Raw genomic sequence first — 63379 nt, 5'->3', positions numbered from 1 at the left:
TGGCACAGTTTGCCATTTTAACACGTCAGCCAGCGCGTGTAGCTTCGCTTTAAGCTTTCAAAAGAGAAGGGATGCTGTAGTTCTAAGGAGGCCGCTCTGGATGTCAGGGCTCATCAGTTTAGTGTTATTATGGAGCTCATCAAGGTTTTTTTTTTTTTTTTTTTTAATCTCAGGGTCATATTTAGACATAAGGTCAAACAATGCCATAAAGTTCGCTTTGTGCAGACTCTCTGTGCTCTCTCTCTTGGAATGTCTTGTTTTGCAAAGAGAAGCAAAAGGTCAGTGATGACTTTTACTTATGCCTGGTTTCTTTCATTAAAGTCACTTGCGTGCACATGTTTGGCCTTTGTTACCTGGTTTAACATATTGCCTTTTCTGGCTTTTTGAATAGACATCAAACTACTGTGTTTGGCCAACGTGTGCTTTACTGGCTTCAAAACTGGCCAAGATGAATCCAATCTCTCATCCTCAGTCTTGTAAATCTGTCCTCCTGTGTCACCGCTAAAGTGGCAACACAAACGGCAAAATGTAGCATCCAGTTTAATGTTGTCTTCCAACCAAAGGTGCCTGCCAAGCCATTTGGATTAAAAGTGCGCACTCTTTCCAATGCCAAATCTTTACTAGCTTGACTGCAAGAGGTACACTTGTTGATGGTAGAGGAGAGATGCTCTCAGCTTTGGTTCTTAAGGTGTCAGACCTCTTGACTGTTGTCCGCTCGTTCTCCTCCACATTCTTTTCTGTGGTCTTTTAAAATACTTAGAAATAGAGAGTTCTGGCAGCATGATATTTAATCGACAATCTCATCAGATCCATGTGGGATATATGGGACATGGTTACTGACTGACTTTGAACACTGATTTTTCAGCATACTGTACCAGCATTAGATTGATAAACTTGAAGTACCATCATGTGCTGTGATTCTATATCCTGTATTTTTGTGAAATAACACATCTAATTGCATCTATCTTAGGGGACAGACCGTACAAGTCAATGCTTAACTTGAAAATTTTCAGTGTAATCAAATGCTGTTTTCACTATTTTAATTTAATTTCACTTTTTTGTCAACATTTAGAAATATTCATCTGTAGAATAAAAGATTATGGTAATTATTACCAAGTCTCTGTGTATATCTACGTATTGTGTCTGCTGCCTTAAAGGGAATCTCTGACTAAAATAAATGAGCTAAATATTTCAGTTTCATTGAAATCTTTTTTCCTTTTGCCAGAGGAGGTTTGATCAAAGCAAAAACTTTTGTTTTTACATGAAAAAGTTAATGGTTTTACAGTTTTGTCCCCAGTCATCAATCAAATGGGTGCTTTACTTTTGAGTTTGAGAAATTCATTTATGCTGCTGATCCCTTAATCATCCTGTATAACTCGTGTTGGCAGGAGATTTTTCTTCATTGTCGGGAGCTGTGGGTGGCTGTGCCGTGTTCTCATTGACTTATGGAAATAGTCAAAAGCGTGGCTAAAACCATGCTCTTTACACAGCTGACCTTTGGGCAGCAGATGGTGACCTTTTCCCCGCTGGCCATCCATGGGGTGCCCAGGCATTCCTTCACACAAGTGGACATGTGGAGAAAGGCCCAAATGACCATCTGCCTCTAGTGTCCACAACAATGAGCCCCACCCACCTAAAGTGTGCTCAGGGTGGTTGGCCTTTGTGCTGGTCAGTGGGTGAGGGGAGAGTTTCATTACAGGGAGGGTGTGGAGGTTTTATAATGTTTTTGTCCCCCCAGTAATAAGTGTTATTTGGTGTATCAGCAGAGGAAAAGCATAGTAATAGCCATAAAAACTCAAACAGTGTGGATTTAAAAGACAGCACAACTAAACTGCCTTTTACGTGAGTAACAGCTTTGGTGAGATTGCAATTGGAAAAGAAAATAATGTTGCATTTACTGGATAGAATTTATTAAGACTTGCTGTCTCATCACACTTGACGTGTCCCCCTTTAAAAGTTTTTTCTGTATCTATGCGGAAATCAAGGAAACTTAGCTGGTGTTTTGTTTTGGACTAATGTCTGCCTTCCCTGTACCTTTCTCATTTACCTTCTTCTAGTTTGGACAATTTGATCAAAGCCTGATCAAAAGCAGCCTCAAACCTGCAGATTAATGCAATCTCCAGTCCTGACCGGTCATATTTACCCCATAGGTTTTATTTGAATGTGATTTATGTGAACATGAATGTACATATTTAATACATTCAGCAACATTACCTAAATATTGATAACACTAGCACAATCACTGCTGTTAGTGAAAGCTTCATTCACTGATGATGTAGTGGCAGCTTGCATCTTTAAGGGAATTTAATTAAGTTAGTGGGTGGGGAAATCGGGAGCCCATGGGACCCCTGGAACAGTTACATTATTGATTTCTTGACTGGTAATCTATACATGTATCCAGTGGAACATAATGTAGGATAATCTGTTCCTAATGCAGTGATAACACACTTTTGGCATTTAAAACTGTGAATGTGATGTTTGCTCTTTCCTTTATGCTGGAACACAATCCCTGTGCTCCTGCAGCACGCAAGTAAACATGAGCCAAAGTGAGAATAAACATCAGTAGGATTGGTTTGGGCACATGTCAGCGATAATAGCTGCTTTGACTATGAAAGGGGATAGAGTGAAAAGAGAAAAGTTGAGGAAAGACCTGGGGGGTTGAGGAGCTCCAAAGGCTGATTTGCAGGTGAAATAGACGGCACACTCTGCTTTGTGGCCATTGTCCTCCTCTTCGTCCAGATGGCCTCTTGAAATTCTTTAGAGCTGAAAACCCAACACTGTGGGAGTGAGTACACTTCCTGTGGGATTTGGCCTCTCTAATGGGCTAATTTGGCAGTTACGGCTCATATTAATGGTTATAATTTTAAGCCTGACAGCACAGTCCTTATGATTGTGATTATTAAACATCTCATAAAATGGAGAAAATGCAATTACTCCAAAACGCTTTTTCTTCTTGTGATTGCCAAACTTGCAACTTGAATTGATTTTTCTACAGCTTTAAAAGGGCCACTTACTGTATTATTAGTTTACTCATCTGCAGCTGCCACAATGTCAGCCTAACACAAAGATGTACTTTCTCATAAGACTGCAGTCATATTGAAAATCTAATAATTTCAAATTCTGCTCACAAATGGCTACAATTATACTCCAGGGTCAGATTTTGTATGGCAGTGTATTATCACAGCAGCACTTACATAAAACATTAGTCACTCTCACGAGGAGAACAGTTTTACTGTGCATTTAATACCTTTAAACTGCACTAAAACTATTCACATTCGAGGAAAATACGGCCGTAGCGTTTCGACAGAGAAAGAGAAGGCTGACAAGATGATTGACAGAGTGGGATTAGAAAGTTTAAACTCAGTTCAGTGCAAAGATTTCTTCCAAAGAGATTTGCTTCAGGCAAATTGTCACAATGCTAAAGAGACATGTTGTAGCACATAAACGCACATTGTTTTGTATATTACAAGTGAGTGTTTTGGCATTCTGAACTTTCTACCCTATCTGCTGCAGGGCCCAGTTGCTGGAAGAAGGAAGCTTTAGACAAGTAAAGCCTTGACTATGGATTTGTGAGGCATTAGTTGGAGAACTGAGTTTTCTCAGCTATTTTGTCTCATTTTACTCACCAAATTAAGATGGTGATTCTTTCTTATATGATTAAATAAAGTAGTTTGATGTGTTGGAGGCAAATGATTGAATTTGAATCTATCAAGAAAGTAATTTGGACCGTGGAATATTGTGCTTTTGTCTGTATATGAAGCATTTCACATTTAGCTTTAAGCTGAAAGGAAAATTCAACAACATAAAATATAATAATTACTTAGTAAAACATTTATTAACATTGCAATATTTCTGAGCATTTACAAGCTTTTGCATCACAGTTAATGTCAGGCAAACATTACAGAGACAAAATAGTGCTTTTCTATGCAGTTAACAGAAGCAACTCATATGACAGACATTCACCGACAAGTTTGACAAAGAGGTGAAACATACAGTAAACAAAAATACCAATGAAATGAAGACAAAAAAAACAAAAAAACATCTCTAAACAAACATGTAACACCATCGGTTCAAATAATGCAAAGAAATTAAATAAAAAATCATAAATAGAATAAATAATGCAAAGTGGTATAACTTGACCCCAGTTCACAAACTAGAATTGGCAATGAAGTAATAAAAATAACATCAAATACAATAAAGTACATACTATAAAATAACATCAAATAAAATAAAGTACATACTATAAAATAACATCAAATAAAATAAAGTACATACTATAAAATAACATCAAATAAAATAAAGTACATACAATAAAATAACATCAAATGAAATAAAACCCTTTGGTGCAGTGAATAGGCCTTGATCCAGTCCATTGAAATGTATGTTAAAATATAAGTGGTCCATTTTCAGTTGCATGCTCATCTTATTGTTTTGCACTGAGCTGCTTCAGAGGAAGATGAGTGAAGAGGACTCAGGATGCTCTTCGTGTCTGTCAGCCTCTTTCTCTTTGCAAAAAAATCTGCCAAGACAAGCAAGAAGAAAATAAGACGTCAATTCACCTCTTGTCCTGTCATAGTAAGTGAACATCTACAGGAGCATGACGTGGATCATGGATCATAGATCATAGATCATAGATCTGTTCCTCACCTGTGATTCGCGCGCCGTTTCTGGGCTTGGCTGCCGGTTTTGAGTGCGTCCTCTTCCTCCGGACGGGCGTCACTTCAGCGGGACGCTTGCGCGTGTTGGAGATGCTGGAGCAGTTCTCCTGGTCGGTGCCCGAGCTTTCCCCGGGGTCGCTGAGCCTGTCGTCCCCCTCAGTGTTGGAGGGACAGACGGCCTCCTTCAGCTGGTCGGACTCCTGATAGAAAGCGGCCGCGCAGTGAGTGGGTATTTCCTCCCACTGAAACCTGCCGGCCAGCGGCGTTTCACTCTGGAAGTTAAAGTTCCAGCGGCGGCTGTCCTGCTCAGAGATCTCCTTCAGCCTCTGCTTCAAGTCCCGGCGCAGCTGGTCGTGGTCCACCGGGCCAAAGAGACTCCTGCAGACCGACTCTCTGCGCCTGATAGGATCCATCCTTTAAGGGGTTCTGGTGGAGTTTTGATGGGAGAAGTCTTGGTGGACTTTGGTGGTTAGCTGTTGATGCTGTCTCCCTCTGGTCTCCTCTGGTCATCACGTTGCTGCAGGGCGATTTAAAGGCTGCAGGGCGCACGGTGTCCTGTTTGTACACAATGAGCAGAGGCTGCCGATTGGCTGCAGCTCTCTGAATTGGCGGATAAAGGGAGAGGGCGGGATCCATTCACTGTGGGAAGAGGACCACTGAGACCATCAATAAAAGGCTCTGGTTCCCTCTGGGACTCTTTTGTGTAAAAGTCTGTCCTATCAAGTAATGATCCATGATGATTTATTCTGTTTGACAGCACATGTGCATTTTGAAGACACATCTTGTCATCTTGGGTTCATCTTACTTTTCATTTAAATCATTGCAAACTGATAGTAAGAGCAAAACAATCCTAAAAAACTGTAGCTTAGCAGCCACTGAATCTCTGTTAATGTACTTTATGCTTTTTTTTTCTTAATTGCAGAGCGAAAAATTGCAGAAGTGCAGTTTAGCCTCCATCAAACGGTGACTCATGGCTACCACAGGGTGCCTGTGGGCCATAGGGGCCGAAATGAGCTTTTAAATTAAGTATATGGTCTCAAAACGAAAAGTAGTTACAATCAGGAGATGATATTTAGTTGAAATTACAGGTCAAGACTATGGTAATTGAAAAGTATTGCTTTAATTGCTTTTTTTTTTACTGTTGAAAGAACAGTTTCCCACGGAGATTAGAGTTGTGGAACGGTCCTAATTTTTGCACTTTCTTTGGAAAACTTAAATTAATTTTGCTACTATATATTATTATAATTTCCACTTGATCAAACAGATTTTTAAACTTTGACTGAGGCACTTAAGGAAGGCTCTGTTCTCACTCACACAGTTCAACACATTTATAGCTGCCAGTAAAACCACAGCCTGACTTGCTGGCCACTGAGCAGCTCCACTGGAGAGGTAGGGGGTTTATGGGCCTTGCATGAGGGCCCTTCAGTGGTGGTAATGAGGGGGAGGATTTTCCCCACCCTAGATTTTGCTGATGAAGGCTGGGGGAGGCAGTTCTGTGGAACAGACCAAAAGAAAAAAGAGCCAGAATTTGAAAAAACACAGCTCTCTGTCTGCAGCTCTCCCCTCTCCTCCATGGATGTATAATGAGAAGTGGATACAGCGTTGGAAGTGTGGCCCCGTTCATTCCTATGAAAGCTGCTCAGTGGTGTATGAAGCCAAAAGAGTTTGACATCCCGGGGATAGAAGTGCCTGGATCGTCCGTATTGTTGAGCCCATACAAGCATGCATACTAGTGTCTTGGGTCGGCTATCTTCTGGTTGGCCATCCGCTAATTTGAGTGGGGATGAAATTATTTAATGGTGCAGCTCTTCTAGACTCTCTAAATGTTATCAGACTGAACGGATCACATTCTGAAGTTGAAACAAATCATTCCCTCGGGGCTTTGCTCTCCAAAGAAGTTATCCACTGACTTCCAGACATTTCTTTCACAATGTAAGTCCATGGAAAAGATTTTTGGGCCCAATCACGTCAAGTGGCGAACACCATTGTTATTATTACACAGTTTGGCCACTATGTAAAATTGGCCTCAAAGCCTGGTGCAATTCCTGGGGGCTTGCTCTCCCTCCTTTGTCCTAAGCCCCTTCACCACTAAAGCACAGGCATTTGCATGTGTTTTACACTTATAGGAAAATGAAGTCAGCAGCTTCAATCAATTGTTCTTGTGATCCCAGTGGTTGTACCGTGTAATTACCGTTACCTTTGTATTACCGTCCACTTTTCCTTGCAAACATGTGGACCTCTAAGGCCCTTTGACGTTAAATGCTGTGATTGGAGACTCTAATGTTATTTAGCGTTAGCAACATAAACATGAACTAGAATTAGCCACAGCCTTTGGCTTTGAATGACTAAACTATAGGAACATTCAACATAGCCGCTCATCACCTGCTCTCATGGTAAATCTATATACACAATCTGACAAACCACTGTGACACATTTAGGGATTACAGGAAAATAAAACTAGCATGAATTTAAAGATATGAGTTATGTTACGGTCAGCAGGAAGCTAACCTGTTAGCAACATTCAAGATTTCAATGAAGACACTCATCGCTTGCTTTCATGTTAAATCTACAAACACAACGTACTGATGTGCTGTAAGAGATGCTATAATAATGTTGACACAAGCTAACGGACCAGTGCAACACATTTAGATATTACAGGAAAGCAGAGCCAAGAGGTGTAGAAGTCTAGTTTTCTCTTTCTGAATTACAACATATTCAATGGCAGAGGTGTGGACTCGAGTCACATGACTTGGACTCGAGTCAGACTCGAGTCATGAATTTGATGACTTTAGACTCGACTTGACAAAATGTAAAGAGACTTGCAACTCGACTTGGACTTTAACATCAGTAACTCGTGACTTCACTTGGACTTGACCCTTTTGACTTGAAAAGACTTGCTACTTTCCCCGAAGATTACGGACGGAGACGCAACAACTTCCAACTTTGTTCGACATTTGAAACTGCACAAAGAATAGTAAATTAAGCTAACACTAGCTTACAGGCTAACTAATTTAACTGCTAGCTGCAACTCACTGATAGCGTCACTGTGCTAACACGGTTTAAGGACTCGAAAGGACTTGAAACTCAAATGGTAGGACTTGGACTTGACTTGAGACTTGTCGGTCTTGACTTGGGACTTGACTCGGGACTGGAGGGCAAAGACTTGAGACTTACTTGTAACTTGCAAAACAATGACTTGGTCCCACCTCTGTTCAACGGATTTTTTGCCCAATGACACCAAAGATAAAGTGGCTATCCCAGCTTTAGTCTGGCGACCTTCGAGTCCCCTATTCTTAAACCTTTGACTTTGTGTGTTTAGCTGTCCTTGAACATGTTGTCAACAAGTTGTCCACTTGCACTACTTTTTCTAACAGTTAAGTATTTGAAATAAATGTGTCATTAGGCAGGAGTACGTGGTCCTGATGAGAATCAATGTGCAGCAGTTGACCATTATGCAAAGCAAAGATGCACAGCGGGGTGCGGAGTTGGCCAGAGGGAGAGCCCCACCTCTTTACCACTTCCTGATGGCCCAGGTGGTTCACTGGACTGTGAAGGAAAAACCTGCAGCCTTTACAGGTGAGGTTCAGCCAGAGGAGAGGGACATTCATCTCAGACATGCAGGAAAGACAAGACACACCTCTGGTGAGTATTTAGCAGCCTTTTTTTGGTTTGTTTTTCACTGTAAGAACGTCTAAGTCCGGCAAAATCCTATCTGGTTAATGTGCTGTTATATTATGACCAGTGTATTCACATAAAACATCTACTCTGTAAGTCAAGGATGATAAAGCGACATGGAGAATCATCCTATGTTTTATGTGCTGTATAATGGAAAATTGTGTATGATTTCATATCTGGAGGATGTTATTACACAGTTGAAGAGTTTGACTTGCAGATGAAGCAGAAGTTGTGGGTTTTGTGTTTTTCTGAACCTAAAGAGATTTACTTACCTTAGGATCTTTACAGTATTTCTACAAAGGTGTTACAAATGTAGACACATATTTCATACATTTCTCCCCTAACCCTAATTAAGCAATCCTTATATTACCACAATTGCATACTTATATTAATAACCAACACTTTGTATGCGCAATGTCTTACCTGTCCTGTTTTAAGGTTAGGTGAAACATTGTTTTTTCAAGATAAAAAGATCAGGCACACAAGATGCTGAAAGTTTAGGTTTCTATTGGTTTCTATTATGTACACTCTTAGGACAGGAGTATGGATTTTCACTTTAGGGACATTGCTTTTAAGCAAAGTTTCTATGATTTGCAAGTGTTGCAATACGTTAAGATTCAATAACGAATGCAAATTTTGAAACATTTTATTGCTTTTTCTTCTCAGGGATTCATCTTATAAGATTAAAAGAGGTTTCTGCGTGTGTTCAAAGGGTGTTGCTGGGCACTACAGTTTCACACATGCTCACAAACTGTAGCTGCGCGTTTTCTGTCTGTTAATGCACACAAATAGATGAAGAAATCCCAGATCATCATTTCCTCTGCAGAAAAGAGGGGTTCATTATGCCAGACTTCAAGCAAAATGTAAATTGTGTGTACGTGGATGGATGTGTGTGGTAATGAAACACACATTCACACACACACACACACACGCATAGGCGAGCATCCTTTCCTCTACCTTTGCATGCAAATCGTTCTGTTTGCATGCCCAATAATTTTCCCTCCCATACCCAGGCCTGTAGTCAAATAAAGGCTTCCACAACAAGCTGCTCACTTACATTAAAACAGATGGCTAAACACAAATTGACTCTCTGAGTCTGTGTGTTAACCACGGCACCACAATTCTATTAGAACACCCAGTACCCAGGGAGACAACTGCTCTTCTTCAAAGAAATATGACAAGAAAAATAGCACTTGTGCTCAATTTTTGTTATAAGCATCTTTCACGCACAGCTCAAGTGCCCACGCAAATAAGGCCGGCTGATAAAAGTCTGCTCAGGCAAATGGATAATCTTATCAATAATGAATGAGTTTCCTTTCTGAACCCAGTGTCATTTATTTCAATGAAAAGAGTCTTTAAGAGACAAACAGACTGTAGTTGTTTTCATTGTAAAACAATAACTAAGTACAAACCGAGTCATAATGTCAAAAGAATATTTCAGACTGCTCAGTACAACTTATATTCTTGTCATTTGACATAATATCAGAGGGGTTTTATGTTCAGAGGTTCTGGTGGGATTCCACAGTATTGTGGCCCAGTTTTCTTGGTTTCATTTATATGAGTGACAGCATTTTGTGTATTTCTAGTTCAAACATAGTGCAGCAAGCACTTTGCATATGAAGCGAGGATGAAAATTCTGCCAACTTTGCATTGACCACAAGTACTTCTAAGAACCCTCCTCTCTGTGAAAAGAGTGGTGAGTGAGTCATAATGCATTTAGTGGAAAATTGACATAATATCGGTGCATTCATTTGCTTACAGGGGACGCTTCAGCCACGGACACGATGTCTGCGATGTGGGGACGTACTGGAGTGGTCAGAGGAGCACAGGTGTGTGTGTGTATGCATAAGTGAAAGGTCAGCCTATTCCCTCCGCATGAGGTGATGTATATAGCAGAATTGACAGAAACAAATTCCAGGCCTGCTCAGTATTCATGATTTAGAAATCGCCATCAGATCAAATGAAAATACACATTTGCATTTGCCGTCGCACCCATAACAGTCCAGTGACTATCAGGTCATAAGTAGAAGCAAACATTTGTACTGAACTAACGAGCCTTAACCAAGTATAGTTTACTGCTTAGATTATGCACGAGAGCTGATCATAATGCCGTAGCTGTTGAAGAGAATCCTTTCTCCAATGTTAAATACTACAAGCAAAGTTCCACATTCTTTATACAACAGATTATGGACGATGCAGCCAAATCATGAGGCACTCAGAATACCTCCCACAAGGCAAAATCATCTAAATAAGTTATTTTTCCTGATAGAACATGTTCATAGATTTTTAATCCACCCCTGCATCTGGATCTGCTTCAACAAATTATGCATCGTGATGCTGTAGAAAGCTTCGACCCTGTCTGGAAATATTAGAGCTTTGCCCAATTAATGATGAAAGTGTAGGTTATAGTATACTGTAGATTAACGCTGAATTAATGGTGAGTTTGAAAATGGCTTGGAGTTTTGCACTCCTGTCCAGGCGTTCGCTACACCATGGGAGAGCAGGAAGAAAGAAAAGACTTGGTGCATATTTATGAGGAACTTAGCGATAAGGATGTTCCAGGTCAATGGCAGATCAGAGCAGCAGAGGTATTTTTTTTGCCTTTTGTGTGTTGGTAGAAAGTACTATATAATACAACAGATTTATCTTTTTAATGTGTTTCTCTCAGTGTCCTGCTGGGCTGTTCCTGCTGCTCTACAGTGGATGAGACGCTGGAGAATGTAGCCAGAGGTCTGGCCAGCAGAGTGAAGAAGGAGAACAATCACTGGGCAGCTGGAAGAGTGGGCGACATTGACTTCATTGGCTCTACTAAAACAAGAGGGAAGGTGAGTATAGATAACAAATACCGAAGCTTATATAACCGCACACAGAGTTTGTCAAGCAAAATAATGACATCAAGTCGTCTCTTTGTATCCAGTTCTTAAGGGTGCGCAGCAACACAGACCCAGTGCAGATCTACCAGATGCTGACAGAAGAGTGGGGCCTTGCTTCTCCACACCTGGTGGTGGCGCTGGTGGGAGGAGATGAGCTGGCTCAGATGAAGCCCTGGCTCAGGGACACTCTGAGAAAAGGACTTGTGAAGGCTGCACAGAGCACAGGTTATCAATCAATTTGCCAAAACTGGCCTTGGCTCTCGAACTCGAAAGTCACTGATAGAGAATGGCTTCTCTGTTGCCGTCTATTGGAAGGTCGTAGAATAACTAGAAACACCTCAACAAGATGAAAGCCGGCCCTCTATTTAGATGTTCAAAGTCCAAAATGAGAATCATGAATTTGCATTTTTCATGTAGTTTAAATGCATGAATGGTGAAATATTTTCATGAATTTTAATGCACAGAATGCTTTTAACCGTAAGATCATCACCTAATTGGCATAATCAATAGGTCAGCTATTTTTATGGAATGGAAGACATAACTTGTTGGTTTGATACGTAAACATAGTAGAGAGTCGTTCGTAGTGTACAAAAAATTGTCGATTCCACATACACCCACATATGCAAGTGCTTCTCTATTCTCTAGGGGCATGGATTTTGACTAATGGCCTTCGCTTTGGCATCACTAAGCACTTGGGCCAGGCGGTGAGAGATCACTCCCTGGCCAGCACCTCCTCTAAAGTTCGTGTAGTGGCCATTGGCATCGCACCCTGGAACATGATCCACAATCGAGAGGCTCTACTCGCTGCCAAGGTTTCCATACAGACACAGACAATATAGAGCTAATAAAAACAACAGCAGTGTGCAAATATTTACATCTTTCACATCAATGTGTTCACGCTGTCCACTGTCTGTCTGCACACTTGTATTTATGTTTTCAAGGTGGACGAGCCGGCAGCATACAAGCCACAGGACTTGCCTCACGGATCAGTGTATTCCCTGGACAGCCACCACTCTCATTTCGTGCTCGTGGAGGAGGATCCCAATAGACCAGGAGCCACCAGTGAAATGAGGGTGAAGCTTCTGAAGCACATCTCTCTTCAGCGCACTGGTTATGGAGGTAAAACTCATTAGGTCACTGCTGGGAACCATTAATGGAATGAGAATCTTTACTTAAGCAGTAACAATTATACCTAATTTAAAATGACCCCATCAAGTGTTAGAGTCTTGCACTTGTGTAAAATAACACAAATGCAAACACTAGAATATGAGGAGTAGGAGTACTCATTCCGTCAAATGGTTCCTTTCATGGTATTAAATTATGCATTAAGATGCATTGAGCATTATTTCGCCTTGGTGCTGTTCATAGTACAGGAGGCTGCTTCATATTTTATGATCTTCATACGGCTTGCTGTAAACTCATATACCTCAATATTGTACGCAAGTGCAGAAGTCAAGTAAATGCACATTTAGAACTCTTTTTTAATATATCTCTGCAATTTAAATTCTGTATGTTGGTTATAGACTCTCCACTGCCTGTAGAAAAAAAAACACCGGCAATTGTCAGTCAGTAGAGTCGTCTAAAAGGAGCGTCAGGAATGTATATCGCCTCACCTGCGTGCTCATGAGCACTGTGTAAACAAAACAAGGACACATCAAAAACATTGATCCAGCGTCCAAAACTTCACCTCTCATTGCCTTTCAAGGCCACTGTCGCGTCAAGTTTTATAATGCTTTCCTTTTCTTTTTCTGGGAAACCCTCACACATAGTATGCAGCTATAATTATACTGGTTCCCAACTTTTTGGTGAGGACATCCCATGGGGTCACAGGATGAATATAAAGAGCTGTGAGATGATTAAGAGGGAGTAAAAAAAAAAAAGGAAAAGTATTTCTTCAGGCCTAAAAAAGTGTTCAAATTTAACAATCTGGGGGAGGAGCACCTCTCTATGCTGCTCACAACTCACAATTAACATAATCATAATAATGTGACACTCAATAAAATTCAGATAAGTACTATCATGAATATACCTTTCGGTGCTTGCAGGCGCAGGCAGTTTTGAGATCCCTGTTCTGTGTCTGTTGGTCCACGGGGAACCCAGGATCCTAAAAGTAAGTTTCATTTCATTTCGCTGTGTTAGTTACTCAAGAACTTTAGACATGACCGCAAAGAGACCTTTTGAAAACTGGATATCTCTTTTGTCACGTGAGACTGTGCACAATCTGACTCTGAACAGTAGCTTCGGCTTGAGAATTAGGCTCCAGATCAAATTTTGGTTGTGCCACCTCCTGAAGTAGTGAGCCAAAGCCAGACTGCGCAACAAATTCTTTCTGTTCTCACAAAACTAATCTCTTTGGCTAGAAAGCTCGTCAGAGCAACCAATTTATTTGCATAAGTAGAGCCATGAGCGAGATTGTAGAATACAGCTCACTCTGATCAATATAATTCTCTGTTTATGTTTATTTGAGAAGTTATTTAGTGAAAATGGATGTTTGTGAGTTTGCCTGCAAGTCTGAACACTGTGTCCCTTTCTGCAGAGGATGTACAAAGGCATTGGCAATTCGACACCATGGCTGATCCTGGCAGGCTCGGGAGGCGTGGCTGACATCCTCGTCACGCTGATGAATAGGGGCTGCTGGGATATGGACAGTGTTCATGAGCTGCTGCTGGACACCTTTCCAAATGCCCACCACAGCACCGACATCAGTAACTGGGTCAAGCTGGTGAGAGCGCTGTGCACAGCATGGAGGCAGGCACATACACATCACATGAACTGAACATTGCCAGAAAAATGGGGCAAACTGGGAAAGATTGTGAGGGAAGCTAATGTGGGATTTTTTTTATCCTTATCTTCAAAAGTTGTATGTGATGACCTAATTAAGAATATGATGGAGGAGGAAAAAATACCAATAATGTAATAACATCTTTTTTTAAGCTAACATACGCAATGAAGGGATTGTGATTTTAGAAAGTAATACATTAGTCCTAGAAAACTGCACATTTATTCATTTAAATGAGGTATTATTATGGTATCATTAAATGATGGTATGTAATAACTGACTATCAATGTGCCAATCAGATCCAGAAGATCCTTGATCATGGGCATCTCCTTACCGTACATGACCCTGAGCAGGAGAGCTCTGAGCTGGACACGGTCATCCTCAAGGCGCTAGTCAAGGGTAAAGTACATTGTGAGAGATATGTTATCGAAAAACGTGCAATTTTCTTAGGCTGTACAATTACAGTTTTTGAGACTTGACAGGTGGATGGTGGAGAAAGAGCCTTGACATTTTGAGCACTGAGCATGGAGGTTGTGAACCTGTTAACATCTTGTATGCTGTGTGTGTGTGTGTGTGTGTGTGTTTCAGCTTGTAAAAGCCAGAGTCAGGAGGCTCAAGACTTCTTGGATGAACTGAAGCTGGCTGTGGCCTGGAACAGGGTGGACATTGCCAAGAGTGACATCTTTAATGGAGATGTGGAGTGGAAGGTGAGACGAATGCATAGTCATTCGAGGTTTGTCACACTCTGGTAATTAAACCTGTCTCACATTCAGTGTGGTTGAAACTGTAAAGTTCAACTTACAATCAAGTCAAACTTCAGAATTAAAATCAAAAACAAGACTTCTAGTCTCTAGTCTACTACCATACTAGTAGTTCTATGAACTACTAGTATGGTAGTATGGTAGTATGGTCACTATCTATATCACTATCTACTATGTCACTATCTATATCTATATTTTAGTGTGTTAGTTTGCTAACACTTAACATATTAACAGTCAGGACACACAAATGTCAGTGGGATTCATCCTCTGGGGACCATGAATTCCTGTACAAAATTGACAATCCAGTAGTTTTGAGATATTTCAGTCTGAACCAATGTGATGGGCCGATCAACCAACCCAGAAACGACCACCTGACTGACATTGCCATCCCTATCATCGCTAATAATTTTTTTTGCATTAGCTTTTCTTATGTATTTGTTTACATTTGTATTCAATCGAGGTGAAAGCGACTTACTGACTAGTGACTTATTAGATATCTAAAACTAAGAGCGGCAAGCCAGTGGAAATTGTAGTAAAGGGGAAATGAACCTGACAACTACAACCTTTTTCATAGGAAGAAGAGAAAACAGCTGCTTTATGAGCCATTGTAACAAAGACAAATGATCTCTGCAGGCATGCGATCTTGAGGAGGTGATGATGGATGCGCTGATCAATGACAAACCCGACTTTGTGCGCCTCTTTGTGGACAACGGTGTGAATCTGGGCGAGTTCCTTACCTACGGTCGTCTGCAGGAGCTTTACTGGTCGGTGTCAGAGAAGAGCCTCCTTCACAACCTCCTCCTCAAAAAGTACGAGGAGAAGCAGCTTCTGCTTAGAGCTGCCAGGACACCTGGTCCACCTGTGCATCATCCGCCTGAGCAAGGGGACCGGAAACCCCGCTTTACCCTGTATGAGGTTGCCAAAGTGCTGAAAGACTTTCTGCATGACTCCTGCAAAGGCTTTTACCAGAAGATTCCTGCAGTAAGTGATGTGCACTGTTTCGAACGTTTCCAGTAAATCATATACAGTAAGAAACTATAAGAACTCCTTTCAGCTGATGCATTACATTCCACCTTAGATTGCTTCTTGCTGTGGTTCTCATCCTTTCTAGCTTTTGACAACTTAAAACAAAGCAATGTCTATTTGTGACCCTTTGTCACAGTTTGCATTTGTCTGTGAGTTTTGAGCAGAGTGATTTTTTCCCTCTAAAACCCTCTCGAGTGAAACGAGTGTTTCATTTGAAGCTGTTATGGGCATGAAAGATGCAATGAAATATACCGACTTCATGGTAAACACACTCAGTGAATCCTTGATGGTGACCTCGTCCTGCAATAGTAGGAGAAAAACATCAAATCTATCCAATCCTAACTTTCAGGTAGTCCTGCCCTTCTGTCTATCAACTCAGTCTTTCTCTCCAGAACAGATTTTTCATTGGTTTTCTCTTTGGAATGATCTCCATCTGTGTAATGTATTTCCCAATAACCTATTTTGGCAGGAGATATCATTTTTGAGGAAATGAAAAGGCCATTATGTGATGCCTTTAAGAGATGCAACTATCGAAGTAGTAGTTTTCCTGTTTTCTGTCCTGTGTCAGCATGCAACATGTTCGATTTTCCTTGTGACTCAGTGGAGAGGTCCCCCATGCTGAGCACTGCTGGGCAGAGGCCTTCAATTTTACCACTATTGCAAAAAGGAAGAGATGGATCATTGAGAAATCTTGTCTAAATACACCCATTGCAAGGATCTGCAATGTATTTACTCCTCTCTATGCTGTGTAATGTATGTTTGCACCATGTTATACAGCTAAAAAAGGTAATAATCCCATGTCGGATATCTCAGTTGATGATCAAAATCAAATTGTCACTTGGCCGAAGCTCTTGCTTGCAATAGATTGTATTACTCATGTGATAACTGCATGTTCTGTAAACTGTGTGCAGCTACCCTGTTTACGCTACACATTTGATACAGATAGTTTACTGTGTGTTCAGGAGAAGCCGTCGAAGGGTCGACTGTTCCACAGCCAGAAGAACCTGGCCGAGTTAGAGGAGCGCTGCGAACATCCTTGGAGGGATCTCTTCCTCTGGGCGGTCCTTCAGAACCGACAGCAGATGGCTAACTACTTTTGGGCCATGGTCAGTCTTGTCAGCATCTTTTGTCAGTTTAGCTCCAATTCATATTAGTTTGTGTGTTTCAATCAATACAAGTCTGAATGTGCCTGGCATTAGCAAAAGTTACTTAAACCTAACTGATGTGAGCTGAATTATACTGTGATAGTTTGTATTCCAGGTTCAGTGCGAATAAGAGTGATGTGGGCCAATACAGTGCAGGTGCAGGTCAGTCCTGCCATATGAAAATGTCACTCTAGATAAAAGAGCCCAGCAAACAGCATATTTATCAAGAACTGGGGTGAACTAAAAAGCTATCTTATCACCGAGAACATTATTCAAATGAAGGTCATGCTGCTTCATGGGGCAGTATATTCAATGAGCGTTGAGGTAGCGCAGGCGTATCTAAAGTCCTGATGAAGTTAATGAGAAATATATCCTGACACGGGATTGATGTCCTATGAATAGCTTAAATGACACCAATCAATGATAATCGCTCTTTGTTTTCAACATCTTTTCAAGGCACCTTTCATTTCTTTATTGCCCTTCTCCGAACTAGGGGAACCAATTATTGTAATCTCACAAGCGGTCATCCGGATGTGCTCCTTTCCTGCGTCTTACTTCAAACATTATCTGAAATAATGGTAATTGCATTCAGCGTGTGTACATCCCCCACTGCAAATCGTTGTCCAGACTCTGGGTGGAATATCTGCATTCATAATTTGATTGTTTGAAGTATCTCTCATGTTTAAGGTCTCATCACAATTATCCTTGCAGATGAATAATGCCAACCAAATATGCACATACATTTGAACCCCGCAGTAATATCATACAGTGTGACGTATAAGACTCCTTGATCATTTAAATAAGGAGTTATGGGGTCCACATCACTGAGTGTAACCCTCTGTGAGCCCTCTCTTTTAGTAAGTTGTTCTTCATTTCCATATTTGTCATGTTAGTACTATAAACATTTCTGGTACAATATATGGAACACCTTAGGGTTACTATTAACTGTTGGTTAGAGAAAACGACAATGCAATAAATATAATGTACCACAATGCCATAATAGGTAATTACAATTTCTTATCAAAAATGACAAACTCAAGATTGTGATTGGGAAAAAGAGTATATTGGTTAACTTTTAGCTTTTGTGTTCCCATAAACGCCCTCTTCCTTCTATTCCCGCTATCCCCACACTGTAAAATGTAACTGATCACTTTAAAGACGAAAAAGAAGCAAACTACAGACCTCTCAGGGATAAGTTTAACTGTGTTCTACAGATGTGACTTGGTACTCGGTCTTTAGTGTTACTGTTCATCACACTGTTTCTACAATATTTCTTGTAGTTCATAGTTTGCTGGCGTGAAAGAATGCATTTGCATCATGAGTGAAGTTATGGCCACTGTGAGCGCCTTCCCTCCAGTACGGGAGCAAAGGGCCATTTTGCATTATGATAGATGATCAAGCTGTTTCTGGTTTTAAGAAACAGTTCGCCAATTTCAGAAATACGTTTATTTGTTCATTTTTGTTATTAGAAAATTAGTACCACTATAATATCTGGCCGTTTCTTATCAAGCTGGACCTAGGAGCTTAGCCTAGTTTAGCATAAAGACTGCAAACAGGGCCACAGCTTTTTCCAATTAACATATTATATATTGTTTGATTAATCTGTACAAAAACTGAAAGTGTACCAACAACAAGTTGTGGTTTTACATGCCAAACAATTTCTTGGTAGGGTGAAGACTATTTCTTGGAGAAATGTTGCTTCTGACAGACTTGTCTATCTTCTTGCGTACCTCTCGGTACGAAAATAATTAATCATATTTCTCTAAAACTTGACTATTCCTGAAATTAATAAAGAGCCATGTCAAAGGTTTTACATATCTTCACCTATACTTAGAACTACCAACGATTTTCAATTTCCATTCAATTAATTCATTATCCACAGGCAGAGATAGTGATGCCTTTTATTTTCAATCTGCACTTTCAAGCACATAATGTAAGGTAGATTAAAATAACTGAAGTCGCAATGTTCACTGAGCTCAATGTCATAGTGCACAGAAATGAACCGAAGTTGAAGTTGAAGGAAGGAAAAGCACATTCAAAAAAATCTTTAAAACTAAGTGTGTGCTTTGGAAAACTGAGCAGATAAAAAAAGTGAAGTGAATTATAGTAAATGAGCACAAACATCTCACAGCTGTAAAAACACCAATTCAGTGATGTCCAGGGTGAGAGTGCATTTGGATCCATGAATCCATAGTCATTAAAAACTGTGATAGCAGGTTGGAAGCTGCTTCAATTAGTTTCCTGCTGTTTTAGTAGACAGGCCATGAGAACAACTACATCTAAGATATTAATGTTTTATGCTGTTATAGCTTTTAGGTCTATAACTTAAAATCCCAACAGTTTGTCTTAAATTATGCATTGTACGTTAGAATGACTGTAGTTTACATGGTCATAAAAATCAGACTGAGGGTTGCTTGAAACAGTAGCGCGACTCACAGGTGGAAATGTGTCTGTTGCAGCCTGATGCACCGTACACTCCATTTAGATGCAAAAAGAAGCAGCTCTCTAAAATTCTAAATTAGATCTCTCAGATCCCTCTCTCAGACCCATTTCTTGGATCCAGCTTTCTTCTAATCCTTCAGGGCCCTGAGGCAGTTGCGGCAGCGCTGGCGGGTTGTAAGATTCTGAAAGAGATGGCACGACTAGAATCTGAAGCTGAGTCTGCACGTAGTATGAAGGAGGCCAAGTATGAGCAGTTTGCCCTCGGTAAGTACATATGCCGTTCGATGGCAACAGCTGACAGTGTGATTAGGAGAAGTTAAGGTCAGACTTAGCAGGAGGCTCGTTCACTAACTTTAACAACACAGCAAAACTAACACAAACAGATGCCCCTGGAAGGGGATAAAATATGAACATGGATGTGAATGTGAATGTGAGAGCCAAGTGGCTGACACTGTGTACCTACTGTTCTTGTTGAGGCAGATGTCTTCGGGGAGTGTTACTCCAACAGTGAAGACAGGGCTTATGCTTTGTTAGTGAGAAGAACACACTGCTGGAGCAAATCTACGGTCCTTAACTTGGCAACAGAGGCAGATGCAAAGTCCTTCTTTGCCCACGATGGAGTGCAGGTAACAAAGATACACATAAATATGCTAGTTTGGCTCCAAGTTAAGTAATTCTTTCAGCGACTGTAACCTTTTTAACTTAAATACTTAAAGTTTGAAATTATTGTGCATTTTGATTGTGAGGTAGTTTATTTTACTGCCTTATGTGTCGAATTACTGTTTTACAGATATTAAAAAGTTTTCCCGGGTATTGCATGCCATTACATGCTTACTGCGAAGTCATGTATTTTGCTACTCACCAGACTCCATTTAGGGCACAATTTTGGCTAAATATCGCTGCAACAGGCGTCTTTGTCATTACAAAGTCATCAGTGAGAGTTAATTGGTATCCAATGTCAGCAGGGAAAGTTGCTTTGCTGAAAACTCCTGACAGTGAAGTAATATTTTCATAAAGCGCACAGTTGGAATAATAAAGCCTTTTTAAAGGGGAATCTGTTCATTATAATTCAGTCCAATGTTTCAAAAGAAGGTGGATTTTACCAGTCTGTTACAAAGGGTGGAGAAGCCCATGACTAAGCATCAGGTGTCCCGTCATCTCATGTGAGTGAAATCATCCTAAACTGCAACCACACAGCTGTGGGGGAGGAAATGTGTCAAATTCATATGAAATAGTTTGACGAGGTGGGGGGGGGGGGGGATTGTCATACAACTAAAGTAACTTCTTGTATGATTGTCACCCAGATAAGGGCACAGGACTGTAAGGCAGAAATATTTAAAGGACAGTGGTGCCCTCTTGTGGTGATGTCAAGTTAATTTGTCCCTCTTGTGAAACTCTGTCTGACCCCAACATAAATCATACGAAACTACACTGTTCATGCAGGCTCTGCTCACAAAGATTTGGTGGGGGGCGATGACGACGGACACAGCCATCTCCAAACTTGTGGTGTCCTTCTTCTGTCCACCACTCATCTGGACCAACCTCATAAAGTTCAGGTGATCAGTCCGTACTCTGCCTCACCGTTTGTCTTGGCCACATGGATGTACCGTATGTCTTTTTCTTGTGCGCGCCGACACTTTCATATGTGTGTCTCAGTGATGAGGAACTTGATCATCATAATGGCCACGAGCAGTTTGTGGAGCTGGACAGTCTGGATACAGAAAAGGCTTTGCTGTTGACTGACGACGATGACCCTCTGTGAGTTCAAATAATACTGAATTCCTGTGAAATAATCAGATAATTGTCTTTGTTAAATAATAGTTCAGTTGATTCAAATGCCGACACACACACAGACTTGAACATAAAACATAATAAAATCCATGGAACATTTTAGAAAAATTAGTAAAACACACATTTTAAACACAGGCTCACACAAAAATCAGAAAACTCAATTATCAGTGGCATTAACATCAATCATTTTCCACTGTTCCAATTTACATTTAGATCATGATATAGTTGTTACTTATGTTTTGTGTGTAAAAACAGTTTGAGAAGCACTTGAGTGTCTCTTCTACTCTTTATTTTCCAGGGACTCTTCACCTGGAGGTCCAGCAGCTCAGAGCTGTGCGTCTGTCTGGTGGCGTTTCTTACTCCGCCGCTGGCGTCGCTTCTGGAGCGCTCCTGTCACTGTGTTCCTGGGTAATGTCATCATGTACTTCGCCTTCCTCTGCCTCTTCACCTACGTGCTCCTGTTAGACTTCCGCCCACCGCCGCCCCTCGGCCCCGGAGCCCCGGAGATAATGCTCTACTTCTGGGTCTTCACCTTGGTGTTGGAGGAACTTCGACAGGTGACCGTCAAAGCATCCAACCTCGCTGGCTCCTTTATAATCCCGCTGCATGTTTCCAAACACATTTTAAGCTCTCAGAACATTATTCAATGCCATTCTCATTAGACAGTGTTCAGGCCTGACAAGCCAGACATATCTGAATAGGAGATGATGTGAATTGCTACAATGAGCTCATTCTCTCTGGGGTTTTAAGGATTCATGAGCACTTCACCTTTCTGCCTGACTCCCTCCCGGTGAGCCAGGTCATACAAGCATGATCCCTTATTGCACTGATCCCACTGAGCCCTCCTCCCTTGGGCACAAAAGTCCCAGATGAGACAGCCCTTCACTGCTGTTCCCTCTGCTCGCTTTTTTCAATATGCATCTCAGAAAGAGTTGAACAGAACTATGGCACAGGCTTCTAAAAAAAGAACCACCCTGCTACAGGCGGCCCTGGCTTGCTGCCGAGCCCAGGGGTGAATGCGTGTCCCGAAAGGAAGAAGATGCCACGGGGGCCCCTGTTGTTACCATACTTGTCACAGAACAATGTTACAAACTGGAGGTTAACCAGCTTCTTCAATCTGATGGACAAGTGCACAGCTGCTCACTGTCACAAAGTTGTGACAAGCAATATGTTGTTGCATGAACTGATGTAGGTGGTTAACGATATATATATACACAGTAGCCTATATATATTTTTATGTAAACACATGCAAAGTATTTTCTGTACTTGACATTTCAGCAGTGCTGCAAGTAAAGGTCCAAGTAAGAAGCAGAGACTCCCATTATATTTTTATTAAAATACTGTGTTGGGGAATTCTGTCTCTTCAAAGACACTGAAACTGAACAGATCTGACCTGACAAGATCTGGTAGGAGGAGATTTATCAGTTGTGTTATTGACACGGTATCTATGTCATGTATGTGAAATATGTGATTTGGTTTCTTATCAGTCGACCGTCCTGGCCATTCGTCTGATGCTATAGCTGCTACAGTTATAGCTGCAGTATGTAGACATCTTGCTGGCCTTTGTTGCATGACAGTCAGGGCTTACACACCAGTCTATCACTTTATGAGAGGAACATTCTGCCCTCAGCTTGTTCTCAAACCAATTGTGCCATCAAGGGACCGATCCCTGGTTCTTGATGCACTCACGGGTGCCCTTTTCAAACCACAGGAGACAACTCAACCTTACACTCAGAGTGTCAGAGACACTTTACAGGATTTAGGAATTGGGGCACTGCAGGTGCTTCAAAAGCAGCAGGGCTGTGTACCCGTTAACTGCCTTTTGGCCCTGCAGGTGTGTCTGAATAGGGCTCAGCTATGATAGAGAGAAAACTCACTTGTGACATACCGGATGGTTTAAAAAGGTTTATTGAAGGCTCACTTACACTGAAACACCTTGAACTAATCAGGGTGTGAATACATTTACCAATGAAATATTGTAATGTTCATGATGCCATTTATATTACAGTCCAATTACTTGATACGATAGCACAAAAAAGTTTAAATACTTTCAAAAATGTATGAATATTCTAATTTCTGTCATAATAAATCAAAAATGCCACTCGCATAATTTTGTAGCAAATTATCGTTGCTGCTTAAGCACACAAAGAATATGCTAACAAATAAAAATGAAATTAGAAATGAAAGCGAGGCTCAGTCAGCAGCAGAAATGAATGTCACATCACGCTTTTCATACTGATGAGGTTGCTGGAAAACGGCTATGATTTTCTATTGATTTGTTTTTTTACATTTACAAATAATTATGTCTTATAGTAATGCATTAATATCTTTTACTGACACAGAGCTTCTTCACGGATGAAGAGATGAACATCTTGAAGAAGTTCAAACTGTACGTAGAGGACAACTGGAACAAGTGCGACATGGTTGCCATCTCACTCTTTGTTGTTGGGGTTTCGTGCAGGTAATTGATGTTACATGGCACTGATGATCCTCTGGATCCTCTACGTTTGTTGTTATGAGAGTCTAGGTTGAATATGAAGAAGGGGTCCATTTTCTTCTGATTTTGTAGGATGGTGACTAACACTTATGAGGCAGGAAGGACAGTTCTGGCGATAGACTTCATGGTTTTCACTCTACGTCTGATCCACATCTTTGCCATTCACAAGCAGCTGGGCCCCAAGATCATCATTGTGGAAAGAATGGTGACCAAAATATCACATTTCTTTCTAAACATTCTAATTATGCTAATCTTAGGTGGTGTCCATGGACAAGAAGATAAAAAGATGCATCTGTTTCTCCTTTCCAGATGAAGGATGTTTTCTTCTTCCTCTTTTTCCTGAGTGTGTGGCTCATTGCGTACGGCGTTGCCACTCAAGCTCTTCTCCACCCCAATGACCCCAGAATTGACTGGGTCTTTCGCAGAGCCTTGTACCGCCCCTACTTGCACATTTTTGGCCAGATCCCCTTGGAGGAAATAGACGGTAACTTTCCATGGATGCAAACTTCAACAATTATTCAGTGTTAAGAAGATGTGCCTTTGGAATGTGTTTGTCCATGTTGTCTTATATTTTGATAATTTTTTCAAGTAAATATCTATTTAAGTTTTCCTGAATGTTATGTTTTCTAATTCAGATGTCTTTTCCTTTCATTAAACGGAGCACAGCTGCTCGAATGCCCGAAATTAACTGCACCAATGACTCAGAGGAGATTATCCTGGGCCTACGGCCGCCATGTCCCAACATCTACGCCAACTGGCTGGTCATCCTGCTCCTGGTTATCTTCCTTCTTGTCACCAATGTCCTGCTGCTCAACCTTCTCATTGCCATGTTCAGGTCAGGGGCTGGGAGTCTGTCCATCTGTCTGTCTGTCTGACAAAATGAGTCAAGCTAATGGCTTTTTGTTCTTTCTTCCCGTTTCATTTGCAGCTACACATTCCAGGTAGTGCAGGGCAACACAGACATCTTTTGGAAGTTCCAGAGATACAACCTGATCGTGGAATACCACAGCCGTCCAGCACTGGCCCCGCCCTTCATCATCATCAGCCACCTCTCCCAGCTCCTCTTCAGCCTGGTCAAACAGCCTGAGTCCAAGCAGGAGCATCTTGGTATGAAGGTTATACAGGCATATCTCAGCATATTTCCATTAGAAACTATTAAGCCATTCTCCTTTATTTCAAGCAGACATTGTAATAGTTTCTCAAGGCTTATCTGGCTGAATTAAAATGAAATGAAATGCTGGAAAACACACTGTGTGCTTATCTCTGTCCTTCACCTGCTCTATTCATGGAAATTGCCTGTTGGTTAATTGGTTATTGGACTGCCTCCGTGTGTGTGTGTGTGTGTGTGTGTGTGTGTGTTTTGCCAGAGAGAGAGCTGCCAGCAGGGCTAGACCAGAGGCTGATAACATGGGAAACTGTGCAGAAAGAGAACTACCTGGCCAAACTGGAACGTCAGCATTGGGAGAGCAGTGAGGAGAGACTGAAGAGTACCTCCTCCAAGTAATTGCTTCTTTTGCAATTGTCTGCAACTGTCATATAAATCAAATTATGAGAAGATACAATCTTTTCAGCAGAAACACTCCTAGCACCAAACTGTAGCTTGTTTTACAGCTATTCTGCCCCATAGTGGTAAGAAAACCAACCTACTGCAGCACTGAATATGGTTTTAAAAGATTTCTGTTTGTGGCCAAGGGTTCAGAGCTTGCTGAGGATTGTCGGTGGTTTCAAGGACCAAGAGAAACGACTGGCATCCATGGAGGCTCAGGTAAACCTGGAAAAGTGACACACAATCTGGTTGCTGTTTCCTATTTCACACAAAAGTCTAGTTTGTAAGTAATCTTTTGACAACCCTCAGTCATATTTGGCTTTGTCTCCAGGTCAAATATTGTGGAGAGGTGCTGTCCTGGATGGCAGAGTGCTTTGCTCAAAGCACGCTCAAGTGCGGGAAAGAAGCTCCAAGAGCTCCAAGTGAGACAAAAATCAGAAACAGGAAAGAGTGACTTATAATAACTAATTATGTGAGAACAGGCATATAGACCATATTATTCTAACTTAACATTAGTCTACTAACACTTATACATATTATATACAGGGTTCACAAAAAGTTAGGGATATTCGACTTTCAGGTGAAATATATGGAAAATGTAAAAAGTGAATGCTGCAGTGATATTATATCATGAAAGTAGGACATTTAAGTAGAAGCATGCAATGGTCATTTTATTCATCTTAAACAATTTATTGAAAGAAAATCTAACAACAGTGGTAGGTATACCACAACAAAAAATTTCAATGTCTCAGTAAATTGGGACGTGGCCAAAGGACGTCCACTCCTCTCCTTTCTGTGACTCTTCCAGTCTCTGTATCACTGTTACAACCTCCTGATGACACTCTGTGACCCTCTAAGCTCAGTGAACACCTCCGTCTGAGGACTTCCTGTTTGAAGCCTCGCTAATAATATTGGTGGATTCATGGATCAAACCTGTTGTGAATGTTGCTGTTAAGCTTCTTGTTAGAGAACAGCAACTTGTGCAGAAAGTACTGAGACACTGAACAGTTGGACATGTGCATTCAAAGGTTTAGAGAAGGTCACATTAAGTTCACCTGGAAAGGTTAGAATGCATTTTAGCTTCATCCTGAAATTTCACCTGAAAGCCGAATATCCCTAACTTTTTGTGAGTAGTGTATATATACATATATACACATATTTTGATGTTATGGAATATTAATAAGGCGTGAAATTTCAGTGTCTCTAACAGGCTGCAAGCCAAGCAGCCCCAAGGACGCACCTCTGAGTCAGCCAGAGAAAGAAGTCAAGCAAGAACGGGGGGAAACCAGACCAGGTCACCCAGGATATGGAGCTAACAAAAAATTTCCTTTCATTGATGAATAAAAGTGGAAATGATGACTGGCAGCACGCGGACATGTAATCATGCTACTGTGTATGAGGGTTTTTTTGTAATACTGATGATGGTGTAATTGGGAGAAAGGGATCACTGATTTGGTTTGGACTTAAACTAATAAAATAATGTTGGATGTATTCATAGACGTCGCCCTGGTGTTTGAGTGTTGGGGTTTGTTGCAATCTCCAGAAACAATTTCACTTTCATTCTTTCTGCAAAGTTTTTCTGGTTTTTAAATGATTTACTATATCGTAATAATCTGAAAAATACTAACTTCAGGATTTTTAGGATATATTATTAATACTTATTATTATTTACTTCTACTTATCTTGTTGTTATGAGACATTCTAAACATGTTTTCAAGACTTCACTAACTCTGCCTTTCTTATTGGAAATATTTTACCAGGGTCCTTCAAAAAGGTAGAGCACAACATTTTAAATAGTATTTTATTCCTTGGTTTTTTGCTTGACATGAAAAAGGCAAAATCATTTTCCTCACATATAGTATTTATGTTTTGTCCAAGTCAGCAAAAGACATTACACTGTAAACTACAACGGCTGTGAGTTGAAGTATGCTTAGCTTTAATTTAAGGCCATTTTCATCAGTATTGAATCATATGCTAAAATTAATCATCATAATTGTTTACATGGTAAGGTCACTTTGAATGGAATAATAACAATGCAATGATAGAAATGGACTAAAACAAAAAAACAACAATATATTAATAAGATCACGTAAAGCTTAAAAGGCAGCATGTGGTTTTAAAGTAAAGACACTGGACCGTGATGTTGGATTTATGTCTACTGTTTGGTAGGAAGTTGTGTGAAAAGGCATAATAAATTCTGTCAAAAGCAGAATGAGCAACTTAGCGACACATCTGCGTAGCTGTAATGGATTATGCAGAAATCTAGAGTGATAATGAAACCGGGTAAAGAGAAAGTCTGTCATTTTTGCTGATTATGTCACAGTGATACCAAAGAACAGCACACACAAAAGTAGTGAAGCATGAAATGCTGAATTTTAGAAAGCACATGTATGTGAATTTTGCTAGTCCTATTCATATCACTCCTGTGTTGATAAATAAAAAGGTACCCATTGAAGTTTTGATGTAACAGTTATGTTTGCAGTCGGCCTTTCCCATCAAAATACACTGCACGAGTCCTTGAGAGCCAACAAATGTCTTCAGCGCATTTTGTCCTTTTGCAAAGCAGACTTCTGAAACTTGCATCATTTCCAAACATCCATACACACATCAACTAGTAGTCTTCTTCTTCTTCACCTTTTGCTGGTTTCTTGCCATGTTACTGCTCTCAAATATCCAGTGTAATACCATTAAACCAGAGGAGGTCATAATGCCCTCCTTTTGTGTGGTGGACATGGCCAGATTTGCTTCTTTGCACGGACAAATGCTTCCCCTTGACCACAGATATGAGGGGAAATGGATACCGTGCTCCAAGATAGCGCCGCATACATTCCAATGGAAGTTCTTTAGGTTTGCATATTTTTGGATATGCTACTCTTGCACATTACAATCCTGAATCTCAAACTGTGATTATAAGAGGAGTAGATTCAGTGTGTTTGTGCCACTTCCACATTGCTTTGCCGCCATTTTCCTTTGAGAAAGTATCACATCACCCATAAGTTCAACTGTGACCACAACAAATCCAGCCCAGCAGTGTTCCTGGGGGCTTTGGTTCACTTGTTCGCCTGTTTGTATACACTCACAGTATACTGTCATTACCACCCTCTGCAGTTGATGAGAACTTGTATCGCCTCACCCACATGCATGTGCACACATGTGGCTCATTGTATGTGTGCTAGTAAAGGATGAGGTAAACACTCAAGTTTGACTTTAGTCCCTCAAAACGGATGCCTCGGGTCCTCTAGGCTGCACTGCTGGTCCCTCGCGGTGAAGCATATTGTCAAAACGTGGCGTGACCTCACAGCGGATAAGCAGAGTATCATCTTTAACAAAGGCTCTCTGATTCAGCTGATGCAGGTGTAGAAAGGTGACATAGCCAAATCCTTTGGGGTTGCGCTGGATGGTGGGTTTCTGGAAGGCTTGCAGGTCTGGTTTAGTCTCCATCAACTCCATGTGGTGTTGACCCTCTGGGCCCTGGTCTAGGATGGCAAGGCGGATGGTGCCCTGGAACGGCCACGTCAGCTGCCCATCAAAAACTCCTTGCATGGTGTGGACAAAGAGGGAGATAAAGTTGGAGCAGCGCGGGGCACTGGGGGTCTGCAGGTGTAGGCGCAGACACAGCTTGTAGCCTGGACGGCCAGTGTAGAAGCCGGGGCTGTGCTCAACTACTGGCAGGCCTGCTTCCTGGTTCTGCAGGTGTGCAGAGAAACCTCTGAGGCGCCAGATGAAGATACCGTGACAATGCTGGGCCTCCAGCTCCTTCACCGTCTCCTCCAACATCGACACTCTACGCCTGAGCTCTGCAAGCTGACCAGCCTGTGGAAGAGATAGGAAAGTTGTTTCAAATGGCGAAGACTTGGCCCATAGCTACGCAGCAGGTGCAGCACGATCACCAAGTAAGCACATGTAGTTACTCAGCATCTATGTTTACAGACGACGTGTTTGGGCACCACATTGAGTGTAGGTTACTCAAAGCCCAATGCACAATCACTATAGTTACACATGTGAAATGACAGAAAACAGACTTGATGTGTAAAAATTAGTTTTGGGTCTTCTTTACAAGGGTATAGTGCAAGTGAAACATGAGCTGCTACTCCTGCAGGGCTCGTCAAGCACTTTCAAGGTACCTAAAACACAACTTTACAGACTCTCGCAAGCCTTTATCAACACATCTTAATTATAACTGTAGATACAAATGTGAAAAATAAAGTTCACAGAATTCCTTTATACCCACAGCATCAATGCATATTGTCATTATCATTTCAATTATTGAAAGATTTTTGGTTTACATGAACAATTGTGTAGATGAGATCGTGTATATTCAAGCAGAATCCTGACCTTGAACACATATGGGTTAAAATTATGCATTTTCCCGCTGTACGCAGTTAATAAGTTGAAATGAAAATGCACGGCTGAAATGCCTACAAACTAACAAACGTTTCTGTACCGCCTGATACATATGAAAGAGATCAAACACCCGACAGGATCATGTAGCCAGGCGAGATGCAACAGAAAGACAACAACTGTGATCACAGACTCTGTGATAACTCAGACAAAGCGCATGCACATATTAATACTTCAAAGCTCAAAGGCTTTACCTGTGTATCTTTTAAGATGATGAGCTCACGCAGCTGGTGATCCTGCTTCACCAATCGTCCATCCATCTCCCTGAGCCTCTGCATCTCCTCACTCGGCTGACAGTTGCTGCTGCAGCTTGCAGCTCCTCTGGGCCCACTACAGGTTGGCACTGATGCTGCAGCAGCTCCTTGATCCTCGGAGGAAACAGAGGGGCCTTGCATCCACAGGGATTTGGGTGGGGTGCCATTGAGGCTAAAGCCACGCAGGAACTCAGCCATGTAGTGCATATGCATCTGTGTGAACTCCTGCATGTGCTGAGCCAGGTTGTGTCGCTGCATCTGCATAGGAACACAATTTTTCTTTAGGACATCTGGCCTGTAGGGCTATAATATGAATAATATTCATGAAGAAAACCAAGTTCTAGCAGATTTGGCTTTTCAACATGGTGTAGAAGATTGATCACCTACCCTTTTATTGCAACCAAAAGGGTTAAAGGTACAGGCGATGGGTGCTTTTGGGCAATCTGTATCACAGTGAGATTCCATCTGAAACAAAAACATCATCAGCTTAGCTTCATTCATTCATATTTATCAAATCAGAAACCCAATGATAATTTCAACGAGTCAGTTATTACTGTGTAAGTATGAAAAGACATCACTGGGGAAGTAACTCACTTCCCACCTCATACAGAAAGACCTTTTGAGCATCATTGTTTATTATTTGAATGGCTGCCCACATCAGCTGTGACATGGGCAGTGACTGGGTGTGGAACGGTTCCCCAAAGTTTACACAAAAGAACTTCTTGTTGGCAGGATTAATAATTCACAACTACAAAAAAAAGGTTTTTGTGGCAGACATTATATCACTCACCTGGTCCCTGATGAGATCCATCTCACAGTACTGGCACTTCACATTGGCAAAGGGACACTGCTGTTCGTGAAGCTGAAGGAGCAACAGAAACCAGATTGTAAGGAGACTAATCCTCACTGTTACACAATGCTTCTGCCCTGGCCCTACGAGAACTATTCTGTAGAAAGCATGATGAGCAGTTACATAAGTGAGTTAGCTTTACCTCCGTCTCCTCGTAAACAAAGCATGCCACACAATCTGGACACGACACAGGCCTCCTTTGGCACTCAACAGTTGTGTGCTCCTCTAGGTGGCTCTTTCTCACAGACTGTTGGCACTGTGGGCAAGGCGCAGTGGCAAACTGACACTGGGCCAAATGGTTCTGGAAGGAAAACAATACATTCAAACAATATAGTCAATTTTATTCTGAAGCAGGACATCATTGGTGCACACATAACAATTTCATCATCCACACCAGGGGAAGATGCAGTTCTTTACTTGCCTTATTTGGGCTTGTGATTAGAAGCAGTGTAAAGAAATATTGGAATAGTCAGAAGGAAGAGTTTGTGCTGACTATGGTGGTGTTGACAGGAGGCAAGCTGAGCTTCCAGCATGTCGGTTTTCTTTTCAGGTCATTTTATTGAGGCAGTTTTTTTGTTGAGCTACACTCACAGAACTATACTGAACAGTGAAACTACGATTCAGACATGAATTAGGACCTCTTATTTGCAGATACTGATTGGGAATGGATCAAATATAAATCATCACAATTGCATGTTCTGTGATCATTGATGATCCACACAGTGGAATCAGTCATTGAAATATCATTAAAGTCTTATAATGCAACCCAATGTCATTTTAAATTCTAGATTTTTAAACGTAAACTCTGTTTCCATGTTCTTACTTGAGCTGTATTCAAAATCAGAGATGTCTGCCACTCAAAATTCTCACCTCCAAATGTCTCAGCTCCATTTTCTCAGCACAGTCAGAGTTTGGACAGCGAACGGTTAGTGATAGAATCTCCCGTTTGGCAAAGTTATCAGGAAACAGCTGTTCTTTTGACAGCATTTCATTGTCCACGGGGCACCTCTGGCCTGTATCACTGTTTTACAAGAGAAACAACAACAATCATTTGGGCTGAGCAACAAACGTTTCAGGGTTCTACATGGTGTCTTGTATTTGAGCTAGTGTCGGTGAAAACCTTGCATCGTTTGGACACATGCTGTACCTAGATGACATTTATCTTTAAATTACTTCTCAGTACTGAGTGAGTGTTATGAAGAGAGCGGCACAATAGCATACCGAATGGACTTCTCAATGCAGTTCTTGCAGAAACGGTGACCACAGGGTGTTTGAATGGCATTCCTCAAAGCCATGAGACAAATAGGGCACTCGTATTTACTCTCTAGGGGTGGATCAAACTCCACATCATAGCCCTGGACGGGGGCAGCGGCCTGAAGACTAGTGGGGGTGCTGCTGATGAAGGTGACGTCGCTCTCTGAAGGGCTGAGGAGGGATTCCCGTTCCTTTTCCAGCATCGCCAACGCACAGCCCGACAGCTCTCCACCAATAGCTCCTTCATAGCTGTCCTCCTCCAAGCTCCTCTTACTGCCGTCAAAGCAGGCCATCTGTGGAAAGTGAAACAAAATGGGCAAACGAAACAGTGTTATGCTACAGAAGAGTGACGCATGATTCTACAGAACTCTCGTCAGTCAAGTAACCATCTTTTTAAACTCCCTCCCTTCCACCAACCATCTTTTCAATTTCTTTACAAGGACAGCCGGGTTCTGTAACAGCCCCGATCCACAGACTCACTAACTCCTTTAACACCAGAGATGTTACTGTATTGTTCTCTACAATAAGATATTATAATGAATGGTATGTGCACGATAGTACACATCATAGTTAGTTTATAGTGCTGCTGACAACATCCCAATGGGAATGCTTTAGTGCTCACACTACAAGATACTTTCATCGCTGAATAATCAGTTGATTAGTTTTTCCAAGTACTTGATTAAAAAAGAAGTCAATCACAATTTCCTACAGGCCAAAGTGACGTCTTCAGGTGGCTTGTTTTGTCTGACCAAACCCAAAGACATACAGTTTACTATCATATAAGTCAAATAAATGCAGAAAATCCTCACAATTGAGAATCTGGAGCTGCAGAATGTCTGGAAATCTCAGCTTAACACGTGATTTTAATGTCGAGTCTGTAATCACAACAGCCATCCCACTGATAGTAGGAGACAACAGCATTTATATTCTATATATAAGTTCTACTTAAATATAACTTATATTTTACTACCCTCTACACCTATTGCTCGATGGGATGTAAAGTTTAACGTTAAGTCATTTGTTTTCACAATCAACATGAATCAACAAGACCCAAACCACAATTGAAGAGATCCCTTAGCTAACAGGTCGCTGATCATTAAATCGCATAACATTTATAGGTAATTCCCTGCATATGTTGGATGTACTTGATGGACCAGTCATGCCCCTGGATGCGGAACTGCAACTTATGCTACTCAGAAGCGATTAAAAGAAAGATACTGACCACAAGCGCAGGCACCAGACGCTCGTCCTCATCGGCAACAATTGCACTAACATACTGAGTTTGAAGCAGATATTGTTCTTATATAGTACTCACCTTTGCCTTGAAACTCTTACGAGCTTTTCCTTTTTACACAATTTCCTGTTTTTTCCCCTCCAAACGTCATCAAAGATGATCTGCGGAGTTTCTGTTTGGTGCGGACGCGAGCGCCGCCCCCTGGCCGGAGGCTGTCACTGCAGCCACACAGCAAGAAAAAAAAAAAAAAAAAAGAGCCTGAAAAATGGCGGACCTCAGGAAAATCTGTCCTGAGTCTTTGCCCTCTCGTGTCAACTATTGCCACAAAACTTCTTTTCAGGGGAAGCTTTTCATCCTTCTTTGTATACTCATAGTGGACTCCGGAGGAGCTACGACCCACTGGGTTGTTACAGAAGATGGGAAAATTCAACAACAAGTATGACAGTTAACGTTAGCTCATTGACCTGCTAACGCTTACGTTAGTTGGCTAGCTTGTAGAGCTATTTCTGTTAGCAATTAATGGTAACATTTTGGCATGTGGATTGTTAACCTTATCGTGGTAGCTTAATTTAACTCGACGGTGCTCGGTTGTCTGGTTCGGCAACGTTACAAGCAGCGAGAAATTCACATTAAGTCGTCTTGTTTGGCTAAATAGGTTAGCTTCCACTAGCTACCTTAAAACTGACGTTATCGTTAGGTGCTTGAGGTCAAGATGACCAAAGTATTTCAGGCCCATGTCACCGTCCGCGTTTGAAAGCACTTATCGATATGCTAGAAATAACGTTAATCCTAGTTGGTGCCAGCTTCCAGCAAACTGCTGCCTACATATAGATGCTGTTTGTATTCATGTGACAAGCATTTGGGCTCCATTAAGCTGTATTTGCACACCTCAAATTAAGAGTTTTGAAAGACTATTTCCTACATGACTCAGTAGAACTTGAACACACGGCCCTGTCCTCATCCTTTTAGATTAATTAGCTTTTTGAATTAGTTTCATACTCCCCAAGTCTTTACCGCAGTGTTTTTGTTTCAGGTTGACTCACCATTGAATCTGAAGCATCCACATGACGTTGTGATCTTCATGAGGCAAGAGACTCGTGTTAACTACCTAAAGAAACTTGAGGTGGGTGGGTTTCACTTTATCAGTGTCATGTGCAAAGATGTCAAATAGGCTTTATGTTTAGGTTTCATTCTGGTTATTCTACAGAATCTGTCTAGTAGAAGAGTTTCTTTCATTCAGATTGGTAAAGCTTTTCGCAGGAAAGAGGTACCAGTGTCTCGATTCTGTGGGCGGAAAAAGCGGCATTCTGTTCAACATTATAAATAAATGCTTAGATCACAAATATTTAATACTTAGCATTGATTATTCTAACAGCTGTCCATTTCTCATGCTTACTGGCCTTTCACTGATTGATTTTTCTTGGCTGTGGTTGAGCAGAAGCAGCTAGTGGCACAGAAGATTCACATTGAGGAGAATGAGGACAGAGACACAGGGCTGGAGCAGAGACATTACAAAGAGGATGCAGACTGTGTCATGGCTAAAGTACCGCTGGGAGACCTGGACCTTTATGATGGCACCTATATCTCCTTGGAAAGCAAAGACATCAGGTGAGCTCTCCTCAATAAAGCATGCCATTGCCAGCACTATAACAGTGTTTTTGTAAAATGCTTATATCTTGCATAGGTATGGTTAGATTTATCCCCCCTGAAGGGACAGTGGGGTTGTGTGAGGTACTTATCTACTGTCAGTCTGTCGGTTGTTGGTATGTCACCAGTTTGGAGAAGAAAGCAGGATTCCCGACACAAAGCTACGTGACGTACTGCTGTGGACAGCAGCAAAACATATTTTAGTTAGATCTAAAAAAGACCCACCAAAAAAATAAATCAATATCACTTTAAGTGCAGCTTTTCCTGATGGGAACTGAAGCCGTTATATCTCCCTCTTCAAAGCCACCAGACTCTATTGATAAAAACTGTAATTATGTCTCGCAGAACACAAGAGTTCCTAGTGTAGTTGCTGTAACATAAATGTTTTAACAAGTTAGTTTGAATTTAAACACCAAAATCCCACAATAGTACAAACTAACTGACGGCAGGGTAAAGGAGTGCAAATATTCTAAATACAGTGTACACATAATCAGATTTTTTTTTTTTTTTTATTACAAGTGGGTCTCTTCTTGAATGCCTAAAATGCTGTTGCCTCCGTCCTCAGTAGTTCATTGCTCAGCATCAGTGCCACTGATCAGGCCTGCTTCTCCAAACTGGAGATATAACAACCACTATCCCCTGTAGATAATACACTGAGTATGGATAAGTATCTCATACAAGCCCACTTCAGAAAATCTGAACTGTCTGAACTATGATTATAATGCAGTTCTTTACATAAAGGGATCATCCTAAAGGACTTTTTTTTTCCTCCTGCAGCCCTGAAGACTATGTGGATTCCCGGTCAGCTCTGCCCCCGGATCTAGAAAAGCCTGACTGTGCAAAATTGTTTGAATTACCTTATAGTATCCATGCCTTCCAGCATCTCAGGGTGAGTAGAGGCCAAACTTTTGTTTCTTTCTGTCTTGTTTAAATAAGATTTGAACTTTTTTTTCATCAGATAAACTATCCAGTTGGGAATGTATTGAACCTTTTGTTGGCAGAGCTGACATGCTTTTTTACTGGAAAGTGAAACAGACACACAGAGAAGATCATAATATATAATCACACTATTGGCTCACAGGTAAAGCAGTCAGAGGCAGATATGGGATGATTGTCAGGAAGAGTCTTGAAGTATGGATGTATATAGTTCTGATTTGTCGTTGGCTTTGTGGATTTTTCATATAAGTCAGTGTCCTAACAATAGAAGCAGGCTTATCTAGGTCAGGTCTGGTTCAGGGTTATTGGAAGTATTAGCCAGTTACTTGAGCAAGTTAAGCATGGACCAGAGATGAGATATATGCTAGTTATTGTCTAACAAGGACTTTACAGATGTATGAATACAGACAGGAAATCCCAGCCAACCTTGCTGTGGTGAGTATTGTAATCATCCTCAATAATAGTCCTAAGAGCTTAATGGGAAATGCAGTCTAAAGGCCTAGTGTGAAGGCATGTTGATAGATTGCATCCTATCAACAAGATTCTTATTGTTAAAAGTACAATTTTCATCAGGTAACAAGATATTTATATTCTATGACCCTTTGAGCAATAAAAATTGCCCATGTGTAGATATGCAAATCGCTGTAATCTATGTCTCTGAATCTCCGGGAAACCACTTGATTTTATCATACGGTTGCTACATACGGTCCTACATCAGTTTTATAAATGAGACTAAAGAATAAAGATTAAAGGAAAGGGATGTTTTTGTGGGTGATATTTTGTTATGGTCAGAGGAAAACCCAGTTCACATTGCTATATTTTATTCAGTCCATTTATTGTCCTAACTCACTTCCTTAAGTTAGTCCAGTCCATATCTAATTGCATTTAATTTCTGAGACATTTAAGGTGTGTGCTTGAGAATTTCCGTTAGCCATGCCGTCACATAAGACCATTTGTGCATTGCTTAATAAAATAAATACACAACAGACCTGTTCCCTTTGCGTTTGACTCATCACATGCTAAAAATTCTAAGTAACTGACTCTTCCCTTCTCTCTGTTCCAGGGTGTGCAGGAGAGGGCAAACCTCACCTCCCCACTGCTTTCTAAGGAGGATCCCATTTTTAGTTCATTGTCACATAAGCTGGGCCGCAGTGTTGATGAGGTTGGTCATCGCATCCATCAGGGGTTGATAAGGGTAAGTTCCTCATGTACAAATACTCAAGACCAACATTTTCCTCTTTCGTAAAGACAGACAGCAGCCTTTTTTTGTATAGAAGTAGTAAAGCACAGAAAATAAAAAAATATCCAGTTATTGGGGGCAGGCATTTTTAGGATTTTGTCTACATGCATTTAGGTCTATACATGTGTGTTTATCTGTTCTCCTTTCAGTCTCTATCTGAAAATCTGTGTGGTTTTGAAAATGGGCTAAAGGCTCCCAGATATTTACACAATAGTTACCAGCACAAGCCCAGACACATTCAGAGTATCAGCGAGTCAGCCCAATTAGGCGTGTGATTAAGATCCATTGTAAAATACAGCAAAACTATGTTGACAAAAACGGACAAAAAAGATTCCATAGAGACCTAACAGCTAGCAATTAGTCCTTTTGAAAGAAGTTTAACGAAGCGTGTCTGTGCATGTCTTTATGATTGTGTGTCCAGAACTCGTCATCCTGGGTGCTGTACAACATGGCGTCATTTTACTGGCGTATGAAAAACGAACCTCAGAGGGCAGTGGACTGTGTGGTGCGGGCTCTGCATTTCTCCCCAAGGTACTGGTCAGGCTGGTCAGAAGGCCACTGCAATAGTATGCTGTTAACTGTATGAGACTGCTTACAGGTGTTTAAATTCTCACACTGTGTGTGTTTGTCTGTTGTACTTGCAGGCAGCAGAAGGATGTAGCCCTCGTCAACATGGCCAACATCCTGCACCGTGCCCATTTCTCGGCAGACGCTGCTATTCTTGCCCACGCTGCCCTGGACCTTACCTCAGATCTCTTCACCAGCCACTACACCTTAGGCAACATCTATGCTGTAAGCCAAGCAAGCATTGCACTACAGTAGAGACTTGTGCATTTAAACCACAGACTTACCACCTAGTTAACTATTTTAGGATGGTGTTAACCAAACTTGCGTAGCACATCTATTTGTGTCCCTAAAGCTTTATACCCATGTGTTACATAGATTCAGTCTGTTTTAATTATGTCGTTTTTGTTACAGCATGATAGCTACATTAAATAAATCTGTGTTTGACCTCTGCCATATCCACGGTCTGTCTGTCTGTCTGACCAGATGCTTGGGGAATACAACCACTCAGTGCTGTGTTACGAGCAGGCACTGCAGGCCCAGCCGGGCTTCGAGCAGGCCCTGAGGAGGAAGCATGCTGTGCTGTGTCAGCAAAAGCTGGAGCAGCGCCTGGAAGCCCAGCACAGGTAAGCAAGCACTTGTAAATACATGCTCTAACTACTTTGGTTGTTAACACAGTATTACCGTAAACTTACTGTCAACAAAATCAAATTATTTCAGAAATCCACTATAATATTAAAACCTATCCAAACATGTCCTATTATATGCAATTGTGAACAAATATTGGTTGGTGTAGGATTTTGTGAAAAGCTACTGTGCAATTGCAATGAAAATGCAGGCGTCATTCAGAATATGTTAGGATGTGTAATTTTTAGTGTTGTATTCCCTACAGGGAGATTTTCCACCAGGCTGTCAGAGTATTTAAATAAAATAGAAGTCCCTCAGATCATGAATGCAGAGTGGATTATTTCAAATAAGAAGGCTTTAACATGGGTCTTGTGGTTGTGAGATGATCATGCAATATGCAGTGTTTCCCTGCTATGCATTTATGCATTTCTCTTCCTTTTTTTTTTTTACCATATTTGCAGATCTCTGCAGCGGACACTGAATGAGCTGAAGGAGTACCAGAAGCAGCATGACCACTACCTTCGCCAGCAGGAGGCACTGGACAAACACAAGCTGCTGCAGGAAGAGCAGATCCTGCGCAACATTATCCACGAGACGCAGATGGCCAAGGAAGCCCAACTTGGTAAGATGCCATGCATGTAAAACTGAGAGCATTTGTGAGGTGTACATGGCGTGTATTACTTTTTGGATTTTGTAAAAAAAAAATGTATATTAAGTTAAGAAAAGCTAATTGCTGTCTCTAGTCAAAAAAGAAAATGTGCTAGCTGTGATGTTAGCATGTTTTATGCTAGGTAAGTGCAGATAGCAATAATTCTGAAAGGCTAGTGAGATGATCAGCAGGTGCTCTGCAGTAAAGTGATAAATTCTGATTGTATGGAACTCTTGTGATGAAAAGCCACAGTAGAAAAGTCCCAGTAATCTATATTTGATCCTCTTGCTTATTGCTACATATACATTGAGTATATATATATGTCATGTGCTTCAGGGAACCATCAGATGTGTCGTCTGGGGCAGCAGCAGCGCAGCCTCTACTGCCCCTTTGACCTGCCTGTGCGCTATCACCGTGGTGATCTGTTTGAACATGTCCACTACGTCCAAGTGAGTCTCCTCAGTTATTACAATGTAGGATAAAGTGGATTATTGATTATTTTAGGTTTGTTTTAGGTTGATTATTTTAGGTTTTTCTTTGCCCTGCGTGAATAATTTAAGGGAAAAAACCAACGAGGGAACATTACAAGCAAAAAATCTTCTTTTAGTTTCTGTTTCTGAGTTCTTTCTGTTTCGCTGTTTGTTCATAGTTCGGGGAGGAGGTGTCAGTGGCATCCAGTGTGGCACTTGTGTCAGAGCGAAACTCGAACCAGACAGCAGCCAGCCCCGAGCTCCATCCCTCTGTGTCCGGGGACCAGGACCCTGCTGCTGCTCTCTGGGGCGGCCATCAGGATTACACACAGGCAAGATGGACAGCTGCATTTGACTGTTTTGTTTGTTTGAATTCATTTGTTGAAGGTCATATCAAGGACTGTGCAGTATAGTCAAATTAAAACCAAAAGGACAGATGATACCTCAACAAAATTCAGAAACCACACTGGACCTGTCAAAGAAAGTTGTGCTACTGTAGAATCATTTCTGGATCACATTCTGTCTTGCATATGAATTTGACAGTCAAAACATATTAAAGAAAAAAATTACAGAGGGCTTGAAATAGATTTACTGGGCTTACCTGTATACGTTTGATATTTTTGATAGTGTTTGTCATTAGTATAGTAGTGATAGTGTAAAATGTTACTTTTGACACCAAATAGGTTTTGTAAAAAGCGTTGGCACAAGAAGATGCAGCTTTAGCTCACACCTTTTCAGTTTGGTAAAGAAAAGTCTTTCTGCTGTTGCATTTTTTAAAATTTATTTTTGTTTTTCGTTTGTTTTTCCAAAATTGTTTGTTTAATTATTTACAGTCTGCAACACATTTTGATTTCCAGTTCGATTTAACAACATGAATATTCAACCATGCAGTTGTTTCGGAGAATGAGAGCAAAGCGTCTTTTCACTTTAGGACATACAGAGGATGCTGTGGCCTCAGAGGAGTGACTGTGCCCATGAGTTCCCAACTGTTCCCCCCGCTCACCTGCTGCCAACCTTCTACCTTCCACCTGAGACACAGGGCCTGGGGTCAGTACACACTCCTGGATGGGGGTGTTGTTGGAGCATAGCCACTTTCCATTACTACTCCTCAGTTTCAAATCAGTACTCTTTGTTTTAATGTGTCTAAGTGAGAAAAGAGTGACCTTGTGCCTCCAGAGATGCACAACAGAACATAACACATTCAACTGACCTGTGAATGAAATATGTGTAATTGTGCATATTCAGCCCAGTGGCAACTCTCTTCTACGGGAGCAGCAGCCCTCCTGAGACGGTATCTCTGCCAAACTGTGGCCCCGTCCCCCAACCATATCCAGCCCTCCTGCCTGCCTCGCTAGACTGGCCTCTGGAAGAAAAGGAGCTGCCAGATCCCTCTGCCTCCCAGGTATCCGTCTGCCTTTTTTATTGCCTGTGAGTATGTATGTCTGATTTGAAGGGGTAAATAATGAAGATGGATAGATCAGCAGTGTGTTCATAGAGTTACTGTGCCCTTACTCTTCTACTCTGTGTGTCTGTGTATGTGTGTTTCCTATGGTACATGGAACTGTGCAGAAGAACATCCAGTCTTTAATATTACACTGTGTGATTACAGATACTGCAGTCACGCACGGGGGCATGGACACTGGAGGAGATTGGCTCCAGAATAGCTGAGGCTATGAAACAAGTAAGAGGGACCCTCACTTCTCTGTTCTCATAGCACAATAATGTATCCCACTACAATGCTTGAAAGTTTAAATCCGTACCGAGAGAGACAACATGTTTTCTGCATTTGATGATTGAATGCAAATGTACCTTTTTGGTAGGGATGTCCCAATCAAGCCCCAATTTTTTTTAAATCTCTTACCTAAATGTTGATTAACTACGTATCCGACACACTGAAATAAGAGCTGTTGCTACTAAATTTGACACACCTTATTTTTCATAAGCTATTTGATCCAAATACTGAAATATTGGTCTTAAACTGTTTCAAATTTATAAAGTTAATGAGTAAAGTTAAAGTATTACCTATGATGTGAAAAGGTTTGACGTGAAATCTGAAATTGAAGTGGGCCATTAGAGAGAGAACCTATCACTCTGAAGTTGTTGTGACCAGAAAAAGAGGTTGTACAGTGATGTTACAGAGTGATGCTGTAGTGATACACTTGAGACGGCGTCAGACCAAGCACATTCGGTGCAATAGACAAGCTTCCCCAGGATCAATTTGAATCAAATTTTACAAATAAAATGTCTTCACTGATCTACAGTGAGAGTCCTGTATGGTTATTATTATTTGTCCAAATTTAAAAACAAAATTATTATTATTTTTTTTTTTATGGGAATAATGTATCACTCTGTTGGAGTGTTTTGGACTACTGAAAGGCCTGTGGTTCTACAGTGATGTTACTACTGTTGATGCTTAGCTAATGTTACCTCATAAACAATTTTTGGCTGAGTGCAGACACCAGCTTGCAGAGAGCACACAAGCCGAACAACAGCCAGGTGTCATTCTGGCCTGCCATCGACTCACTCACGGAATTGTGAACATTAATCTGCAACAGCTGATGTGACCTGCCGCCGGCAACTTTTGTCATTTTAACCGTCAAAAACGACAGTCAGCTCTGGTTAAAAATGAAAAGCTGCTTCCTGAATGTTTTGTAAACTGCTCTTTGCTAATGAGAAAGAGAGAGGAGAGATAACAGATTCATTACTGCTTGAGATTATCAAATTCTGCCAACCCAGATGTCAAAAAGAAAGACTCAGTCACTACAGAAGTTCAGTAAAGACTGGGACGGATTTGGATTGGCTTCGCTTTAGCTGACACAAGGCCATATGCCAGGATCTGCTTTGGATTGGCATGGAATATCTCAAGCAACGCTCACACGCTCCAAACTAAAGATGTTGTGTTGAGAAAATGTTTGAGAAGTTTTTCTCAGATTTGAGAATCTGAACCTCTCTTAAGTCATTAATTTCCAGAGCTAACAGACATTTGTTTGTGTATATATAGGCCACTGTACCCCGCTGGCAGGTCCACAATGAGGCAGCCCTATTCTGGCGGGCCAAAGGCAGTGGCAGCCGTGCCCTGCAGTGCCTGCGCCAAGCACTGAGCTCAGCCCCGCCTTCCCACCGCCACTTGTCCCTCACCAACGCTGCTAACCTGCTGCTACACCACGGCTTGGCCACCCACGCACAAACACTGCTGGAGCAAGCGTTGGCTGTCAATGCGTCAGAGGTAAAGGCACACTGGTACTGAACCTGCTGGGCTTTACCACCTTCGACGTGCACGGATACTTTACAGTTTGAGACACTCTATTAACTACACATTTTTGTTGACAAACACAAGCAACTCCGTGAGATAATCAGTGACATGGTACTGGTGTATTGATAAAATTGTAATAATAAAAGTGCAGTCATCACCCCCTTCTGGTGCTTCAGCAATGGACTAAAATCTATAGAGAATTCTTGTTGCATCTTGCTATGTCAAGTCTCAAAGATAAAGATCTTCTAGAAATAAAGAGCGGTGTTCCCAATAAAATGATTATGTTATACCAGTCAAGAGACCACATGTAAAATGTGTGTAAGAACTGCAGCTGGTTAACTGTAGTAGGTGATGACAATATATTGACAAATGACTCGCCTCTCTTAATCGCCAGAAACTGCAGTGTTGTTCATGCAGTTTTAGAAAAAAAGGTTTAGTAACTTGTTTTGTCCCTGTATCTCTTTGGGATGTACTCACATCTGCTGAAGCTGAGTTTCACTTTCCACATATGTTATCCATCAGCTAATGTTCCCCTTTTGGTTTTGGTTTCCTTTGCTTTGTTTCCCTCTCCTAGCCCCACACCCTGCTCAGCCTGGTGAGCGTGCAGTTGGCCCAGGGCAATGTGACAGGTGCTCTGGCCTTGTTCCGCCACATCCTGGTGACGGCCCTGTCCTCCTCTTCCTCCTTCTCATCCCTTGCTGGCTGTGAGCAGTGTCGCACCAGCCTACCTCTTCTGCGTTGTCTGCAGTTCTATCCCTTCCTTTACAATCTTTCACATCGACAGCCCTGCTCACGTAAGTGAATCAAACACACAGACTTGTTTTACTGCCTCTGAAGAATAATGGATCATTCGTATTTTACTGCTTATAATGTTACACCCCCAGATTTTGTTAGAGCGGGCAGCTAAAATGTGAGCTGCGATAAACTTTCGAACCATCAGCATTAATCCGGGATAAAGTTTAAGGGTTTGGAGACACTTTTAGAGAGTGATGGCAAAGGAAGTCGTAGCTTTTAAAGACGTTTCATGTTTTTTTTAAGATGTAACAATTGCATCATTAGACTGTTAGCTGAGCAAGAAGCTGAAGCATGTGTATGTTTCATAGCACAAACCTATGTGTTGGTTAAATCTTATTTAACAAACATACAAAGGCAAAACAGTGAGCACCATTAATTTCATAATGGCGAGCAACAAATTAGTACTGTTTTGAAGATTAGGGGTTATGACCTCCTAGGTTCTTCCTAACCTTTATTTTGTCTCTAAATTTTGTATTTTAGTTGCAAAATATTACCAAAGATAATTAATGTTGAATGACAGCGTTTATACTGCTTTATGTAAATCTGACAGTAAGTATTAAAGAAGTCTAAATTATTGTTCTCATTATATTTTGTAAAAAACACTTAGTTAAGCCTTACAAATAACCAGATATAATAATAATTTTTTGCTTTATCGTCCAGTTCTACCAGCTGGCTGTGATGATCTGGAAATTGGCCATAGGCTTAAAATGCACTCGTGCTCTGTGGTCACAGGCAGTTTGCAATCTGAAACACAGAAACCCTCCATGTTGTCCCTTGAAGCTGCAAGAGTAGCCGTGAGAAACAAGTAGTATGTTGTGCCTCTGATGTGAATAGAGATTGCACCTTCTTCTTTATTCATATCAGTGGGAGTGAAGCGAAAAGTGCTTTGAAGTGGAGAAATTTTGCCACTCAATAATTTAGGCTGCAGAAAATAGCTGATGCTGAATTTAGAAGGGTCTATATTTTACTCCCCAAAGCTAAATATTGCTCGCGTGAAGCTCACTGAATACATGAGGTCACAAAAGCACTTAAAAACACACACCCACCTTAAGTTGGGGCAAAGGTGGGAATATCAGTGAAAAAAAAAACTTTTTACATGTTAAATTTCATGGTGGCTGCGGTACCTCCCACGTTTGATCCTGTCTAGGGTGTTGCTACAGTCAGACAAGTGGTAATAATTTGAGCTTTCTGTCTTTTTTAATGGTTGTGAAAAACAACTTATCACACCGTAGAGGCTATTAAGTTTACAGCTCAGCATTAGGATAATGGCAATCACTGTAGACTAGCTAACAAACAACAGATAAAATGTACCGTTGCAGCAAAGAGAACCACAATAAGCTGGAGTTTCCAATTTGAAAAATCAGAGCTTCACTAGAGTAAATTAAGACGGTGAAAAGATTCAGCAGAGAAACTGATTTGTTTGTTTCAGAAAACAAACACAGTTTGCTGTGTTTCGAAATAAATAATGTAATACTTTCTGTCCAGGAGAGAATTGTTGGCAGGGAAAAAGCTGTGCCAAAGCTTTCATGATCTGATTTCTGTGTAAACCACTATATTTAGTAGAAGTAAGAGTAGGAACCATATTTTTAGAGGAAAAGTTCAAGATTATTACTTTCATTCAAAGTAACTAATCAAACTGCATTAGTAACTTGTCTGTAATAACATTATGATCACATATGTCCCCACATAGGAGGGAGATAATTATTCAAGTCTGAGAATATTTATTTTATTCCAAATTTACTGATTTAGAGAATCTGCAATAAAATGTAATGCCGTAGAATATATGAAGAATATATTTCCCTTACGTTTTTGTCTTTCTCAGCCTTTCTTAATCACTTTTATCATGAATACATTTGTTTTAGTGCCAGTTTGTGTTACTATTGTGGGAAGGTTTGGATAATATGTTTACCCAAGCTTGACTTGTGTTGATCCAGAGGGTGGTGCCTGCATAGAGGAGGAGGAGCTCGGTATACAGCTGGAGGAATGGGAGGGCAGCGAGGAGAAGCAGGATGCACCCACCGTTTCTGCCATTGAGGACTCCTTGCTCTTTGAGAGTAAGAATCTGATTTAGTGACACCTAGAGTGGCAACATGGAAAAGCTTTCCAGGTCTGTAGTGATGTAAAGAAATCAGTAGGTGTCCAGTTCACTGCAGTTCTACACGGTGCTTAAATGAACGGAGAAGATTTAAACTAATGCCTTATTTTCTACTTTATCAGGGTAATTAAGTTGTTACATTGAAATGGAATTTTTGGCACCCTCTATACATACATGTGTACACCCAGGTAGTGATTCATTGTTTGAAATTGCACCTGGATGAATGTTAAGAGCAGCAACAAGATGGTCGTGTTAATCTGGTCCTCATTTTTACATTAAATGAAAAAAAAAGAAAAAAGAAAACGTTCCACTTTATTGAATTTGATCGACTGATTATAATGAGTACAAGAGTGATCATTATGTGATATATGAGTGTCTGGATCCTGACTTAAATGTACTTTGTTCACTCAAATATCTCAAAATATAATAGCATTTCCTTGAGATTACCAAAAAAAATGTAATTGAGAATTAGACCACATCACTCTCACCTGTCAGTTGGCTTAATTTGCTACCCTGAAAAACATATTGATCAGACTCTAAATAGTGTTCTGTCCTGATCAGTTTAAGTTTTTCTCTCTCTCTCTAAATGGTCTCGTTTGTCATTCCCCACTCTTTAGAGGTCGTCTTGGACAGTAATGGGTCAGGTGAGGCAGCTGGACAGCAGAGGGCTTCTCCCTCTGCCTCTGGAGCAGCTAAAATGGCCACCCCGTTTGGAGGTGGAGCAGTGGAAGGGGAGGAGGAGTGGCAGCTGAAGGAGGACCTGATGGGAGCTTTTGAGGGAGCGCTGGATGTCGGAGGCAAACGGGGAGACTTGCGAGGTATCCGGGTGCTAAAGAATGACCGTGTCATGGGTGCCCGTGCTGGCGGTGGGCCCTGCTTCGGGAACTGTGAGGATGACGAGGGGGCGGAGTGGGTGAGTGTACTTGCCTGTCCTTTTTCACACAAACAGGATTATGTTTGAGTCATCATCGCCAAACTCTAGTAGATCTGTGTTGGACTGATGTGACTGAAGTGTGTTTAACCAGACTAAGACTATGAATGGTTTTTGTTGTTGTTCATCAGATCACCTTCCAGGTAAAGCGGGTCAGGAAGGCTAAAGTGGACGGGACAGAGAGCGTTACAATCTCTGATGACAACCAGAATGGGGAGTCACTGCCTGGAGGACACTCTGTGTTGGAGATAAGCGGGCCAACTATACCCTCGCCTGGCCCTTCAGGTATCACATACACTTGCGTTTCATTTACTTGCACCAACATGAACACAGACAAAAAAAATGAGGGGCTGGAATTCACCCAGCTGAGAGAGACGTCTTTGGTTTTTGTGTTTTGGGCAGGCCGCTGGAGGGACTACACAAGTCTTGGCTGGCCAGGACCAGAGGAGTGCCAGCGGACACGAAGGGTAGACCTCACCACTGTCGCTAGTACCTGGTTGGCTGTTTCTGCCAAGAACATTGAGTAAGACTCTCACTGTCCTGATCATGGCCACGTTTTCATCTCATGTTATAATAGTCAGTTTCAAAGAGTTTTAAAAAAATGATATGATTATATCACTGAATTCAGCTGGTACTGAAACACTGACCATGTATGCTGTCAGATTTGGGACTGCTTGCTCTAATGTGTTCTCTAAAGTTATACATGTGAAAATCAATATCCACAAAGCTTTTAACATCTTTGAAATGTGTGGAGTGTTTTTATTAAATACCTGTTGAGTGTTAAGAAACAAAAAAACAGGAACAGGAGATTGATGTTCCTGCATCACAGCGCATCAACAACCAAAACTCAGTAGATACAATTTTTAGTCTTCTATGTTTAACTTTCTATTTTCCCTTCACTGTCTCTCTTCAGTATCACCGAGCACATAGACTTTGCCACTCCCCTCCAGGAGCCAGCTGCTGAGCCTTTATGCAACGCCAACCTAGCTGCCAGCATGCACACCCTCGACCACCTGGCTGGGGTGGCCAATCGTGCCGCCATCCACTACACTGGAGAGAGCCAACTGCGTGAGGTAGGCTGAGGCAGAAGCCACAGATTACCAGAATTAACTTAAAAAAGTAGGAGCTTAAAAACATCGACCAGCACAATGACAGTGTGAGAATATTCAACATTCTCCTCTCATGAGTTTCAGTTCCACAGATGAACTTCCATAAAACATGTATTATATGAAGCTTTATGCAAACTAGTGTGAAGAATTCAAATTTCAGGAGGGTAAGAACTTGTGATGGGTACCCAAAAAGTCAGAGACTAAGTCCAGCGGGGTCATACAGTAGTTATCGTCTGAATCTAAACAAGGTTTAACGGCCAAGACAATCATAGTTTGATTGAAAGAGCATGCAACATGTTCAAGGTCAGTCCTAATGTATTGAAACTCTCAAGTGGCAAACTATAATTACACACCGACATAGATGATAGTCAGACTGTTATTAAATAATCAGCACAGCTATGTCTCTTCTTGTCCTAACCCCCAGGTCCTGCAGAACCTTGGCAAAGATAAGTTCTCCCCTCAGTCCTTTGAGCAGGTGGGCACACGCATCGCTAAAGTGCTGGAGAAGGTAAGAGCTCCCACTTCCTCCTGGTTAAAGAGAAACATTAAGACCAGACAAAGGACATTAGCAAAGGAAACCAGCGAAATGCCAACTAGCAAAGGCAGGATTCCACATTCAAACGTTTCAGTGTCTCTTTGGAAGCAAGAGGCGCAGAAGACTGCTCAGTTTCATGGCTCCTTGTGTAGCATTACCTAGCCCAACAAGTTTGTTTGTGGCCCAGAAGAAATGTACGGTGTGTTCTCTGAAATAGAAGCACGTTATTTGCACTTTGTTGCTGTAAATTATAGTAATTGTAGGTCTGCAGGAAATTATTTCAAGAAAGTGCCATTGCTGTGCATAAATTATTATTAGTAGTAACACCCAGCTATTTTAACACCTAACACAATTGTACATTTAACCCCTGAAACTGCAGAACCAGACATCGTGGGTGTTATCTAGCATGGCTGCACTGTACTGGAGGGTGAAAGGTCAAGGCAAGAGAGCCATCGACTGCCTGCGACAGGCCCTCAACTACGCCCCTCATCACATGAAGGCAAGTTAGACATCAAGTGTTCCCAGTGCTTAATCCACCGCTGATTAAACGGTTGTTTTAAACATGAAAAAAAAAACAATGTTCTGGTTTTTTTCTCCCTTGTACCTTGTGAACCAGGACGTGCCCCTCATCAGCCTGGCCAACATCTTCCAGAACGCACGGCTATGGGAGGACGCTCTCACAGTCGCCCGAATGGCAGTAGAGATTGCCCCGCACTTTGTCGTGAACCACTTTACCCTCGCCAACGTATACATAGCTATGGTAACGGCTACAGTTAAGCTTTCGGTTACTGTTCGCTTCCCTGTTAATGACCCACTGTTCAGTGCATTTGTCAAGCAGTGATGCAAGTCATGTCCTCATGGCGACGTGGTTGTGTTTCTTGACAACAGGAGGAGTTCGAGAAAGCCATGCGCTGGTACGAGTCTACCTTGAAGCTGCAGCCAGAGTTCGCCCCCGCTAAAGATCGACTGAGAACCATCCAGTGTTACCTGCTCACCAAGAGGGAACGCCGTCAGCCCTAAGCCACTGAAGCAGCTGGAACCCAGGAGACACCCCGCAATAATACACACACCAGATAAAACACACACAGACAGACACATGCACACTCACACACAGACACACACTCATCTGACCACCACAGATGTCCGGATTCTTTTTCTCTTTGAGATCGAACTCCCCAAAGAATTACAAAATACAACTGTAGATAATTTTTGCCCCAAAGCTTATCCTCTAACAATCAAGAAGTTATGGCTACCAGTTTTCTCTAGGTTTGCTTCACAGAGGGAAAACATCGTACGAGGCTGTGAAGTTCCAATTAATTCTTCTTCGATGTTTTGTTTTCAGTCTGTGCTAATTGGAAGAATAGCTCACCTTGTCTTTCTTGGAGACATTTTAGTGTTTTGGTATGAGGGAGGTGGCATCCAGGAGGACAATAACATGCTACAGCCTGGAGATGGCGCCATGTTTTAATGTAACTTAATTGGAAATTCCAAAAGGAATGGATGTTATACAGTATTTGTTAAGTCTTTTGCTGAGATGGTCGGGAATGTGTCTCTCAACTCAGAGGTTAAAGGAGTTTGAATTGGACAATATATGCCTTCGCTATTTCTGCTTCATAAAATGGATGGGAATTCTCAGTTTTTGCACTTTTTTTCTATATCATTCCTATTTATAGGGGACCTACGAACTGTTTGATTTTGCTCCAAGATAATTTAAACACAAAAGAGAGAAACTGAAATATGCTATTACATTTGCTTCTTAAGTTATGGGAATTATACGGCAGAAAAAGGATTTGCCATTGACCATCTATAAAAAAAAAAAGAAATAAATAAAAAAAACCTCTTGAAGTGGAATCTGTATTAAATGTACAGTATTAAAGGCAGTGTGTGGATTTCATTAGTCCATTTCTCTGTGTCAATTCTTCGGTCTCTTTTGGAAATAATAACACCCGTTTGGACGCCTCAAAGCTTAAGTTAAACTAAAAGTTGTAGCATCTCACCATTAACACTTTCCAGCCACACTTAATGAATCCTTGATCGAGAACTGCTACCAAAAGCATGACTGCAACCTTTTTCTAGGAAACATTTAAAAACGGGCCTAATGGTGGCGCTGTCCAACCTTTTTAGGTAAACTCCTTTTTTATCAACTCCTACAATCTTTTCTATCTGACTGGAGGATGAAATTACACAATCTTCCAATGTGATGTCTATGTTCTACATTATATGGCATCAGAGTATATTAAACATTCAGTTAGGAATTATAATATTCAATTTCTATTTAATTATACCTGTTCTTCTTTCACATACAGCACACTAGTGTCACATAACTCCTTTGTAGACCAGTTCAGACATTAATGAGCGTCATCAGTCCAGCAAAGTAGTGTCATTCTTAATGCTATTTATAAAGAAATCGAACCAATTCACCGTTCTTTGAGTGAGTACATTTTGTGCTCTGCACCAGTCACCAGCTACTTAACACAATAATAATGAATCAGCCTTCAGCCACTTAATGAAAAGCTGCACTGGCAGTGATGCATATTGTATTGACAGATGAAACAACACTCTGCTTGGATAAATATTGAAAGTAGGACAGATTTAAGAAACTGCAGGTTGCACCTGGTGAAACCAGGCAGTGAGTGAACATTACTGAAGCAGTCCAGCAAATGTGAAGACAGGCTCATTAAGAGTAAGACCCTCGTGGATCATCACACCATAGTCTACAGTTTAGACACTTTAAAGCAGTGAGAGACCTGAAGAGTTTGACTTGAAGGTGTGAAATACATTTTTTGGAACAAATAGCTACAACTCACACCTGTCAAACACACTTTCTAATATCTCTAAAATGTGGCGGAGAGGTGAATGAACTATTCAAAGGCTTAATGTATGTTTCACGTCAAATAAGTTTTTGTTGAGTTATGCCACTCCACTGGCATGTCGCTGGTGTGGTGACAAGTTTTGAAAATGGCAGCAACACAATCAGAAAATGACGTTTTCAGCGATTCTTTCCTTTTATTTTTCTGTTTTTCCGTCCATAAGAACATTTTACACACTTCAGCGCATATCTGCTTTTTACAACCTCCAGTCAACTCTCTAGAAACATTCATTTAAAGTACATGCTATTGCATTGCAATCCACGTAGAAGTCATTTTCAAACTGTGATGGCGACAGCTGTTTATCTTGTTGCAGTTGGAAGCAAATTAATAAAAAAAATCAGAAGCTTCGTAGTTCCTTACCCCGACACAGTCATGATAATTATTGTAGCACTTCACAAAGCAAAATACTTAACTTCAAAGATGGTGTAAAGCAATAAATATAGGAGACATAAATTATAACCTGACTGTTTGAAAGTGCTGCTGCAGATGCAGCGCAGAGCAAAGGTGTGTCCATTCACACAAAAAGTGCATTCACGTACTGTAATATCCTTGTGAAACAGCACTTTTTTTTTTCTGCTGCCTTTTTTTTTTTTTCTCTTTAAATTGCCAGACCTAAAAATGGCACAAGCACAGCGCGGCCTGCTATTTTTAGAATCCTGTGAAGGAACAAGATGGTTGCAGAGGAGCTGAAGTGTATGCACACACTCCTATAAATACAAGCACAACACATGAGAGGGCAAATTTGCAGCTACGCATTTCCCGCTCCTCTCCCTCAGATTCTCTACCACTGAGGGCAAACAGGCAACTGCATTGCTAATGGACATATTTATTGTTAGCCCCTTGGTCTATTCCTGTGCAGCCGAACCCACTCCCCGCTCTGTTTTGGAATGTTTCTCAATGAATAATTGACTGGAGTGGTATTTTTGACCAGCCCTGTCTTGGGTGCGGTATATAAATAGCTCATGTGCAGTAAAGCGTGCATGGATTTGTCAGGGGCGTTAGGCCTGGGAGTAGGAGCCCTGTTATGTAATAGGCATGTGAGTTGGCACACCACAGAGACACTGCATTGAATGGGTGTGTGTGTGTGTGTGTGTGTGAGATGTACCCATTGAGTGTTTTCAGAGTGATAGTATACTCACTGGTCCTTTGTTAAGTCTGCTGCAGCTGAGGCGGCTAATTTCATTATTGCATTAGTGAAATACTAACTTACATGCACCTTTTGTGCCTTAAAATAATACAGTTTCTTTAAGTATATGCATACATATATAGATTAGCAGTAGAGGATGTTTAATATTGATTAAAAAAACATTTTCATCTTGACAAACGAACTGTATCCACACTTGTGAACTTAACCTATCCATGTATTTCACTGTAGTAGTTGAAGTACATAATATTGGTATCGCTGTTAATGTCGAGCTGTTATTTCTAATGTATAATAAGTGAGGCACTCTGCTCATCTGATAATCGTGTGTTTTTGTCTTTTTTTCTGCAGCACTCTGGGCTGGTAGGATCATCAACGTTTTTTTTTTTTTTTACAGCTCTGTATTTATGTGCTGCTAAATATATGCTGACAAGTCATTTTGGGTTGAGGACTATAAGACCAACGCTTTGAGCTTTTCATTTGTTCGGATGCAAAAAACCTCTGATGCCCATGTCCACAGTGAAATGTGTTACCGCACCTCTCAGTGTGTAGACATGTTTGGCTCAGCGCTGCTGAATATAGTAACACTGAATGGATGTTGCTGCTAGATATTACATAATAACAGTGAGTTTCCTACACGGACTTGAAAGGAGACGACTATTTTAAAGACGCAGACTAAGAGTGGATGGAGACTTCGACACACGGGGACAGAACGCCGCTCTGTTTGAATGAGGCTGCTCTCATTTGTGGTGTAGACTTGCGAACGGTCGCGTGTCATGTTATCATCTGACGTTAGACATTGACGTCTCAGTTGGTGCAAGCAGGATGAGACTGGACCTGATTTTGAGACGGAAAAAAAATGTTGCTTCAACAAATAAAACAGTATTTAACTGTAAGGAGAAAACACGATATACTGTAAACACACAGTAGAAGCAGAGTTGATCATTTATATATAATAATGGGCGGTGGAACATGTGGACTTGCAGTTGGCTTTAGCAGCAGTTAATTGGCCATATGAGTGTTTTAATACGTACATGTGAGTTCTTATATTACTTGTAAACATGTTTAGTTTGCATGTGAACACATTCTAGTAAAATTCACAGTCTCAGGCAAGTTCTCATCTGGGTTTTGGAGGTTGAAGACGTGAGCCTGAAAGTCCGTAAAATGAAGTGGCAGCGAAGATCAGTTTTTTTCTCCACCTTTCGGTCTTTAAGTTTGGGCTAGAACTCATCTAAATACTGCACTAGTCCACCACACATTCATAGCACAGGCATTCTGTTCTGCTAGGCCGTCTCCACAAGGGATTTTCTGGGTGTTTCTCTCTATTTCAGTGTAATAAAAATGTACCGGCCCTGTGGGGGCTGCCATTAACACCAAAGTCTCCTCTTTTTTGCATCCCTGTCCTCTTCCGTCCTGAACTTGATTACTCTGTGCTACTCTGTGGTTTACTAGAGGAAGCTAATGCACTATAGAATAATCTGTGGCCAATTTAAGCTTAATCTGAGCTCTGTCTGGACTGTGTTTACTGCTTCACTCTTGCTTTAGTACCACGGACAGCTCTAAAGGAACGCCGCCACACTACCTCCTCAGCGTGGAGCATTAGAGTTACAGACCTGCTCATTACAAAAGGGAAAATCAACATAAGATGTCTCAGAAAGATGTTGGGCAGTTCCAGAACATCTTCAGTGCACCTTGACGGAGAGCGCTGTCTGAAACTCAAACATCTCCCTGAGGTGCTCTGGTGACATAGAGGGCCGTAGCATATGATTCACATGATTTCATACTGAGCAATGCATTCTGGGGTCTCTGACTTCCCGGAACAGACCACTCCCATTAGGGTTTTTCCTTTTATTCTTACACTTCCCCTTCATTGGGACACTTTGTGGACATTCACCTTTTAGTAAATTCGAGCCGCCTGCTCCAACACTTGTTTTTGTGCATCTCAATTAAAACTGAAATATTTACACTCAGCTTCCAAATCCAATTACAGGAGTCATAAAACAAAACGTATTCCATTTACAAAACTAAAAAAACATTCTATCAAATTGATAGAAATGCTGTGTAAAATGTGTGTGTCGTTAATGACACACAATGATAGAACTGCAACATCGTGAGGAAATCCTGCCTCTGCTTGCATCTAGTCGTGAGGACAAGTCCACACCTGAAGTCTGGCACTCGAGCCTTTAGTCTCTCAAGGTAGTTTGAGACCACACCCTTCTTTTAAGTCTTCCATTGTCAGTCTTGTGCGAGAGCTGCGAGGTAACCTTGCGTCAGTAGCTTCAGGTGTTTCTACAGAAGACCTCTGTGATCACACACCCTGTCTTCATTGTGCTGTAGTTTGTCTCTCAGGGTGAATCCAGCAGTCGGCCCTACGGTGCAGCAGCACCTGTTTGTTTGCTCCTCATTCGGTGCTGTGATCCTGGAACGGCTCCAGGGAAACTCGTCAGATTAACCATCGGCTCTTAAAAAGCTGTGGCTGGATACCATACTTTTAAACAGAGGACAGTGTGTGTGTGTGTGTGTGTGTGGAAGTTATCTGCAGTGCGAGCCACATCAGTGACAGTCGGCCTCGCAGCATTTGGTGGACTAAAGGTTCACGTTAAAGGAAAAAAGCTGCCCTGAACACCTGTGAACACCGTGGATGCTTTCCACCAGTGACGCTGCCAAATGAATAAGAACATAATCCAAAAAAAAAAAAAAAACAGCCCAGTCATTACAAGCCACTGCCTTCTATGAATGACTTGCATGATTCCAGAGAGGAAAACCAAGATGGGATGACTTACTACTAGACAAGCGACCTAAAAGTCTGTCCACTGTGACTTTTCTTTTCCAGAGAACATCACCCAGTTTACCTTTTAAGTGTTTATCATACACATCACACCAGGGATCCCACTGGTGTGTGTGATGTGTGTGATATTAGACATATGCCTGATTGTTTCTCTTGAGGATGAATCATGTTTGCGCTTACAAAGCCTACATGTAAAAAAAAAAGACAAACCTAAATCAAAACCACATCATAATCAATGCACTCAGGCATCAGAAGGTGTCTAAATAAAACACACAGACACAGAAAGTGTAGTCTCCTGTAAATGTAACGCCGTGGAAATCCTACAGGTTGCAGCTTTAAAGAATGAGCCTGGTTCATTCTTTAAAGAGATGCATTGATAAAAGATAAATAATCTCACGGAGGAGGATTATTTTCCTCTCCAGTTGTATTTTCGTGCCGGGAAACCAGAATCCAGCCCGTTTTTTTTTCCGCCTGGAAGCTGTCCCGTGTTTATGTTTTGCCTCTCGTACAGTAGTAAGCTACCCTGAGCAGAGAAACCCGCAGCGCCAGGCATTTTGAGTATGGGAGTTAAAAATAGCATCATCGGTCGGCCAAGCGCCGCTCCGTTACTACGCGTTTCAGCATTCTGCCCTGTGCAGGGGGGAGTCTGCAGGACTGAGACCGCGGCAGCCTGTAATGAGCCTTCCACCTTCCCGTGTAGCTCTGCACCACCACACTGAGGGGCCACTTGTGGGTCTGCCGGAGGGCAAACCCAACCTGGAGTCATCCTCACCACCTCCACGGGCCTTATACTGATTAGAAATAAGGATGCGTCAAAGAAGCGCTTTTATCCGACGCCTGGTGTTGGTTTGTGTCACGATGGCCGGTTGGAAGCTCACAGTTTACTCACCATTTCATTTGTGTGTTGTAGGCTCCTCCTTTTGCTCCCAGTGACATGAAAGAGAGGTTTGACTACAGCCAGCAAACAATGGCCTTTCCAGTTTGGAGGAGGAGGAGGAGGAGGCTGCGCCTTCCCGAGCCTATCCTCTGCCATTGTGCGTTTTCGGCGGATGTTTCATTGGACCTCCGCCGGTTTTTTCGCCACAGCACAGGAGGCTCCTGCTTCCACCTTCAAAGTGGGAGATTCTCCACCTGACGTCAATAGTGACTGACGCAGCCCCCAGGAGGAGAGAGTCTATTTTATTCTCCCATTTCTTTTGGGGGGGTTAAATATAAATCAGACCGCGTAAAAATAATGCCATCTGCCAGTGAGGTAGAAAATGAGGGTTTGTGTGCGCGTTTCAGTCCCGATTTTTTTTCTAATTTGATAGGGTGGGGGCGTCTGTGCGCGCAAAAGGGAAGAGAAAGGAAGGGAAAGGATGGCGAGGGGACACACACACACACACACACACACACACACACACACCGTGCTTTCAGCAGCAAACCATGAATTAATAAAAGCCGAATTCTGCACACTTCCATGATTCCGTTGAAATCCGGGCGTGCAGCTTTCCACGGCACCGTTATTAGGGAGATGCCGAGCGTGCACGCGCATTTCTCGTGCAGGGAGCTCGCGCCGGCTCTCAAACGCTGCACGCTCGAAATTCCTCCAAGGAACCTCTGCGAGCTTTTCTTTTTTCATCACGCGCGAGCTAAAAATAGAAACGGGGTTGGATCGTGATCCAGAAATAGATAGGGGGCATCACTCCTATAAAAGGCACACCATTCAAGAGTACAGTGTGTGCACAGTTTGAAGAAGCGCAAAGCCAGAGCTTATTTTATGGAGAAACAGGCTTTTATGTCCCTCTCTTCTCTTGGTGCTACTTTCTTTCTTTTTTTTTTTTTTTTTGTTGAAAGGAGGCTCCGCAGCTACACCGGTGAGTTGTGAAAACCTTTCTCCATCTGCACCTGTTTTCTTTTCTTTTTCTCCTAGACATGTATGCTTCTTCTTCTTCTTCTGCTTTTCTTTTCTTGTTCTTTTTCTTTTCTTTCATTGGTGCCACTGCAAAACGCAGGGCTGTGGCAAATGTGATTGTTTGATTAAGGCGGGTTTGGTGTGCGCGGAGAAACGCCATGTCACGAGTGTTTTGTGTGGATTTCTGCTGGGTATTTTTTTTTATTTTTTTTGCACCATGCTTGAAGGGGATTTCAAACCGGGGATCACCCCTCAGTTGTGATTTTTTTTTTTTTTTTAAAAAAGGGTGGATGCGTCTGTCGGTGTGCTGTAGTGGGCTCCATCATTTTTATCCTGCTGTTTGTTAGTTCATGGTGTTCTCAGTTAGGGGCCGATGAAAAGCTGAGATGTTCTTGTTGGGGAGGGAGGGTGGAGGGGGGGTTTGGAGTTGGAGATGAATGTGGAGTGAGTGGGGGAGCTGTCCTCTGGCTTGTGGTGCTGAAGTGTTTTAAGCCTGGGTTTTGCTCTTTTCCACGGAGCGTGCCCACAAGACCACTGTGGGTATTTCTGATAAGTCCCATGCACCAGATTTCACACAAAAGGCTCCAGGCTTTTAGGAGATCTCGCTCCCGACGCTCGCTCTTTCATTTTTTCACCGTTTTAAACGCGCAAACCTCTGTCCTCGCCTCAGATGTCTTTTTATTTTACGCAGGAGGAGCAGAAGGGGCGAGGAGAGCCCGCCTCGCACGCAGCGGTGTGATCACAATTTGATCCTTATTTGCAGATATATTTTTTTTTTCCCCCCCTTTTGTGCGCGATGAGTCTCGAGTCGTGACTGCTAAAAGTGAGTAAGGCGCGTGCTGCGTCAGTGGCGTCTGGCTCCGGTGCGCTCGAGACAGATGGGGGGAATCGTGACCGGCTGGGAGACGCGTCCACGAATGAAAGGCTGGATGGCCCAATGAAAACGGAGCGAGGGTGGGGCCCCTGCTTCGGCAGCTGGAGGTTTGGAGCCAAATTAACCCTTTGCAAATAAAGGAAACTTTACTATTAATGAAAGTGGGGGCACTGATCGGTGTTTTGTCATCTCCGGTGTGAGAAGGATCCACGAATAGGAAACCACGCATCAAATCACCATATGGTGCCTCGTGCATTTCCCTCTGAGAGGACCGCTGCTGGTTATTTTTAGGGCTTAATGTCGCAGTAGTGTCCGTGCTGAATGGCGAGGGGGGAGTAATGAAACTGTCAGGTGCTTCGGCCTCCTGCTTAGGTGCTCTTTTCCTTCGCGTCCCCATTGGCAGATGACGAGCCGTCCTGTCCAATCAGATCGCGGCCATCCCTCTGCTGCGCGTTAAAGTCTAAAACGGCAAAGAGATGCCGCCTCTCCTCATCGCCGCTCTTTTTAATAATAAGGCTGCGTGTTGCTGCAAAGCAATGCCAATCCAGCGGGTTTCACTTTGGGTAGCTACATCTTGGGCGGGCGAGACACCACATAGCCGTAATAGTCGTTAGTGTGCACAAAAAAACAACAAAAAAAAAAAACACACCACCCTGGTGCACAAGGTGTTTGATGTGGAAACACTTTGAGGATGAAGAGCCCGAGGAGTCGTGGACTGGACTGGACTGGACTGGACCGGACTGGAGGGGATGTGGATTTTGGAGCTGAGGCAGTTGTCCGTCACGAATCTTTTTGCGGTCTGGGCTTGCTGTGCATACACGAATCTGGGAAGCCCTTACCCCAAAAAGCATTTGTGGGGGATATGAACGTCGCTCACGTCTGAAGAGGGGGCTCCGTGCCTCTGCTCTGCTCTGCTCTGCTCTGGGACCCGAGCTCTCAGCACAGCACACTGATGACACCGTGCTCTGTTGTCATGTTACACATTTGAATGGATTTCGATATCGATCACTTGCACCCCCATCACCCCCCCCCCCCCCCCTCCTCTTCCCTCCCCTCCCTCCCCAGACTGTGACACACCGTGAAGTGAGAGGCCACAGGTCAAAAAGGAAAAAATAAATAAAAATAGAGTGCTGTCTTGCACCTCTGCACACACACACACACACACACACACACACACACACACACACACACCTACTCACCAGTCCTTGGATTGTTTGGTGTTGCTTGTGATGAGCCTAATTATGCACAATGTTGGTTTCTGTAGCTATAAATAAACATGTTTGAAACAGAAACAGATGTGGAGGACTTTTCATGAATTAATGTCTTTGTTATTTTCCTCAATTGTTTTTTTTTCTTCTTTATTGATTAATCACTCTGCATCACAGTTCCATCGCCACCATCATTTGCTCTGTGGACATGATGTGATGTGTTTATAGGCTGCTGCAGTTTTCTTATTAATGAGAACGTAGACGTGTTCCTCAGACGAAGCTTTTATTTTAGCAACATGTTGTTTTGACTGTTAACGTTTCTGCTGACTAAACGTGGGGGACAAAGAGTGAATGCTGGACAGGCAGCTGTCAGGGAGAAGAAGATGAATCCACTGTGGGGTGGGGGGGGTCTGCTTTTAGTAATGTATACATTAACTGTTATCAAGGCATTTGTCACACAATGTCACACATTCAATGCTTGTTTGAGTCACCTACATTTCCTACTTTTAAATCAGGATTCTGGCCTTTCTGCATAGACGTCTTATTGGAAATGATGTACTAAAAATCACTGAAACGTTGGTGGCTCACGCCACTTTGAAATGTTCTTGCATTTTGAATAGTTTGCTTTTTGAAAATGCGTTTCTTGCTTCCGTGAACCCAAACGACACTCAAATGCAAGATGGGAGGAAGTGCAGAGATTCCTATTATATAGATTATAAATAGAAAATAATATATGGATGTTCTTAAAGTTTCGAGTGTCATCTGCATGTCATGTTACACTCAGCATGGACAGTGCCAGTGTGAACACAAATCACTTTCCCCTGCGTTCCCTGTACTCTGATAATATGTTTGCTCATAGTTTTACTTTTGTTGTTTCTGCCTTTTCAACAACTCACAGATTCAGACCTCACACACACAAACACCGGGCCGGGAGACGGCAGCAGTGAACCAAACCACCGCGAGGTCAGCAGGTGGAATCCACAGAGTGAGTGTGGAAAGACTGTCACAGGGATGTAAAGTGTAGTTTGTATAGTTTGTCATCATAGTCAATGACAGCTGCTGTTCACATGCTTATGCAGCACACACACCCTCACACACACACACACACACACACACACTGCACATTTTTACATCTTATGCGTCACCCTGAGATTTAAAATTGTCTCCTTTTTCCTCTTCCTCTTCTTCTTCCTCTTTTTATTATTATCATTTTTTTTTATTATAATATCATTGTTATTGTTATTAATCACCGTGTTTTACAAAAATGAATTCCTTATGTCTGCACAATCTCTTCTTCTTTTTCCACTGATGATAGCAGGCTTGCTTAGCAGTATTATCTGCAATAAAGAAAAAGGGCATTCACTTATTTTGCAAGCTAAGAATGAGCCCAAATCCCGATAGTCAGCAGCCATGACGGGAAGTTTGTTTGTTACTATTCAGGCTCAGCACTAAAGCAAGGAGAAGTTGTCACAACACGACATTGTGTCGACTATCAAACGTTCATAATATCAATCAATGTGCAAACACTTCAGCTGGCAGCACCGTGTGGAACTTTAATCCCGGCCACGCTGCCTTGTGAAAATCATAGTGTTCACTTGTTAAATGTCCAGATTGTTGCGTGGTGTTGGTCCAGATCAGAACTAGACCTGAAGCTTTTCCTTTGGTTTTTACAAACGTACTCTTTCTTAATGTGACAATGGCTTGACCCCCTTTTAAATCTGCACTCTGAAATACATACAGGATTTCTGATTTAGGGGCCCCAATCTGGTGGTCCTGGGGTCTCACGTATGCCCATGAGAAAGTGATGACCCCCCAGCTTCCTCTCCCTTCAGCTCACAAAGTTGCTGCGGTTTCCTCTCCAGGCTATCTTTTTGATCAGCTCACCTGCTTAAAGGAGAAGTAGTAACAATTACACTAAGGTCAGGACACACACACACACACACACACACAGGTCAGACAACTGTCCATTTCTGTAGTTCTCTATTCATCGAGGTGTGAGGATGGTGACAATAATACAGTAAAGAGACAGAAATAGTCAATAGAATATGTCATTGAAGGACAACCAGTCTTTACAAAAATCTGTGACCAATACAATTCCTATTTTAGAGAAATGAAAGGAATTCAGACGTTACACACAAATGCACAGACTTTACATCCAGTTAGTGAAGGTTTTGTGTGTGTGTGTGTGTGTGTGTGTGTGTGTGTGTGAATGCATTTTTGTTTTTACAGGTTAACATTTTATGTGACACTACACACACATTTGTCCTTGCTCTGTAAATCAGAGAGTGATTTGCGGTTTTTGATTAGTTTTTATTTTTATTTTCAAGGACCCTACAGTTTGTAATGTGCTTTACATGTTTAGGCCCTCTGCAAACATGTTACCCAAAACATTGGGTAACATGACATGGTAATAATGTTTCCAAATGTCATCTACTGGTTTTTCTTTGTCTTTTTTTGTCCTTTATTTATTTTCTTCTGCTGTGACGCTAGTATCACTATTTAGTGATGACAGTGAGCACATTTAAATCTTTATTTGAAAGCCAAGACAGAGACGTAACTTTTGCAGGTGTGTGTGTGTAGAGTTTTCAATCAACTGTAAAATACAGTCTGAAATTAAACAAAATGTGCACGTCAGTGTTCATTTCATTTGTTTGAAATCTTACACAGAGACACTGATTCATACACATCAGCAAGACACCATCCACATGTTCTGTTTCTGCGTTTGTGTTCATCAGAGATGTTTTTGTAAAAATCATCAATCATCTTATGGAAACCAGTTGATCCTACTGTTTTTTGTTTTTTTTTTAGCCTGACACCACTAATTAAATTGACATCTGCAACTATTTCCTCTCACACTGTGTGGGTCAAGGAAATATCCAACTATTTCAAACCGGAACAAAATCAGACACACGTCCCCCGTTAAGGCTCCAAAACCAAATGTATTCCAGATGTGGAACTTCTTTGAATGTGGACTCCCCATTTGCCCCCGAATAAGTGATTTGTGGTCTTTTTCTCGATTCAACAACAGATGACAAAGAGAGACAAAACACAGAGAGCACGTTGTGTGCATGGAGCCAGTGTGCCTCCAAGTTGTGGTCTTCACACGTGGGTGTGTGTGTGATACCTTTTACTCTGTGAGTGTCTGTTCATATTCATTCAACATATTATTTTACATTTGATCTCATTCTGTCTTAGTTTGTCATGTCTTTTCTCCCTTGTTTTGTTCAAACATGTGTTTAAAGGAAATCTCTTAATTACATCCCAATAATGAGTAAAAGTGTTAATGGTAAATGCACTTCATTCACTCTCATTATGAATGGATATCCAATTAACTGCTGTGTGTGTTTTGCTTCTGTACGTCTCAATATTATTGATGTTTCTAACCATTTATAAGATGTTGGCTTATAACAAATAAATAAAAAAAACTGAGTGAACTATTCTGTCATGTGTCTTTATTGAGTTTGCATGTGCAGTTTTAGTAAATAACACCACAGCATTTGTAGTGCCATGTGTTAAAGGAAAAAGAAAAAACTAATTGTGTGTATGTTTGTAATGATTTGCTGTAAAATAACTCAGGGAAATAAACATTTAAGTAATAAAAGCCTGTGAGGATAATGTAGATACATTTCTTTTTTTTTAATCTGACGAATAGAAAAAGATACAGAATTAAATGTGTATTATCTGGTAAAATCCATGAAGAACAGAGTTTAGTACATTAAATATTTGTAACAATTACTATGTGAATGTGGTGTTCTTCTTGAGTGTGTGTGTGTGTGTGTGTGTGTTTTATTTCCAGAAACAGACAGATTGTTTTCACTATACACAGTGATAACTTTAACTTTATGTATCTTTGAGACATCGTCCGTTCTCAGAAATAAACAAGAACTCTGACACTGACATAAGGAGCTGTCCATCAACATGTGGTGCTGAATTACTTCCATAGTCCACCGTGTAGCAGGAATGTCCATATGCTTTTTAATGCACGGTTATTATCCAACTGTGTTAATGTACATTTTGTCAAAGCCACAAGTCAACTTCTCAACTCTCCAGCCACCTCCTTCCCCCTCACTCACACGTGGACATCAGGACGAGCATACGCGCCTGCAGCCTCTCATGGTCATGATCAGCAGCTGGTCCATTTATGTCCGAGACTGCCCTTTAATCTAAATTTCATTCAGGTTCCTTTGAAAGCTTAGAGCCAACAGTTTAGACTCCTGTTTACCATTGCTGCATTTCTATTTTTAGATGCAATGCTCTTATGTAACGCTCACGCTCACATTATGGACCACTGCTGTCTGCTCCACTTGGCTGAATTGTGTGCTCCCTCTTCGTGTGTGTGTGTGTGTGTGTGTGTGTGTGTGTGTGTGTGTGTGTGTGTGTGTATGTATATGAGTGTGTGTGTTAAGTTAGATTCAATCATGTCACTTCTATGAAGTAAAAAGAAACTAAAAGAAAATATAAGGAAAACATACAATGCATTGATCATACATAGAGCGACATCATATATTTGTGACAGCTATAAAATCAAACAAATATTTTGAACATAAAATATGTAATTCAAGAAAAA

The 63379-nt window shown here is 41.6% G+C and overlaps 4 protein-coding genes across 6 annotated transcripts; 2 read left to right on the top strand and 2 right to left on the bottom strand.

The window, feature by feature from the left end:
• Positions 1 to 4418: 4418 nt before the first annotated feature.
• Positions 4419 to 5071, bottom strand: cdkn1ca (cyclin dependent kinase inhibitor 1Ca). The gene is made up of 2 exons (XM_070831639.1): positions 4648 to 5071; positions 4419 to 4519 (listed from the first exon to the last, which is right to left on the bottom strand). The coding sequence occupies exons 1-2, from the start codon at positions 5069 to 5071 to the stop codon at positions 4419 to 4421; spliced, it is 525 nt and encodes a 174-aa protein (XP_070687740.1).
• A 3175-nt stretch (positions 5072 to 8246) lies between these two features.
• Positions 8247 to 26674, top strand: trpm5 (transient receptor potential cation channel, subfamily M, member 5). 2 transcript variants are annotated; one of them, XM_070845283.1, is made up of 26 exons: positions 8247 to 8300; positions 10095 to 10162; positions 11002 to 11158; positions 11251 to 11431; positions 11852 to 12018; positions 12148 to 12325; positions 13252 to 13316; positions 13743 to 13928; positions 14285 to 14384; positions 14574 to 14692; positions 15380 to 15727; positions 16735 to 16878; positions 19500 to 19623; positions 19840 to 19985; positions 20803 to 20915; positions 21016 to 21117; positions 21449 to 21707; positions 23493 to 23611; positions 23720 to 23852; positions 23957 to 24131; positions 24314 to 24482; positions 24576 to 24754; positions 25015 to 25147; positions 25340 to 25412; positions 25525 to 25615; positions 26392 to 26674. In XM_070845283.1, exons 1-26 carry the CDS (start codon positions 8274 to 8276, stop codon positions 26535 to 26537), a joined length of 3702 nt encoding a protein of 1233 aa, XP_070701384.1. In that variant the 5' UTR covers positions 8247 to 8273; the 3' UTR covers positions 26538 to 26674. The 2 variants fall into 2 exon arrangements, with proteins under 2 accessions (XP_070701384.1, XP_070701306.1); XM_070845205.1 differs by lacking the exons at positions 8247 to 8300; positions 10095 to 10162; positions 11002 to 11158 and having other exon boundaries at positions 11305 to 11431; positions 25525 to 25665; positions 26392 to 26508.
• Positions 26675 to 27095: 421 nt separating this feature from the next.
• traf6 (TNF receptor-associated factor 6) lies at positions 27096 to 33335 on the bottom strand. 2 transcript variants are annotated; one of them, XM_070851071.1, is made up of 8 exons: positions 33268 to 33335; positions 31920 to 32245; positions 31569 to 31719; positions 30841 to 30999; positions 30639 to 30710; positions 30236 to 30313; positions 29789 to 30106; positions 27096 to 29006 (listed from the first exon to the last, which is right to left on the bottom strand). In XM_070851071.1, exons 2-8 carry the CDS (start codon positions 32243 to 32245, stop codon positions 28401 to 28403), a joined length of 1710 nt encoding a protein of 569 aa, XP_070707172.1. In that variant the 5' UTR covers positions 33268 to 33335; the 3' UTR covers positions 27096 to 28400. The 2 variants fall into 2 exon arrangements, with proteins under 2 accessions (XP_070707172.1, XP_070707250.1); XM_070851149.1 differs by lacking the exon at positions 33268 to 33335 and adding an exon at positions 33175 to 33250.
• A 116-nt stretch (positions 33336 to 33451) lies between these two features.
• ttc17 (tetratricopeptide repeat domain 17) lies at positions 33452 to 49919 on the top strand. Its single transcript, XM_070833170.1, has 25 exons — positions 33452 to 33622; positions 34220 to 34309; positions 34625 to 34794; positions 35611 to 35722; positions 36833 to 36964; positions 37431 to 37540; positions 37654 to 37801; positions 38060 to 38199; positions 38662 to 38822; positions 39186 to 39298; positions 39499 to 39651; positions 40251 to 40366; positions 40565 to 40721; positions 40929 to 41000; positions 42321 to 42545; positions 43147 to 43366; positions 45302 to 45421; positions 46080 to 46375; positions 46525 to 46678; positions 46796 to 46916; positions 47307 to 47466; positions 47927 to 48010; positions 48417 to 48536; positions 48654 to 48797; positions 48926 to 49919. The coding sequence occupies exons 1-25, from the start codon at positions 33452 to 33454 to the stop codon at positions 49055 to 49057; spliced, it is 3621 nt and encodes a 1206-aa protein (XP_070689271.1). The 3' UTR covers positions 49058 to 49919.
• The last annotated feature ends 13460 nt before the right edge of the window (positions 49920 to 63379 follow it).

The sequence above is a fragment of the Pempheris klunzingeri genome, chromosome 1 (genome assembly GCF_042242105.1).
Source record: "Pempheris klunzingeri isolate RE-2024b chromosome 1, fPemKlu1.hap1, whole genome shotgun sequence".
Taxonomy (NCBI): Eukaryota; Metazoa; Chordata; class Actinopteri; order Acropomatiformes; family Pempheridae; genus Pempheris; species Pempheris klunzingeri.
Note: the sequence above shows the minus strand (reverse complement) of the source record. Positions and strands in the feature narration are given on the sequence as shown.

Coding starts and splice junctions, on each gene's coding strand:
- cdkn1ca (XM_070831639.1), bottom strand. CDS start 5,071: ATGGATCCTATCAGGCGCAGAGAGTCGGTCTGCAGGAGTCTCTTTGGC. Junction 4,520..4,647: donor AAACGGCGCGCGAATCACAG/GTGAGGAACAGA, acceptor TTGTCTTGGCAG/ATTTTTTTGCAAAGAGAAAG.
- trpm5 (XM_070845283.1), top strand. CDS start 8,274: ATGCAGGAAAGACAAGACACACCTCTG. Junction 11,432..11,851: donor GAAGGCTGCACAGAGCACAG/GTTATCAATCAA, acceptor TCTATTCTCTAG/GGGCATGGATTTTGACTAAT. Junction 21,708..23,492: donor TGTTGGAGGAACTTCGACAG/GTGACCGTCAAA, acceptor TTACTGACACAG/AGCTTCTTCACGGATGAAGA.
- traf6 (XM_070851071.1), bottom strand. CDS start 32,245: ATGGCCTGCTTTGACGGCAGTAAGAGGAGCTTGGAGGAGGACAGCTAT. Junction 31,720..31,919: donor TGCATTGAGAAGTCCATTCG/GTATGCTATTGT, acceptor CTTGTAAAACAG/TGATACAGGCCAGAGGTGCC. Junction 31,000..31,568: donor TGGAGCTGAGACATTTGGAG/GTGAGAATTTTG, acceptor TTTTCCTTCCAG/AACCATTTGGCCCAGTGTCA.
- ttc17 (XM_070833170.1), top strand. CDS start 33,452: ATGGCGGACCTCAGGAAAATCTGTCCTGAGTCTTTGCCCTCTCGTGTC. Junction 40,722..40,928: donor CAGATCCCTCTGCCTCCCAG/GTATCCGTCTGC, acceptor GTGTGATTACAG/ATACTGCAGTCACGCACGGG. Junction 46,679..46,795: donor ACCCTCGCCTGGCCCTTCAG/GTATCACATACA, acceptor TGTTTTGGGCAG/GCCGCTGGAGGGACTACACA.